Below are 72,089 nucleotides of genomic sequence, written 5' to 3'. Positions count from 1 at the left end.
TCTGCCCAGTAGACTTGAAAAACGCCTTGCACCTCTTGATGCAGGAGTGCACATACCTTGGGGACAAATCGGTGGCGGCATCGGTGAGAGCCGACAGCTGCTCATTTCAATGTAGCTTTGTCTCTTGAATTCACCTGGTGCCTCCTCGAAGACGTCCTGGGCGTAGTCTGAAATCAAAATCATTTTAAGCTGGTTCAGACGCGCATCAAAACCGGCATACGTTTTGTATGGCACATTGTTATTTCTGCTTTCAATATACAGTAAGCTAACGGAGCCGGGGCTAGTATGACCTCAATACACCGAAATTGTGCTCAAGTCGTGTGTATGCTTTCTCCTCTGATTTATGTTGTGCTTACAGGGTGTAATCGGTCGTAGGTTCGATTCCTGCTCACGGCTGGTTATTTTTTCACCCACTTTTCTTTCTTCTTATTTACATTACATTTAACGTAAGAAAACTGCGCGCCATCATAACAACCGTGATTGAGTAAAATACGACGTGGGCGGCTCGCAATTGACAATTTTACCATTGATTCCGATATTTGGAGTTCAACGGTCGCTCATGATGTCCATATGTCACTAGTAAATTGAATCTACGTTCAGAGGTTTAGACTGTCATATTGCGTGATTTTATCTTTTTTATATACAAAACATGCAATACAAAGGACATTTCATTTGTTGCGATCGAAATTCGGCACGAGCACGAGGAAAATTGAAAAAAAATATATATACATATATATTTAACAGAACTGTGTGGCCGCAGTGCCCAAGCAGCCAGCAGACCTGAAAGAAAAAAGCGCGAACGCATTCTGCTTGCATGAGAAATGGGAAAGGAGGGCTTCCGCAGCGACCCTTCTATCAACTTTCATCCTTTCCCTCTATTTTGGGACTTTACCAGTGACTTCATGAAAGAAGTTTTCTGTTGGCGATTTATTTCTACTAAGATGCCCGGTAACCACCAGTAGTAAAAGCGGCGTGGCCGCTGCTGATAGCGAATACATGGATGAATGGTTGGATTCAGCTGTACCCTTTAGATCGGGCGGCGGCTCGCGCCACCTAGCAGTAATACTTAGTGAACTAACCATTCGATTTATCTTTTCTTTTTTTTTCCCTAAAATTGTGAGGTTGAGGATTCGTACTTTGCAGTGAAGGGTTTCATTTTTACTCGTGCCACGACTTTAGCCACCAATCAGATAACCTCCTTCTAGTTAAGTCTACCCGCTTAAAGTCTATTTTGCCCTTTCTGTCCCTAAACCTAAGTGCTTTGAAAAACTCTGCGCCATCATTCTGAACTACAGGGGGAAGCCCTTTAAGGAACATTATCAAGTGTTCGGCACTTTCTTCCTCTCCACACGCACTGCGTACTGTGTCTACCCCTTCGTATTTGGCCCGACATGTCTTGGTTCGCAATACTCCCGTCCTGGCCTCAAACAGTAGAGAACTACCCCAAGTATTATCATAGATCCTTTCCTTGGCAATTTCCTGCTTAAAAGTTCGATAGACTTCTAGCGCGGACTTCTTAATCATGCCAATTCTCCACATATCGGTCTCAGCTTCCTTCACCTTCTTAACCGATAATTCTTTTTGGTTGGGCCCCCTGCTGTTGTCGAAGCATTTACCAGTCAATTTTCTGGTTCGCTTCCTCCATTTTGTTTCGACATTCTTCATGTACATGTAGCTGAATACTTTCCTAGCCCAACGCTCCTCCCTAATTTCTCTTAATCGCTTCTCAAATTTTATCTTGCTGCTAGCTTCGCTGCCCTCAAATGATGTCCATCCCATATCACCTTGTACTCCCTGATTTGGTGTATTCCCGTGAGCTCCTAAAGCAAGCCTACCTATTCCACGTTGCTTAATTCCTAATCTTGCTTGAACTTCTGATCTCATACACAAGACCGCATTGCCGAACGTCAGACCAGGAACCATGACCCATTTCCATATTCCTCTCACATCATGCCCATTGTAATTCCACAGTGCCCCATTTTTCATTACCGCTGCATTCCTGTTACCTTTAGTCGTCACGTATATTTCGTGTTACCTTAGGTACTCGGCCCCAATGCTTATCCATACGCCCAGATATTTGTATTTATCTGTTAACTCTAGCGTGACCTCCTGTATTCTAAGCTCACTACCTTCATTGCCATTAAAAATGACTGCCGATTTTTCCTTACTGAATCTGAAATCTAACCTATCTCCCCCATTACCGCAGATGTCCACCAATCTCTGTAAATCTTCCTTGTTGTCGGCCATTAGCACTATATCATCTGCGTACTATATCATGCTGGTAGTGCCTGTTCGACGAGTTTTCCTTGTTTGACGAAAGAAAGGTTGAAGCCCAGTACACTTCCCTCTAATTTGGCCTCTAATCCTTGTAGGCACATCATGAATAATAAGGGTGACGAGGGACACCCGTGCCTAAGCCCCCGTTTGACCTCTGCAGGCTTGGATACCTGTTTTTCCCACTTTTTAACTACCTTGTTACCTTTATAGGTATCCTTTAAAAGATAAGCGACTACATGTTTCACGCCTAGTGTGTCCAGTATTCCCCACAATTCCTCTTGAACCACGCTATCCTACGCTCTTTTGATATCCAAGAAGGCTAGCCACTGGGGCCTGTGTTCTTTTTCTGATATTTCGATGCACTGCGTCAGTGAGAACAGATTGTATTCCAACCTCCTGTGTTTCCGAAACCCATTCTGCCGTTCCCCCAGCACCCCCTCATCCTCTATCCATGCCTGCACTCTCCTTTATAATCTGCATCGCCAGCCTGTAGACCACTGATGTCACTGTTATAGGACGGTAGGTATAGGTTGCGCCCCCTGGTATCAGCTTCTAGATTGCTCACAGCATGAAACACGTTGGCCGATATTAGTGTAAATCATTTTTATACTCGACAGTGCATGCTTATGGGACAATTGACTTGAAACAATTATACGACTTAGGCTGCCAATCATGAGACTTCACGAGTTTACGCAGAGGGTTGACATCACCGTATATGCACAAATATTCGACTGTTGTATACGTGTCAAAATATATCCCAATTATTACGCTGAATTGTACATTTTATGTGCTGTGGACTAGCTACGTTTTGAGACTTGCACCGTCCGTGATCTCTGGTATCAGAATATTAGGACTAAGAACTAGTCAATGCCTCATTGGTCATCATTGAAACAAATGTATCATTGAAAACAAAAATTTGAACGAAAAAAAAAGAAAAGCACTGTTCCGGTTTTCTTTGTTCCAAGAACAGAAGAAAAAATTCACAGCACATCCACCGTGGGAATGATGATCAGTGGGGCGAAGTATCCGCACGTCCACCCGTCCAGACGGACGCGCGCTTCACCCCACCCATCACTGACCACGTGGATATGTGAAAATCACATCAATAACACCAACTAGTTATATCCCAAGTACAGATAGACAACGTTATCTATTGGGCAGCTCAAACCAGATACTGCTACAAACTACTACTACTACAGAAGAGGGGACGACAGAAGGCCTAAGGGCTTGCACCCCCTTAGAGAAAATTAAACTACCCTTTGAATATGTATGCGACACGCATCAACAAACGCGCAGCGTTTGCGAAAGCTCCATGGCTTAGTACCAGGAATGACGAAGATTGACCGGAATACTAAGATTCACCAGTGTTCTCTCAAAATACAATCGAATATGGGTAGATTCGTGACCAAGCACAAGCACTGCAGTACAGTCCTGTAGGTTTGTATTAGAACCATTCGTGGTTTTTGCTGTATTTGATGAATATCTTAGTACGATGTGTTCGGTGAAAACAGTTAGCCTCGTAGCTAGGCTGAACACGTGCTCACTGCAGTTGACGTAGCAGTGTGAACACCGACGAGAAACTGCTAACGTTGCAGCGGGGTGACCAGCTTGTGACCTCGGCCTTGTAAACCCGACCGTTCGGTGAATTCTACACGGCAAGGACGTGGCAAGATCGTTGTAAGTGTACACCGTACGATGGCGCAGTGTATTGGATACGGCGTGCCATAGAAATGCAAGATGCAAAAAAATGCAAATGCAAAAAAAGTGCAGTCATTAAGTGTGTAGATTAACTATACCTAAGGATAACTTTTCTTGGTTGAGAATCATGCAAGATAACTGATGCAATGATACACAGCAGAGCTCTCCTATAAAAGCAAATGGAAAAGCACGCTAAGGTTGTCTTGAGTTCTATAAGTGAATTTCATTGCCTAGCTGCTGAATCAGCACCAGAATTTCGCAATGGTACAGCTGGTAGACGAACTTATTAAAGCAACAAACAAAATCCCTCTTATGCCGATCTTAGCTTCAAGCCTATGCGCGCCTCATCGGGAAAACAAACTAAGCATTTTCACTCTATCGGCATTTAAATTCAATGAAACGCCATGGCACTCAAAACGAAGAAAAATGATCATGCTGACATGTAAAAAAGGGCATTTTCTGCGCTGAAACTGATGTGCTTGCTGCAGCTAACGATTGATTGAGCGCACGTCAGCTTTACTAGTAAATTTTTGTTTCCAGTCGGCCTGACCGGCGGGTTGACTGCCCTGAACCTCGCATCCCGTTTTTGCCACGTTTTGCTCGTGACTGCGTTGTGGCGCGCGCCCATGCCACTTGATGTCGCATACTTATCTCGACAATCAACAATCGCGTGGTGCGACAGCTTACGTACCCTCCAAGTTTGAACGCCCAGCCGGGGCTCAAAAGAAAGCGCATGTATAAAGAGCAGAGCAAACGCACGTTCATGGCGTTCGTACGAATTGACGAGATTTGCTTGATGTGTGCGATTTAACGTGCCAAAACCACCACATGATGAAAGAAGTTGTAGTGGAGGGCTCCGGAAATTTTGACCACCTGGGATTGTTTACCACGTGCCAAAATGTAAAAATTACCCAGTAATTTAATTCTGAAATGCTGAAGCATTTTTTTATGTTCCGATGCAATAGTTTTCACAGAGCGTGAATTGAACTGTTCACGCAATTTAGAGTGCCTGCCTGCGGATTGCACGCTGCACGGAAGATGTGGCCTTCGAGTGCAACGTTTGTGCCTGTTCTCAGCAAGAACGACTAGGATACAAGGCAAGCGCAATTTTTGTGCGTATTTATCGCATAAAAGTTTAAATCTCCACCTTATCTTGTAATCGAATCGTGGTTCTGGGACGTTAAACGCCACATAGTTACTCGCACAAACTGTGCTCCAAGACCACTTGTTCCGTGCAGTGGGAAACAAGCAGGAAGGCAGAATCTAAAGTGATTGATTGATTGATATGTAGGGTTTAACGTCCCAAAACCACTATATGATTATGAGAGACGCCGTAGTGGAGGGCTCCGGAAATTTAGACCACCTGGGGTTCTTTAACGTGCACCCAAATCTGAGCACACGGGCCTACAACATTTCCGCCTCCATCGGAAATGCAGCCGCCGCAGCCGGGATTAAAACCCGCGCCCTGCGGGTCAGCAGCCGAGTACCTTAGCCACAAGACCACCGCGGCGGGGCAGACTCTAAAGTGAGACAACAGTTGAATTCATGCCGTCATGAACGCCACTGCATTACAGATGTATTGTGGAACGTTTACAAACGCCGTGAACGTGCATTTGATTTCTTTTTATACATGCCCTTTCTTTTGAGCAGCAGCTGCGAATTCTAACGCGAAATGTGCTTAAACTGCGGCACGTTATGGTTCATTGTCGAGAGAAGTGTACGACAGCAAATGCCAAGGGCGCGTGTGATAACAGCCATGGGCAAAACGTGGCGAAAAGTGAATGCGTAGTGCATTCAACCTGCCGGTCAGGCACACTGGAAACAATTGACTAATAAAACAGACGCGTTCTATCTATTGTTAACTGCAGCAAGCATATCAGTTGCAGTGTTTTTTTTTCGGGGGATGGGGGCAACTTGATGTTAGAAGGGGGTCATTTTGGCTCTCGTAATGTCGTCGCAAAAAACTTTGGGGGGGGGGGGAGGGAACGGGTTTGGTGAGGCACCCTCCGGCTACGCCCCTGCCGAAAGCATAAGGCACCGACCTCTTGCGACACTTTCGTCCCTTTGCATATAATATTTGACCCTGAATAGATCAAATGCTTTCAGGATGTCACACAGCACAAATGCCTTCCCTTCGAATGCGGAGCTACGCACTTGCCAGCTGGTTGCGACACCCCGGACAGCGATGTTAGCTATGCAATAGGGCACCGTCACACGGTAAAATAAGTATGGTTCGCGGGAAGTAATGCCACTGAAAATGAATGCTGCAATACTTGAAGCGGTTAAAAGAAACTGGTCTATGGCATCACAAAATAAAAAGATTGACAAATGAGGCTGAATTGAACCAATTTCGACTGTCAGCAGAGTGAAATGTTCAATCAATGAGGTTCATTTGTTTTCTTCGTGGTCGCATCTCACCAATCGAATGCGAGCACATGCAGTTCAAATGAAGCTCTTCGGTACCTTCGTTTTAGCATACTTGTTTGTTGCTATACTCACAGTTTTGGAGCAAGATAAAGAGCAAGTGGCGTTTTACGAAAGTTATGAATAAGCAGGTGGGAAGAAAGAAATTGTGACACGGTAATTTCATTCCAGTAGTTAAGGGGGGCGTCACTATTTGCGCTTCAGTGCGACTTCACTGTATTCACTTTTGCCTGGCAGTAATAACGGCTGGGCGTTTACGAGTGATAACAGCGTTAAGATGATGCGCGGCAAATTAGAAAATCTCGTGCAAATTTGTACCCAACTACGCTTCCCCTCACCTTTCGAGCACGGCTCTTTGCATTTCGCCCCAGTCAAAACACGGCGACCGCGTAGCGCTACGCCAAACGCACTAACCGCGAGCGGTGGGCGGAACCTATTCTCCCCGTGAGAGTGGCATTCTTAGTATTGGGACATCATTACTTCCAAATGGTGCCGAGCACTTTCCTTCGGTTGGATACCTCTTCGAACGTTATTGACAAGTGAACTTACGAGGAAACTCACTTGTTAGCAGCGAACGTCACATGAGCGGCGTAGACGGAGTGCGCCGCTTTCCATCTCGAAGACGGCGTAAGGCACACCCTGTCGACATGACGACACATCTCGGCTTGCACACACGTTTCAGTCTGGCCACGGCAGCCGACATCTATCGAAGGGCCGACGAAAGTTCCGAGACGACAAATGTTTTCCCTGCCGTATAGCTATTGTGAGTGCTCTGCTAAATCGACGCCGCTTAAGCAGGCGAGGGAAGTTAACAGACGAAGTGTTCGGCAGCCAAAGTCAGCAGCGCCGAGTTGGACACGTGATCATCTGTCGTCCAATCAGGTTTTGCCTCGACGGGCTTACGATAACGCGATATATCATTTGTCTCGGTGCTTCGCCATGCCCGCGACAGACACGCGCTGCCGGCTCTAAATCCTGCCCACCAATGGTGAATGCTTTTTTGTCATGGCAGCTGTGACGTCACGGGTGCAACGAGTTGTGCCGTCATCTTCTACGATGGTTGGAGCGGCTGCAAATTGTTCAATATGAGTCCTAAGCAGACGGTTTCACGCGCAGCTCACGACGGAGCGATGTCGTTCACCGGAATGCATGCGCGCTCACAGACAGGTGCTTGTTACGTCACGACTCGTGTTCGCCAGCTTTGCCCGACTCTCTGGTTGCTCGCATGTTTGTAAAAAATATTTATTATTATAATAGCCGCTCAATAGATATGTGGGATTTAACGTCCCAAAACCACCATATGATTATGAGAGACGCCGTAGTGTAGGGCTCCGGAAATTTCGACCACCTGGGCTTCTTTAACGTGCACCCAAATCTGAGCGCACGGGCCTAGAACATTTCTGCCTCCATCGGAAGCTGCTCAATCGAATGCCCTAACATTTCACCAGCTCGTTTGTGAACGCTCAAGAATCAATCCACATAACCCGGATTATGATCGCAAATTTGGGGTCATGGACCCTTTCTTTCATGGAACAGTTAGAGTGCGCGCGTTCCTTAGCCTCTGATTTTCAGTCCGCGAGCGCGGTACATGTAAAAGCCTCTTTCAGTGTCTCAAACAGGATGATGGCAATGGTGTTTCTGACAAACGATCGTAACAGACCTGTAAGGTGTAAGGTGTAATTCTGTAACAGACCAATGCGCATATAAATCGGAAATAAAAAGCAGCCAAGTACAAACTCCGCATTTGGTTTTATTCTAGCTGGAGGAATACGGGTGACAAAAAAGAACACACAACGATGCTCTGTGTGTCGTTTAAAATATAGCCAAAACATGCCTAAAATACACTCTCAAAAAACGTTTGCAGGACAGAAAAAAATGTGTCGCATGGCGTTTGGAATTATGTTAGCATTGTGACAATGTATTTATTATTTCGATGAAGAATTTGAAAACATTCGTTAATGGTACAGTACACGACCTTGAAATGAAATTTAGGCATGCGAAAGAAGGCCGGATAGAAGAGAGAAAGAGATAAGATTTTCAAAATTCGGCAGGTCATGACTTTGTGTAGTAATCAGTTGCATGCGATGAGGTCGGCGAGTAACTGCCTATGCTCCGTTTTTTGAACGTTAGCGTAGCGTCGCAAAGTGGTTGGACCTGTTTCTTGTAAGGGCTGCAATAGTTGTGTACACATTGGGAGCCTACCAGGCAGGTCTGTGCACACAGACTTTGAAAGTGCATCGCGATACGGTAGAAGATACTCACACGAGAAGCATTGCAGACACAGATACAGGATACTACTGCCTGCCACAGTTGCATTCTGTACGATACTTGGCAATTGTATATTAAGATACTTTGGCACATTGGCAAATTCGCTGGTATACACCCCTACAAGTGAACGAACAAATATGAGCAAAACGGTCTGTTTTAAAACTTCTTTAATGTGAAATATTTCTTTCGTGTTAATGAAATATTCGTTATTATCTCAATAGTTTTGTCCTCCTTGGTCCAAGTACGTTAGTCTACTTACAAAAAAACTGATCGAAGTTTCTTTCGACTGCTTGACCGGAAAATTACTTAGAGACCTCACTGACCACCGTTCTCGTTTTGCATTTCTGTAATTGATGGCAAGCGCTCCTCCACTTCCCAACCAGCTAAAGGGTCACCATCTAACCACATGAGCTTTAATACGAAACCTTCGCACGATGGCTCAAATACCATTGTGGAGTTTTACCTTGTGCATAAAAGACCGATTATACAATACCGAACCACCGGCGCACAGCATCAACAACGCTGATAACGACATTTATTTGGCGCATTGTGTATACGTACAGCATTTAAAACTACAATTACATTGGATATTTTTCTTATCTGCTAGCGCAAAGCATCCTTTATCTATAAACTCTCTAACGTACAGTCACCTTTCAATAAGAAAACGTGAACATCAGAAACGCCTCACACATATTGTGACACAAGGTGACTAGGAAGAGTGTGGCAGTCATTGTTGCCGAAAGTTAACTTGTGCTTAGAAAACCAACTCAAAGTACAATCAAAGTGCGCCGTACTCTCACAGCGACAATAAATATCATCAGCCTTTGGGGATCAGATCATCACCGGAGCGTGTCTTCTCTATGCGTACGATACAGATACCATCCAGCGTTATCGCGGGTGCTCGCGTCAGCTCGGGATTGAACTCTCGTAGAGCGCGTAATTGAAAGAGTAATTGTGGCATTTTCACGTCTCGAAACCCCGATGTAACTACGAGGGATGCAGACGAGGGAGCTCCGGTAATGGTGGTTGTCTAGTTCGTTAAGGCGCAGTCATATCCAGAGGTATACCCTTCGGCAAAATAAGTTGGGCGTGCGAGCGGCGACCGCAATCAGAAAAAAACTGTACAGAATTGCATCGCTGCGCCGTCTTACGTTGCGTATCTGGCGACGAGCATCACCGTTCGCGCTCTTTATCACTCGTAGTCACGTCTTTATTACGCTCTTGCAGCAAGCTAACTGATCGCATGCGGCATATTATGGTAGGGTTAACTCTCTTTGATCAATCCGCCACAGGCAAACTTCGGTGGAGACACGGTGGTGGTGATAGATACGCCACTGGCTTTGCCCTTATCGACAGATAACGAGTAGCAACTGGACCTTCCCTTCTCATGCTAGTAAGCTGAAGCATATTTCCTGGCTAAACCCCTTTTTGTCTTCGGTACCCTCAATCGTATTTCAATTGCACCCGACAGGTTTACCCCCTCCCCCCCCCCCCCCACAAAAAAAAAACATCCACAGAAGAGGCCAGTGCCAAACTGTGCATATGTGGCACCAGTTTGTCACTCATACAAAATATGTTATATTATTAATCGGGTAAAGTGAGCTGCATACTCATCACGCCAATTGCACCCCAGTCGGACTGAGTGCATCACAAATTCAACAAGAAAAGCGGCCCAATCGGAAAACGGTACTTGTAATGAGTTAGTAGCTACAATCAAGAACAAAGGCATGTCTGTGAGGTTGATTAGCCGCGTGTTCTCCCTGATGTCGTCATTAGACGCTCAGTGTCTGACCGCGTGCCAGCGAAGTTATTCGATTGTGGTCACCGCTCACGCGTCTTGACTTATTTTGTCTACGGGTGTACACGCGCCTCTATAGAGTTTCGATTGTGCAGTTTGTGGAAAGAAATATAGCTCTCAACGTGCAATTTTGACGGTTACAGACTCTCCTGAGAAGCGTCAACATCTAAGCGCATCATAGTAGAGGTCAACTCATCAATATTGTCACATTCCTTCCTCAAGTTTAATTGTCGCCCCGTTGCACTGTAATTCTCAGCGAAAACCGCACCTGCAGTATTCGAAAAGCTTCAGGGCTGTCATAGATGATTTAGTTAACATTAAGCCCACAACGCGAACATTACAGATTATTCTGGAACCGAGCTGCTGACCCGCCGGTCGCGGGTTCGTATCCCGGCTGCGGTGGCTGCATTTTCGATGGAGGCGGAAATGTTGTAGGCCCGTGTGCTCTGGTTTGGGTGCACGTTAAAGAACCCCAGGTGGTCGAAATTTCCGAAGCCCTCCACTACGGCGTCTCTCATAATCATACTGGTGGTTTTGGTACGGTAAACCCCACATATCAATATCATTTTGAAACCGACGTGGTTGCTAGCGATAGTGGTAGAATATTCGACGGCGCCTGTGTAAATGCTGACGTGCTTCAGCGTTCGCCAGTTGATCGATTGCCGACGCTCTGTTCACCGCGATATCAGTGTCTCGCTCTAATCTGGCTTTTCTTTTAGGTGGCCACAAGTTCAGCCCAATAAACAGTTTAACCTGAACACCCAGTCTGCTCCTTTCGTCCGCGTCCCGACCCCGTGACAATCTCAAGTAACAGTGTTGAAGCCGTTTCTCCACAACAGAAACAGAAGCGCCTTTCTCGTTTTGTTCTAAGCTTGTAACAAATTATTTTCCGTTACAGGCTCATGTAATGTGAAAGTAACGCGTTACCATTAACTTTCTAAAAAAAGAACGCGTCATTACAACAACGTTACATTTCGCTTTTCATATACAAATATAGTTTAGCCCAATTCTGCAGCGAAGTAACGTAAGTTCTACACAGAAAACCAGTCTACACCCTTAAGGGTGTTTTGCCGTCTTTTAACTTACACTCTTGCACCCTATGATAAAGTGTTTTGATAAAGCAAAGTACTCATTTAATGGGTGTTTTGACGCATCGAAACACCCTTTTTTCAAAACGGTGTTTCAATAACCAAACACACTTAAATATGAATGTCATTACACCCTTACAACACTAAAAAAAACGTGTTATCACAGCTCTAAATCAAAAAGGTATTATTACACAGTTAAAATTTTAAATATAGGATGTTACACTATCAAACTCTAATGAAGGGCGCTATTACACCATTTCCTCAGCAGCCATGCGGGTCCATGCTGGACGTTGTTCGTGTGCATTAGTGATCCTTGAATGGCCATACTTCCTAAAAGGTCCTTGCGTTTCAAGCGCCACCTGCTCTAAAAAAATACGCCAGGCCTGCGTGGAAGGCGCAGCACAGACACAGCGAAAGCTAGAAGAGTGGCCTTTCAGAGCCTTATCCAAACGCTAATTGGGTAAATACTGCAATCCCACTTGCTTGGTACCCGTTAGGGCATTAATAAGAAACTTTTGTGTAGTCAGCCGGCATTCGCTATGTTATCTTTCTTCGTTCGTCTGAGAAGCGTGCTATCCGCTAAACACTTGCAAGGAATTTCGTGCCAATTGTTCATGCAGTGGCTGATGACAATAAGAAATAATGGTTGAAGCAAGGAGGATTAAAAAAATTGCTGCAGTGGAAGCTCCCGCAATGCCTTGCTAGCAGAAGTGAAGCCGTGTTTTGCCACTGCCAAGATGGCGGAAAGATGCTCTTTTCTGATAGTGCCCACTTAGAGATCAAGTGGTTTCGATATGTTGGTGAAAACTTTACGTTACTTCTATAATAAAAGACAATTGCTCCCGACGAGAAAACACACAAAAACGAGTATTGATGACTGAATTTCTCAAGTACTTTGCCTCCAATCGAAGGCTCACTAAGGAAAACTAGTAACACTAAGACGCACTTGGAGCACTATGTGACCCGAAAAAGTTTCAACATTACACTCGTTGGGGGTGCGAGGGACACCCACAGTAAATGATTTGTTGGTTCGTCTGTGGGTTTAGCGTCCCGCAATCAATCAGGACGCCATATGGACGTCAGACTCTACCCAGGCAGCGCTGCGAAAAACGCCACCATCAGCGCCCCCATCGCCGCGCCGGTCATAAATGGGTAGTTGACAGAGAGCCGTCCGCAAGCGAATGTGCATAGGCCCTCCTGTTTCGTTGATCTTGAGGTGCGGTTTTCTGAAAATCAAGAACCTGGCAAGCTTACTACTTCGATCCAACCTCGCTTCATAAAGTTAGGAAGCTCAAGAAAACGAAATGCGGGCACAATGCAAAAGATGTTCCATTTATTTCGGCATGCTGCAACTGGCAATTTAAATGCAGGCGAGCATCGCAAGACATCGAGTTCGAGGCAAGCATTCCGACGTGCGTTCTGTAATGCCTAAAAACGTTTAACTTGTAGCAACAGCTCCTCGCAGCATAAGCTTACCGCTTCTGGTGTTGCTATACTACTGGACAACCTTTTTTTGGCAATGAAGAGAAAACTACGGGGGCGGAGCTATACCGCACATGCACTTCTCCGCCAAGTATTTCGAATGACGGCCGTGTTTAGATAACAGCGCTACATTCAATTACCTATATCTGCTTAGAGAGCTATTCGTGAGTGGAATTCCTCACAAGCGTTTCGGGCGAGTCATCGAAATAGCTGGATGGTGAAGAGCGCCACTAGAAGATGAAGATGCCATTTGGACAGTGAGGGGTATGTTAAAGGAGCGACGTTTTCACAACTGCCAAAAGGCAAAAGGACACCACATGAAGCAAAATAATTACGGATATGTCGTTGGTGTACGCTGCGTCTCCTTATGAACAACATCCCGTAGAAAATAAAGTGGTGTCGTTTTTCATGATATTCACGTGTAAAATGGGGACGCAATCGTGGGACTCATGATATTCTCCAGCGGTAGCACACCCCGGCTTTGCTCCGTAGCCTTCTCTTGAATGGGAAGAAAAGTTGTCCGCCTGTATAACATCCATGCTGCTGTAGACATGGTTACGTAACTGTACGCAACTAGTTATAAAAAAACATATGCGGCTGTGTGATGCATGTCCGTGCGTGAATTTCTAGCTATCTTTAGCGCCACTTAGTAACGTTCTGTGTTTGGCGACACAGTTTTCCTGTTCGAAGGATGTCTCCATGCACACTTTGTGTGCTGATGTGGTCGAGTGGTTCTCTCGCTTGGTGGAGAAAGCTGCACTCGGCAGCTCCCATTTTGGTGCCTTCTCACGGCATACCTTCGCGTCGGGCTACACTGGGTGACCCTCCAGGACTTGCTCCACTCTACTGGCTACGAGGAAGGCAGTGGCGTTGCGCTTTCGTCCCTACTGGCCTTCCTTGAAGATTCAACGTAATAGCGCGGCTTTTCCAAGCTACTCGCACGGTTATCCAACACTTCTATTTGAGAGTAAAATTTTTTTCTCCATCTTTCTTTTTAATTGTCCTGTCGTTTTCTTTTCTCTCTCCCTGCCTCTTTCATCCCCATTCCCCGTAAGTGTTTCGGTTAAATGTTCTCACGGAGACACTTGTCATGCCCTTCTCCCCCATTTCTCGGCCAACATTCTTCTTTTATTTATTCTATTTTTTCAAATGAATAAACAGTCGCTAACTAAAGATGATTATCCATGGTATGGTAGTAACTGCTTGGCACAGGACATTTCGTCTAAATGCGACATAAGACGACGACCAACTGAGCCTCTAAAGTGCTCCATTTTTAAACTTACTTTACTGTAAAATTTTAAAACTAAGATTAACAGTTATATGCTCGGGCATCTTCAAAAAATCAATGTTCACAAAATTGAAGTTTAGGTTTGCGGCAAATTCCTAGGGCCACGTAAAAAAAAACTTTCTGGTAGTAAGAAGGTGCCGCGATGTTATTTTTGAACTTCAGAAAACTACCACATTCGAGAACCTTCCTGTTATGCCGGCCGATGTGGACATATTCGGAGAGTTTAATGAAAAAACCATTACGTAGGCAGGCCTAGAAAAAGGTGTAGGGATGATCAACTTCATCATAAGTGATTTGAACAACTAGATTCTTCAAAATTTTTTTCTTTTCGATGCAGGTCTTCGAATAACTGTTGTGAAATGACCGAGCATCCACTGCGGCTTTGGGTGGTGCACAATCCCCCTTGCCCGACGGCCAGTTGTTGGGAAGAACAAAGCCGCAACACGCCTTGGATGACACCTACTTTTTGAAAAATTGGCTGCGTGGGACCTCGCCCTACTTGGAAGAATAAGTCATGCACCTTGAACATCGCGAGAATGTGGTTTGTATGAAACCACGCAGGAAAATCATTAAAGGACAATGATTCGCAAGTATTCCGCGCAATAGTCATAAAACAAGAAGAGTTCATTCCAGCTGCAATAAGTAGCTCAAGTTATAGATAACGTAATTAAGCCCTATTGTTTGGTAGTCCCGTAAATATATTCTAGGACAAATAGCGCAAAAAAGTTTGTCGATGACCGGTCATAAAACAAGTCATAAAACAAGAAGAGTTCATTTCAGCTGCAATAAGTACCTTAAGGTATAGATAGCGCAATTAAGCTCTATTATTTGGTAGTCCCGTATATAAATTCTAGGGCAAATAGCGCAAAAAAGTTTGTCGATGGCCGGAGCGTAATAATGGTGATAGATTTCGCGCAGCCCAAGTCAATAATGAAAGGTACAACGCGTTGACGGGTTGAGGGCTGCGTCAGAGGGACAGCCGAAGGCTTCCGCAAAGTGCTTCTGATTGGAAACCGGCATGTTGCAACGCAGCGCGTACGCCGGGTACTTGTCCTCGGTTTCCCACGAGTACGCATTCTTCGCGCAAAACACGAAGCAGCCCGCTACGAAGAATAGTTGCTCCGGCGAGTAGCCGAGCGCTCCCTGCTGCGTCGGAAGAGTGGCGTACGCCAGCCGGGCTTTCTCGGCGCCGGCGGTGTCCGCGAATGCCTCCGAGAGCACGTTGAAAGCGTGTACCTCGCTGTCCGTGTAGTTGGCTAGCTGAGAATCCACGCAGCGCTGCTTCTCAAGGAAGATCTCGAAAGACTGCTTCGACCACCAGCTCGCGGTGTCACCGGTCCTGGTAAGAGAACTAAGCTGCGGATCGAACGCATGCGACAGCTCGTGACCTAGGATCTTGCCGATGGATCCGTAGGTCACCATTCGAGCTACCCCGTTGGGCACGAACGGTGGAACCATGATGGCCGGCAGTATGGCCATGATGTGGAATAGCGGCAGGTAGAAGGCGTTCACGTCCGTCGAGCTGAGCGGTATGTCTTCGCGGTACACTGTCACCTTTGGGTCTTCGCGAATGAGGCGCTTGTACTTGTCTGATCTCTGCTGCCTAGACCGGATGTACCACTGGAAGAAGGGCAGCGACTGGTCCTCTACCAGGTAGTCGTAGAAGGCGTCTAGGGCCTCAGTACTGTTGAGGTGCGCCGGCAAGGGTATGATGGGAACGAGATCACCTACGTGACCCATGGCACCCGCTGCGGTGGACTCGTCCATCCATGACAGAGTGGCGAAGTTGCGCTCCGTGGCATCGCGCAGGGCATTCCACGTGTCTGTCGTGTTGCGCACTGCCTCTGCCTGCTCCATGCTGTCGACGAAAAAGCGGGCTAAGGCGTAGCCGGCCACCTGCGGTTCAGTGTGTCACAAATGTCATATCACATCAGAATGACCTAAATAAGTGGAAAACCCAAGGGCTCATTTGGTCATACGTGATAATAGTTGCCCATTAGCTATGATTACAATCACGCGAGAAGCACTACTTATGCTTCACGTGTCTCCGTGGTCTAGTGGCTATGGTGCTTGGGTGCCTACCTGAAGGTTTGCAAGATTGAATGTCGGACGCGGCTGTCGCACATCGATGGGAGCGAAAGGCAGAGGTCCATGTGTGTGGATAGAGGCGCACTTAAAAAAAAACACTATGTAATACCCAGAGCCCTCCACTCCGACGTCCCTCATTATGATGAAAATGTTGCGCTACAGAGACCGGGACAAAAGAGCTTAGGGAGGACACACGTTAAGATGTTGACGTGACAAGCGCGAACTATAAACCAAATTTGTTGACTAATGAAATAATGCATCAATCAATCAATCAATCAATCAATCAATCAATCAATCAATCAATCAATCAATCAATCAATCAATCAATCAGTCAATCAATCAATCAATAAATAAATAAATAAATAAATAAATAAATAAATAAATAAATAAATCAACATAATTTTTGTTGAGTTCACACGCACTGGGTAACATTCTTTCACAGCCATCGTGTTGTGAATTCTTGTGTGAACATAACATGGCATGCAGTTTAGCGTAGTCGCAAACTGATAAGGTCATCTGAATATTGAACACGCACTCGGCATGCCCTTTCACATTTTAGGAGAAACACTTTTCTATGCTCATACCATGCAAACGTAAAGCTGTTTTCTCATGCCCAATCATTTCATGCTCTAAAGAGTTGCCTGCTGTGCCGGTTTAGATTATTCTGGATGAACATGCGTGGCTGTGTATTCTTCAGCTCACTTTTATTTCTCATCCAGAGATCCTTGATTAACTGTCCGGAAAACCGAATAGTGATTGCTGGAATGTTATCCTGTCGTCTAGGCAGCCTATGGGCACAGACTATATCCTTCTGAGAAAGAGGTGGGACATCAAGCTTGTCCACGACCTAGTTTAGAACTGACACAAGGTTGTTCGCCCTGCACAGCAGGCACTCCTGAACTTCTAAGTTTAGTTGGCGACTTTGGTACTCTAGATCGCGCATTTCCTTCTGAGCTTGCAGCGAGTGATTATACTGTTTTTACTTTCTAATTCAGAAACTGTATTTCTTAGTATCTTTATTTCACTTTCCTGGGCGCTGATCCTATTCTTCAGCTCATTAAACGTGTTAGACGTGAACATAAATGATTGTTTGATACCCTCAACCTCTTCCATGGGTGAAGAAAGTTTCTCGACTTTAGAGTTTACACAAGAACTGCAGCGACATTCACATCAGAGGAATCCTTTCCACTTTGATTATATTTCTTGGTACTCTCACGGCTTACACAACGCCAAGTTTTTTTGTACTTTCTGGTTTTCTCTTGTAGGACATCCCCGAAATTCCGCCAAACTTCCCAAAACGATAGCGTTTGACAAAGTACTTGATTTGGTTGGTTGGTGCTGCATGGTAGACGAAGAAAGTGCTTAACAGCGCAAACGACCGGAGGGGCTAGAAGAGACGAGAACCGAGCGGTCAGGTACACTCAGAAAACGTACAGGTACACTCAGAAAATTTGACAGCACCATATTCATCCGACAGGGTGAGCTGGCAAGAAAAACAGATGTCAGACATTGCTTCGAAGTGTAAAAACAAAACACAGCTGCCACGTACAATATAGCGGGAAGCAAGACAGCAGTGGCAGCAGCCTTAAAGGTAACGTTCTTTAAGAAAGGCGTAGTACAACAACCAACTAGAAGCAACATTAGCCATTTAGCCAGCCTACTTGGCAAATTTGTTTCAGACATGGCCATAGCCCATATCCACCCCACGTGTAAAACCAGAAGACAGTTCAACAAGACTGGCTCCCTCGGGCCCCTTCGCAAATCTCCATTGCGTTTTGAATTATTTTTCCTTCAATAAAATTGGTTGAGAGTTCACGGCCTTCGTGTCGACATCGTGACGTGTGTCATCCCAATATTCTCTTTCCTAATACTGTAGTGCCCTATGTTAATCATGCTATACCAACTAGCCTCACACCTCACTTAGCTAGCATCCATTGTTGATTTGATTGATATGTGGAGTTTAACGTCCCAAAACCACCATATGAATATGAGAGACGCCGTAGTGGAGGGCTCCGGAAATTTCGACCACCTGGGGTTCTTAACGTGCACCCAAATCTGAGTACACGGGCCTACAACATTTCCGCCTCCATCAGAAACGCAGCCGCCGCAGCCGGGATTCGAACCCGTGACCTGATAGTCAGCAGCCGAGTACCTTAGCCACTAGACCACCGCGGCGGGGCAGCATCCCTTGTTACCATATGTTGCTTTTGGAACATAACCATCAATTAAGAGTATTACTTTTTCATATGCTGCGTGAGCTGTTATTCAGCACGGTGTCTCCTTTTGACCGTGTTAGGCATTTTGTAATGCGTCAAGCTGCTTACGTAGCTTTTGCACCCGTGCGACTAACTAGCGTGCATTCTGGACAATAACTTATTCGATTTGAATAATATGCACTGAGCTCGCACATGCTGTTGAACGTGGATACAGAATTATAAATATTTGATAAAAAGAGTAACTCGGATAAAGCGCACGTGTCGATTGTCTCGCCTTTGATATTTTTGCAATTAGTGGTGAACTGAAATATGTGCATTATACAATTTCTTATTACAAAATTTACGACTATAGTATGTTTTTTTATTGGCTGTGAACTGGCAACTGTGCACGAAACTGTTTCATACTGCACAGACTTAAAGAAGCAGTGACATCAACTTGACGCATGTCGCGTTTTTTGCGTCAACGCGTACTTATCCATCCCCTTGGAATGATTTGGTTAAAAGAAATAAAACAGAGGGAGGAATATGTCTAATATAGATTAGTATGACCAGTGTAAAAAACCCAATTTAAAACGGGTGCAATGCTCGCCAATTTTCAGCACTGCCAAGCGGCCACCTCCCGCAGTCCCACCCCATTGCATCACGTTGCCAGAGGAAACAGTGACGTGACCTTCAGTTGACATTTCGTCTGCTTGGCGCGCATGTCTTCGCCACCCCATCGTCGTCACTGCCGTCATCAGCGTCCGCAAGCGACTATAAAGACACTGAGAAGTATGAAATGATGGTAATTTGTAGAATGGCGGATCATTTTCGGCACGATCCTCTGCTGAACAGTGTCTCTGAAATCGACGCCGAACCTAGCAGCGACGAAACAGCTGGAGACGCACGTCTGAGCCACACTGGCTGGTAAGACATACGAACGTTGCATACTTGTTCGCGATGACCATAGCTTCAGATAATCACGTTCGCGCTAATGTCGCCAGGACAAATAAACTGAAGTGGTACAACAAAAACACTGCATTCACTCAAACGCACTGCACCAAGAGAGCGGAAAAAAGCAAGTGAAGCCGTTGCTAGGCAGCCAGGCATCACCGCCAGACGGTACCACATGTAGTCACCACGACGACAACACTAAAATTGACGACGTCATCGCTTTTCGCACGTCGTCACTAGAACCCTGAGGCGTGGCCTTGGGGCTTGGTGAACACGTCAAAAATTGCCGTTGCCTCACGCCCGGGACTTATACTTTGCTAAAAAAAAATCTCGTGGTTACCAAGCAGTCGAATGAATGCCACATCTCGAGTTTGAAAGTTGGTGTGACTCTTCCATTTGTAGTGACAAAGTTTACTCATGCCCCGCCGACAAGTCTACATTTCTTCCCCTCCCCAAACTTTTTTCGCCATAAATAGAGCGTGAAAAATTACTATTTCAAAGGGGTGCCTCCCTTATCAAACAAGTGCCCCCCAAAAAACATTTCTGGCTACGCCACTGGGTACACGTCAAGATCACACGATGAACAACGGCAGAGGTTGCAAGTGGCGTATATTGCACCTATTAGTGGCACCTGTTTGAAAGGCCTGGTAGTGTTTAGAAAATGCTCGAGCGTTTATCTAAAGTTAATTTTCAACGCTAAAGTACAGAATCCGGGTCTTCACAGGCGTTGATAGAGTGCTGAGAAGTTTGAAATACCAAAAAGACCAAATACAACAGCACGGTACAGCGAATTTTTGATTAACTTCCTAGAAACTGAGTGCTGTATCAGGACGTCATGGCTTAAGGTGGGATCATAAAACATTAAAACACCGCAACGTTTAAATTTATGAGCGTTTCGGCTTACTCAATTGTCCTCTAATCTCCTAGATTGGTCCACGAAGTCAGTAATGGTATTAGAAACGGATGAGCAAGCCGGTGCGTGCTGTGCCAACGTGATCCCCAGCTGGGCCATGACGCGAAGATTCAGCGTGAACTGCGCATGCAAAACCGAAACTATCCGCATAAGAGCAGTTGTGCCAGATTGGTTTGGGGGTTATATGCAACTACGTCACGCCAACGTAAAGCGAAGCCATGGGTACCATAACGGGCGTTATTTTGTCAATTTGGCGTAGCGGGGTGTCAGACTTGCACACAAGAGATTCGCGGTTGGAGTCGCGATGCCGCGCGATTCGCGACCAGATAAAAAAAAAGAAAGGTGATGGTAGAACTTCATGAAAAGAAGCCTAGATGTAGTTCCGTATGCGGGTGACCACATACAGTAATGCACTCACTCACGATAAAAGCACTGTATACCCTTGTGCAATACTTGACCACTGCATAGATTAATAGGAAAGCCATGCCGCGGTGGTCTAGTGGTTATGGAGCGCACCTACTTGTCCTAAGGTCACGTAATCAAATCGAGACAGAGGCGGCTGAATTTTTGAGGGGGGTGAAAATGTTTGAAGCCCATCTGCTTAGACTGTGGCGCACGTCAAAGAGCCCGAGGTGTTCGAAGTTTCCGGAGCCCTCCACTACAGTGGCTCATAATTTTGATTGTTGTTTTAGAGCGTTAAAACCCAGATAATAAAACTATTATTATTAGATGAATACTGGAGGGAAACAGCGTGAAAGACGAAACACCAGGCAAAGAAGGACACACGCAACAGTGCTGTTGTATACGTCGTTTTCTGCCTGGTCGATCACCTATCGCGCTGATTCTCTTCAAAGTTTTGTACCAACATGCTGAAGCAACCACATTAGCAGCTGGGTACACCAATTATCTTTCTATAATGCGAGCGGATACTCCACAAGATCCACAAGCGGGTTACTACACGCAACGTAAACCAAATCACCTCATTCGCCGCTTGCAAGCAGCGTGCCACAGCCTGGAAGGAATTCCCGAAGGCCGACTTCCCAGATACGCAGCTCAACAAGGACGACGACATCCCGAAGTTCATGGATGTGACAATGTTCCAGCCGCTGAACAGCACCAGATCCACGTAGTGCGCCTGCTTGGAAGATCTGAGCAACTCCTTGAGCACGAGACCTGTGTTCTTCAAGGTAAGCACCTCCTCGTCCTTGTTAACGGACTTGTGCTCCAGCAGGTGCCTGTTGATGGCGTTGAGCAAGGAGTCCAACGGTGCTTGATCTTTGACGTCATCAGCCAGGGCCTCTATGGTGGTGTAGCTGGGGATTATTCCATCGAGACTGATGAACGCCTCGATGTGATAGATCAAGTCCAGGTACACAAAGAAGATGATTTCACCGAGGTTGAACGCCGTGTCGCCGCTTATCGAAGGCGCTACCAGCGGCATGCAAGCGGCTATCTTTTCCGGATCGAACGGATCGTGATTCCCAGTGGGCTTTATGTACATAGACAGGGCGTAGCGTCTGTCCGTCCTCAGGTACGGCTCTAGCGTCAGCAACACGGGCGTTGGTAGGTTGTAGTCTAATGACATGCCGAGCAAGTACTCGATCACGTCGAAGTTTTCCGGAAGCGTCAGGGCTGGCCACGTGACGCTGAACTTGCTGAATATGTCGAATAGAACCTGTGTTCGAAAAAAAAATATTTTGGTGAGGTTGCAGGACATGCTAAAAGATCAACAATAGATAAGCTGCCTTGAATACCAGGGGCGTAGCCCGAAATTTACTTCAAAAAACGAAGAAGGGGGGGGGGGGCGTTCAACCATTATTTCGTGCATATGTTCGTTATATATACGCAAAAAATTCGAGGGAGGCAATATGAAACCCCTTCCCTCCCTCCTTTGGCTATTGCACTATCGCACGCAGTGCTGACAGGCACCAGAATAATTCCTATGGCGTGTGGTTATATAGAGTGCACAGACCCTTAGATTGATGCTACAGAATTTTGACTGTCGAAATCAGGCAATTTTGGCTATTTATCACACTCATGATTGTGTATCCGTAAACCTACCGCGGTACAGCGATTCACAGGTGACGTAATTAATATTTTCTCGCTCAAGAATAAATATACTTGACAATTGGCAGTGATGCCAATGAGTGCCAAACTTTTCTCTCACCCTCATCCTTGTGCTCTCTCGGTCCATGTCCTGAGGTACTCCTAGCAATGAATCTGAACTTACTAGCCAGGCAACGTGTCCCTGCTTACATAAACATTGACTCACCTGGACATCTTCTCGCAGTTCATTGAAGGCTTTCCGACAAGCCTGGTACCCGGAGACGACCTGCTTCACTGCCTTTGATTGATGCTGAGGAGCAGGCCGCTCTAGCTCGTGGAGGAAGAAGCTCATTGTTCGGGCGTGGAGGAGATGGAGGTTGCTGGTGAAGGCGGCATACCTGCGAGACCAGTGCGCGCACACGTGCTCGTACAAGTTGTCGCACGGGTCTACGCTACGGTCGAGGCTGGCGTCCAGTTCCTGGACGTAGTCGTAGCACTTGGTCGGGTGATCGCACCACGGGTAAGCCCACAGGGCAAGCCAGTCCACCAGGATCCTGCCAGCGTAGCATGCAGCGCTGACGAGGAGGACGGCGGCGGGGTTTGGGCTGCCCGACATCGTGAAATAATATGACGCATACGTATAGTGCTGAAGAGCTGTCGTCACTGACTTGATTTTCACGGGGCAACTAAGACGATGACGACGTGTCCCTGCTTGCTTGTACCTTACTTCTTGGCTGTTACCCACTACGAGCTATTGAACAAGACACTGAAGGGTAATATAAAGGGACGATGATTCATACAAAAACATTCTGATGTGAAGCATCTATGCGGTATATTAGACTCGGCGACAACTTTTCTTGGCACTGAAGAGAAAGCTATGGAGCCAAATTACGTGAATCCTACCGCCAGTGAAGATACTTTCGAAGTACAGCACCCGTATTTTCAACATTAAATATGAATATTTCTTCATTTTTTGCGTGGAGCTATTTTAGACAGGATGCAGCTGACACCTGTGAAATATTCGTATTTCGTTTAATTTATTGTTAAAACTACGCGTTTTCGAACGCGTAAAAAAGTACCGCCTTTTTACGTGCACCTCAAATGATGAGCGGCGTCTGTGTCTATACATGAAATGCTAATGGTGCTTCCCCCCCCCCCCTCCCGTCACTATCCACAGCGTTACGAGACGCGCGCCAAAATGAACTACTTTTCGTATAGTGCTGAATGTGCAGAATCTCTGCCTCCGTAGCTTACCCTTCAGTGCCAAGAAAAGCTGTCGCCAAGTATACACCTTTTCACAGGAGGGAAAAAGCATCGCCATGATGGGCTGCACGTGGGAGTACGAAGGCTAAGGGTGCAGCCTTGCCATTGCATTTTTGAGGGGTCACGCCAATTCGCACAGCCCATAGAAGACTATGGCGGCACCAAGGATGGTGTTTTGAAAAGGTCAATAGTCTTTTTTAATGTCAGGCCGCGTCCATACAACTGCTGCGGACGCGCAACTTAATCTCTCCGTTTTGAAACGAAGTGAGTAATCTCTACATTGACAGCGGCAACATATAAGAAAGGAGGCCATAAGCTCGTACCACAGGCTTTAATAGATCGCAGTGCTGCATCTCAGCTTAGTGCAACCCTGGCCTACCGTCTTGGTGACCTACCGTCCGGGTTGAAATGCCTCAGATGCATCCGAGCTTATGTAGTAGCAATCGACTTATCGCCACAAGTATGTGATGAATTGTACCTGTTTTTTTGTGCGCGCCCCATGTTGAACACACCATTCGATGAGGTGTACATCGTCTTGCAGTGCATATTAGAGTTAACAGAACATGTGTTCACGGTACTGGTACGCCGCGATTCGCCAATGTTAAGACGAACAACATTCTGACTTAACAAATAAGATTAATTCAGGTCTCCTGCGTGTTATGCACAACCGTGGTAAGCACTGCACTCTTTGTACAGCAATGCAGTGACACAGGTGTCGCAATGACAAGCGTCTTTATTTGCTGTGCCTTTCCTCTGGAACCCAGGGATAGCATGGAGCATGTGCGAGAGAATGCGAGTCACATTCTTGAGCACGCTTGGTACGAAGAACTATAAGTTTAGCCATATGAGGGGAAGTTAAGAGGATGTGTTATATGTTACTTTGATGTTGTTGTGTGGCCAGTCATACGGGGAGCTACTCGCCGGTGTCCGATTCATGGGCATGTACAATTCAGCCTGCCCTCATTGGATGGAGCTGGCTAGCAGTGCGCTGTCTGCTTCCAGTCTTTCTTCGGCAACGTAATTTGGACAGCAGCTTACAAGCGTGAGTGTGTTCCCATACTCACCGTAGATTGCTAAATAGACAGCTAAACGGATGGCGGCCATCTTAAGTCTCATTCAGATTCTCACGTAGCCGGCAACATAGACAGCTCCGAGAAGACCACATGGTAGACAAGTACGATGAAAGCTACTTTGCTGTCTTAACAAGATTTCAGCTCAGCGAATCACTCAAATAGATCGGATCTCGCTGGAATGGTCATGTGCACACAAGCGAAGACTTCTCCAGGCGCTCAATGTGCGTAACGGTTATTTATTTTTTATATTTTAACACAAAATAAGTCAGAAAATACAGCATTTACGTTCGTTTTTTTTGCTTTACCTTTTGACGCGAGGTGGCGCATCGTCACGTAAAAGCCGTTCAGACGTGTTCCCATTCTCGCACAGCATGGGCTCGACGCTGTCTTCTAAGCAGTCTCCGCAGACTCTCTACGTGCTGTCTAAGAAAGGAACACAACCCCTCTCGACACAAATAAAAAAGACAAAATGTGTATCGCCACAACGAACACTGCCCCCAGAGATCCGATTTTAGGCGCACATTCCCGAGGCCCTACACAGGCTCTTATCACGTTAGCCCTTGAATTAGGTTTCACGTGGCCGCCCGCCTGACGCCCCTGAAAGGTATGTACGCATTCACTGCATCGCTCTTCAAACATCTCAACATGGTCATACGCACGTTAAGACTTGTTAAGTTCGTTACTCTATATTGAAGTCACGTTACTCTATATTTCGTCTAGCTATAGTTTCATTTTACGCTGAATATGCCATGGCGGGATCAATGCGCCGACGAGGCCAAGCGTGCCACGACGTAACGACTCACTGTTTTTCTTTTCTTTTTTGCATAGCTAAATGCTCTTAGGCCAATTAGACATGTGCACGAATTGGACACCACGAACATAACTGTCATGGTCTCGTTCGACTGCAGCTCCCGTCAGTTAGAAACAAAGTTAGTTATCAAGATTAGAACGTTGTTATCAGCATTGCTGAAGAGAAGAAAAATTAGAGCGTACAAACACAAAGCAGATGGTACAAGAGCTATGTTACTCAAGCCACTGCAACTCATGCATAGTTGGTTAGCAGCATAGGAACGCTGGCTGAATTGTTCGCTTTATTACATAGGGGTTCGAACAATGCAAGTTCGGCAGATGGCGCCGCATGATTGTATACAGCATGCCTTCTACACATGCTGCATCCAACGAAAACATACAGATGACTCGTGGCAGGCACCGCGACAACACATAAAGTTCCAATCTGTGGAGAAAGGTGCCAATCTGCATAGTGCTTAGCACATGAGAAAGGAAAACACTGTTAGTACAAAGCAATTTAATACATTTCATTTGGCGTATAGTGATAAGGACGCATAAGAATATATGGGAAGAAAATTCATACTATATCCACAAGGTGAATGATGAGTGGGGTGAAGCATATGTTCGTATACCTGTCTGTCTGCCTGTCTGTCCATCCACCGGCTCCTATCACAGTAGGGCGTAAATCAGACGGAGAGATGGACTAACGGACGTACGCTTCGCCGCACTCCTCATCATTCAATCCTTGTATATGGTAAAAATTTTCTTCCTATATTTATGGAAAAATTCGTACCATATAGACAAAATGATCGATGATTTTTAAATGAAAACATTGATTTGGATCTAACCAAGTTTATCGTAACACTTCTATATCAGGTTTTGTTTTCACCAATGAAACAAGACAAGCATGTAGAAACTGAAAAATGAAACAGTAATCCCACTGTAAGACTTTCAACAGCTCAAAAAACAACCTTCTTTAGTATGTTGGCCTGTGCGACCTTCGTAGGCGGAGCCTTTTTTGCTTTTGTATGTGACGACAAGGAAGAAGAGTTTAAGGGTCATAGGCTACGTTTCTGGGCAGCTGAATTGATTTCAACGTCACTGTTGACACTCAGATCTATAGTAGGGAGTTGACGTTCTCTCGCTGTAGGCTTATTAATCTGCCTATATGGGGGCAACCTAGCGTCAGTCATGCTGCATTGGGCGCCTGCTGAGTTATCAACGTAGTGCTTTTTTGAGGAGGAGACACTGAGTTATTTATCAGCCGAGTTACTGAGCGGTCATTATCTGATACAAGCATTCTGAGAGGCTTGTAAGTCGCATGTCCATTGCTTTTGACACTGACTTTTCTACTGCGGACTCAATCGTTTTGGCAAAACTAGCATTTCCCATTGCATTTTGTCGAGCGGTAATACCAGTGGGACTTTATGCCATTTCCTTGATAACGATCATTGCTTCTGTCCTTGAGCATCGTTTCCAACCCATTACTTCCAGCAGTTGCTTCTCTTGAATGTGAACAGGACAACTACAATTATCCGCTCTGTGAGCACGCTCACACAAGCAGCACTTGTCAGCTTGGACCATGCAGTCAGCGTGTGAGTGACTCTCAACACGAGTGCAACACTGTATTCCACATTTACACCGACCAGCAATTATGGTTAAAAAACCAACAATTTCTATGTTGCAGGGGACGTGATGCTAATGATGGAACCGTACATATTAGTGGCCAAGCTTTTATTTCACAGGGGCACGATGTTCCGGCAAGCGTTGCGATGACTGTCCCAGTGGCTACTCTTTGCGTTGTCTACTACTCGATTCCACCGGTAGATAGCAAATACTCTGGCTATTGAGAGTTTGTAGAGAGTCTCAGATGGGCTTAGTTGCGAGTCAACTCCACGTACAACGTCTTTTGTGCATGGAAGATGAGGTGGGATATATGCACTCACCGGAATAGAGGCAAACGATAAGCATTTAAGAAGATCCGCTACACAATATGTGTCTTGTGGTCTGCACACAATACTTCCGTGGCCAAACTGTCGTGCAGTGGTGACGCCCTCGTGTGCATGGGCTACCGCACGAAGCTTCTCCTGAATCGTCCTAGAGTTGTTCAGCCGGATTGTTCAACCAGATCCATTACCCAAGGGCACCAGTGAAACGGAAATTCTGCTAACGTCGTTGCGTAGAAAGAGATGAAGGGGTAGATCACTCGGTCGAAGAGAGGCTGTCCATGCTGAACGGCCCTGCCCTGGAGTGTTCTTGGACATTTTTTGCGATCCCTTGATGAAATATTTAACCAAATTAACACAGGAGAACAGAAACAGATACAAAAGATATCAAGCTACCCGATACTTCACTACGACAAGAACAGAGTGCGTTTCAACACAGCTGGAGACGAACGTTCACGTGAAACGGCCTTCTTGTTCGATTTGTACTTAACCAGAAGTGGTTGGCAGGAAACGAGCTAAATACACTAATAGTATGCGGGCTTTGACGTCCGGCAACCATGGTGTGATTATGAGGAAGAAGCAGTGGAGGGCTCGAGAAATTTCGCCCACATTGGTTTTTTTTAACGTGCAGCTAAATATAGGTGCACGGGCCCATGCGTTTCCGCCTGCATCGAAAATGCAGCTGCTGCGACCGGGTTTCGATCCCGCGACCACTTGCATTCTCGACTGCTGCACGAGGCCGCAAAGCAATTAGCGATCGGGGTAAGACGCCACGTGGTTGCACAATTGTGCTTTTCAGAAATCTGCTACATTCTACTGAAACATACAAATGACACCTGACAAAAGTGGTCACACAACGCGGTACTACTAGATGTTAGTCCACGGCTAGCACATTTTCTTTGTGTTCAGTCCAAATAACTCGGCCCAAAGCGAGCCACGCCTCGATGGTCCGGTAGACATCGTTTGTGCTCCTATGTTGATTTTGCCGCAGGCCGTGATATTGCAGGTTGCAGTAATACGACTTGACGTCTTTTGCACACGGCAATAGCTCAACCTAGCTCTGGAATTGCTGCTGGCTCGTGAAACGCGGTGACCGAAATCGGAGTAGCATTCTTTTGGAGCCTTGTATGTTATCTCGAAGTATCTGTGTGTAATGACCGATAGTTGCAAGTCTGTCACAGGGGGAGGATCTGAAATGGAAAAAGAAAGCAGGGTATGCATAAGATGCAACCAGCAATACAAACAAGGAAATACCTGTCGTGCCAGATGGTCCATGGCATCAATAAATCTTCGGATACAAAAAACTCTCACTCATTCTTAATATGCACCCATTCTGACAGACGTTTACAGTAATTTTCATGCGTGGCATAGAATCGCTTGCGACAACAAATATCGCACAACGTGTTTTAATATCCCGCAGATTAGCGTAACTTCATAGTAAATTTCGTAGAATTTTCAGTACGCGAGCGATATATGCAAGCTATGCAAATCTGCGACAGCCGCCCTTTAACACATGTTGTGGGGATCGTCAATACATCAAGAATGTATGGCAGTCTCTCCGGAAGGTTTGCGAGTGTGGTGGTCGGCCGCACTGCACACTTCAGAATTTGCGGAGGAACTTTGGGCCGTCCAGCGAGCCGTGGAGGCAGCGCAGGAGCAACATCTCCAAGCGGTCATCTAGGTGACTTCAAGCCCACGTTCTCCATTCTCTAATTTTCCGGACTTTCAATCAATCTATTGTGCCATCAGTGGTGGTGTTTTTGGCAGGAAAGTTTTCACTAAGCACACATGTTCACAAGTAGATCGGGACAAATTATATCCAAGCACGTACACAACGTGATTCAATTTTTCATTCAAATATATTTTCCAGTTGATACTTCAGAAGAAAGTTGTCAAATATAATCGGAAACGCTTGTCAGGTCTTAAGAGGCAATGTATTTTTAGTGTTACTATCCAAATTCGGCCAATTTCGCATTCTAAATTCGGCTAACTTTGAAGAAAGATAAACTTATATATTCTCGGACATCACCCCGACAATGAGGGCATATTTAGACACACCGTAACCCACTCGAAGAAAATAATATGTTTGCTATTGTCTTATCAACCGATTCTGAAATCAAAGCTGTTTCTTTGCATTATTATTAAACGCACCCATAGACTGGAGATGTGGCGCTTTTCAAAACTAACCAGGATTAGTTTATGAAGCTCAGCAACCACTAACACTGACGGGAGGACCCTATTAACGACTTTCTCAACACAATATAAAGCCTCCAGTGGAAAAACGTTGTTGATTACGGGGGCTAAGAAGCTGCGAGGAGGCACCTCATCCGTATTGCCCAAAATTAGGCTGAACAAATGACTCGAGATATATTTGTACCGAAAGGAAACACTTATGCCTAATTACTAGGAATGACGTACGTTTTCCAGGCAGGAGAACTCCCGATAGTGTCTCTCCACTCAACGTGTTGTTAGCCGCTCCCCTCACATTTGGTTTCACACTGATGGTGGCGTTAGCACACAGCACTGGCTGATCGCACGTGACACTTGTCTGGCTCGAAGTGATGACACCTCCCTTGTTGCAGGACACTAGTCCGTTGCTTGCATTACCTCTGCTTCTATCACTGTTGTCGGTCACCATGACTGTGTAGTTGTCCACACAGCCTTCCGGTTTCTGCCAAGTCAAGGTGAAGTTATCGTCTCCCACGTAGCTCACGGTCAGGTTCCTCACGGCAACTGCAACGTTCATCAGAAAACTGTTACCATAGCCAGCTGTCAGCGGAAGACCAGAATTTTTCGGGCAGTTCCACTTCATTCAGGTGCCCTTCATCTTTTTTAACCCTTAAATTTAACAACTTTAACCCTTAACAATAGGTGATTGCAGGTGAAAAAGAATGGAATTTGTTCAGCAGTTTGTTCTGACACAGAGGCCTGAGAGCTTGAACGCTTCAACGACACTTATCTATATTTTTCGGGCACTCGTTATGTGGAATCACTACAAATCTGCATTCTTCAAACTGACAGTGTGTTCGCTGAGGTGTGACGAGAAAGTGGCGCCATTACTACGGCCGTTATAATAATTGGTATCTGTAACGTCTATTCCGCAGGTTTAAGCAGCCACGAATATTTGGCTGATGAAAGTAAGATAAACTATCGCATATGCACTGACACACCGGAAGATCACAAGAAAAGAAATCGAACGACTTAATGCGGAACAGCGTTCTACACACCCAGTGACCACGTCGTTCGTATCTGAGAGTTTAGACAGGCAATTTCTGGAAGTGATTACCAAAAGACCTACAACGCAAATCAGACGAAGCGCACATTCCACTGTGTCATAATACAAGTTTGCCGTTAATTTCTATGGCAGCTTTATATACTGTCATTGCAACAAAACTTTAATAATTGTGGTCATTATTTGGCAGAACGTTGTAAATAAATGTCTATTTGTTAAGCCATCCTATGCACCTGCAAGTTGAAAGGGTTGGGAAAATATAACTTATCAAACCTTTTACGTCGATGACAGAGTCGAAAGGTACACAGCATCCCGACTCTCTTATGCAGACAAATAAGACAACGTCTTAAAAGCAAATGGTAACTGATTGGATGATTGACATTTGATTTGATTTATTGTTTTTCATTTACACACATGCGGAACATAGTGGTAAATGAAGGTGGGTGAGGGAAAAAAGCCGCACAAACGCGGCTTGAGGGATACCTCACCCCCTTAGTGCAGTATGTCTGCATATGGTAGGGCACATAATACGCTTGTATAATACACTCATGCAGTGACTATAAGGTATGCAAGTTATAAATGAATAGATGAAAATGCAAAACAAAAGTTAAACATTTGCGAAGTAGATTACATTGCATAACAAAAGTGGGAACAAAATACATATATATTTCATATGCAAAAAAAATCTCGTCCTGCAGTTAAACTTCTGCTCGTGAATAAAATAAATTCATTTCTTTATAGGGGCAGAACGCTTGCCTGCTCATTCGGGAATGAAATACGTAGAGAAGAAAGACAGAAAAGAAAAAATAAGGGAAAAGAGAAAAAAAACACAAGTAAATACAAATGAATTAACACGTGAAAAAACGTCTATAAACGCGAGACCAAGTCAGTTTCTTTTTTGAAAGTTAGCAGGGCTCGATGACATGCCTAAATGCACAACCTCCTGGGAACAGGCAAGCGTAAAGTGTCGTGCGCCTATGTCGAATAAGTGCATATTTCTTCGTGAGCAGTGCTCGCTGTGCAACGAATGTAAGGCAGTGTAAAAGTATGTGTTTTAGTGTTTTAGAGGAGCTGAAAAACAAACATAGTCAACTGTCCTCATGTCCTAGACGATATAATCCTTCGCGCACTGACACAGAGCCAACGCTTAGGTTATAAAAATATGTCCCAATATTGCATCAAATAACTCACCGAAAATCGGCGTTCGTAATTCAGCTACTGCCGGCTGGCTCCTGATTTTGTCGATTCCGCAGGTTTTATTGGCCGAGACTAACACGCAGTAAGGGGTATCGGCCGTGCTGTTGAATTTTAGCCGAGTCTGCGCTGTCACGTGCTCCTCGCAAAAACTTTGGTTCTCGGCTGGGCCACATCTCCTAAATGTTCTACATATTTTGACGTTGTATGACTCGATGGCGGAGGACACGTTATCCGGATAGTCCCAGTACAGTAGTGTCAGCGTTGAAGATACCGGTATTATCCTAACGTTCCTTGGCGGAAGTGGCTCTGAAAGAGGGATCACGCTTATTGTCACACACATATGGTAATATACAATTTGCCGTAAAAAGAATAAGGGCATAAGAACTACATTTTTTCGTATCACCTTGAAGAACACAGTAAATTAAAAAAAATACCTGAAGTTTTCTTCAACAACATCATTCAGATACCCCCCCCCCCCCCCCCTTACCTCCCCTCCACACTGCCCTTTGCCGACCTGAAGCCCTGACAGGATTTTTAGCAGCCCTTTAATGTAACCAGATAGATCTTCTGCCTGGATTTTTCAATATAATACTAATATTTGTCCACCCTTACTCTCAAACGAGTGATTAAAATCTCATAAAAAGACATAAAACTTGTCATAATAAGGCATGAGCTTTCTCTAAGCTTAGTCACGCATATGTCAGCTTTGTGATCAGAAACTTGCGCCATAAGGCCAAGTTCAGAAAAAAAAGCTAAGCTTTACACATAAGCACTAAAGCTTACTAAAGCATATCTTTTCAGTCACATCTGAGCATCATAAAGCAAGTCCTACTTTTTGTTAATTTTTAATTATTATAAATGTTATTGAAAGTGGGTCTTACGCAAAGACTTCGCAATTGAAAAAAATATAATTTTGCATAAAAATGAAACAAATATTGGTCAGCGCAATGCACCAAGATGAATAATACTAGATGAAATGTTTTAAAGGCCTGAAAATATGTACAGGCTATGAAGGCACTGTTGCACAACAGGCAGTCAGATGAAATATCCAGCCAGCTGTCGTAAGTCTGAACTACGGCGCAGTCACTCAAGTCCGCTTCTCGAGCACAAGTCTTGAACGTGGTGCACATTTTTACGGTATACTCGAGAAATCTTCCCGAGACTTGCGCCGACGGTTTCGAGCGTAGACGGGTAAGTGTCGGTGACCTACCAACGCTAGTTATATTCTTCGGCGGATTTGGCTCTGAACAAGAGAAAAGAAAAACACCACCAGCGCACTTTTGATTAAACTAAATACTGAACAGTCGACATAAAGAAGAGTGGGTACGGGTTGTGCAATATCATTTTACAGCACTATCGACGATCACACAACGTAGGGAAAAAAAGAACAAACATGCAGTGCTGATATTAACGTAGTCTCATTAGACAGCAAAGGCGTATTCTCTTGTCACATGAATGATGTCACTTTTAAGGAACTTATGCGAGAAAAAATGTCGATCAATGGTGTATTTGGACACAATATTGAAAGCAATTGAAAAGCAAAAATTTCCTGTCGTGAAGGAGCATTTCACAACGCTTTGATATTTTTCTATTAGAATGATATTTCTAATCGACATGTGCTACCTAATGTGGGTGCTTCCCCATGTAAGTTACATTGTACATGCGCTGTCCTCTGAGTTTCTTTCTACCCTGTTTCACCATGGTTTGCGCTACTTGATCAGGATGGTAAATTCAATAAAGGCAGATGTGTATAATAATCCTTTTGCATACAGTTGTTTGTCTATTGTGAATGGTGCGGCAGGTTGGTAGTCATGCAAATTAGTGCTTTTTTTCCTTTAAATAACTGCAACCTTCTCATAACCAAAAATAGGGCAGTACAAACATGTACTGCTTGAATGTAGCCATATCTCGCAATAACTCACACAAAAAGCGGGCGAGGTAGTTTGAGGACAATCTTGGTAACATTGTGCTTGTTTGTTTTCTGGTCTTTCGTTTTTTCCTTCACTGGGTGTGCGCCAAAATGTTACCAAGATGCTTAACAATAACAAATTTTTCAATATTTTAGTCCTGGAACACATTCTTTATTGTACGAAATCTCGAACACACCCTCAATATCAGTGCAGTAAGTAATAAACGTCGTTGAACAAATGTGAGAGATTTGAATTCCGGTATGATTTATTCTCCGAATGGAAATTTCTCGACAAGGTACATCAAATGGTTGATATTCGTAGCAGCCTTTACCAATTATGGCGTAATGCAACGTGCATCTAAAAAAAGCAAGGGCATGGGAAATTTGTTTATACAGGTGCCTGATACAGGTGTTTATACAGGTGTTTATACAGGTGTTTATACAGGTGCTTTACAGGTGTTTATACAGGTGTTTATACAGGTGTTTATACAGCAGACGTGTCAACAAGCGGACTTGTCTCGAAGGCTCGAACCTCGAAGCCTTGAAGAAGAGAAGTGCGTTTGTCAAAATGCACTCTCCAGTGACAGCCCGTCTTCTCGAATATCTTATTTCTTCAAGCTTAGGATCGTCACTCGAGCTTCCATTTTTTCGAGAGGGGGGGGGGGATGAAGTAAAGTGGTGTTTTTGAATAATAATTATTTCGAAATAAGGCAAAAGCAGCCCGGAATAGAACTGGTGACGTGTCACTCGTCAGCGAAACGCCTCAGTCATGATGACAATATAATGATTTGGATCATACATAGGTACACTGCGAAAACAAACAACACTTTCGCCACAACCCGAGATATTGTCCATTTGTTCAGATGAAAACCTCGATCATAAAACGGGGAAGCTTGGAAATGGCTGGGAGGTGAAAATTTGAAAGGCTAACCCATTCAAAATAACCGGGTTCTTACCCAACACAACAGAAAGAGAAGAAATTTTCAAGGTCAGCAGCGAACTAAAGAAATAAAAGTGCCGGCCAAGAAGCACAGACTCAAGGCATGAACAGTCGATGTACAGTATACGACACCACCATTGATCCGCAGTCGTTTGTAGAGCCTGTCATCTTTCTGTTCTGCTATGTGTTAACTGGCCTGCTGCAGAGAAGATGAAGTCTCTGTACCCTCGGTAACACCATTCATAAAGTGTGCTGGCAAAAAAAAAATGGTTGCCCAGAAACCAAAAAGAACAAGTGATGAAAGCACATTTGGCCAACTGAAAAAATTAAGAAAAAAAATATAATGAAAAATTTGAAAAATTTCAAAGAATATTTAACAGCTAGTGAGTAACACTTTGTGTATTACTCGCCTAAACAAAATGTTATATACACTTTGGCATATTTGCCTGTGTGTTCGTAATTATGAAAGCATTTATTAATTAAAGATAATGCAAAGGAATACTCACCTTTTCCTGGGATAAAAATATCCTGAAGGCAAACTCCCCGTGATGTGTGAACAGGTGGTCCGTTTCTGTGTGCACGTAACGTAATGTTCACTCTGTCACAAGGTTCGAGGTTCATGCATGTCACTCGAGTCTGATCAGGATGAATGATTGTGCCGTTCCCGCACGATCCAACGGTGCCCAATTCATTAACCCCATCTTTTTCTGCGGAAACAGAAAGCCAGTAGTAGTCGAAGCGAGCCTCCGGTTTCTTCCACGCAACGGTTACGGCGTTATGCCCAGCGAAGAGGAGTTTGAGGTCCGTTACATCTGGCAGGTCTGAAAAAAAAAAAAGGAGCGACTTCATATTCGTCCATATTAGAGCCCCATATCTTTGTCAAAGTCACATGAGAGTATCCAGTGCAACACAACACTGTTATGAATGATCAGCGCGTTTGATCGACAAAGGGGTGCCATGTGCTGATAATTTGCCTATGTATCTTATTCATACTACACCAACTCCCATTTATACAAGCCATGGGGCCTGGCTATGAAAAGTGTCCCAACATAGCTCAATAATAAAATTATTATTATTAATAATCTAGGCTTTTGTGAGCTAAAGGCAAGGTACAAATATGAGTGACGCCACATTGGAGGGCTGTGGAACTTTTAAGCAACTCGTGTTCTTAACGTGCCCCGATTTTTCACAGTTGACGGGCATCTAGTATTTCGCCGCACATAGAAAAGCCGACCACAGCGTCCGCAATCAAACCCTTGGCTTTCAGGTCAGCAGCAGTACACAACAGCTTAGCTAGAAGGCAGAAAACATGATACAGGCTCGGCGCTCGGAATGCTTACAATCAGCTAGACACCACCTATAGTGGATACCATCAGTAGATACATACATAAAATAGGCAACCCAACAGTGCAGATGTTTGTCGATATTGACCTTAAAGTCACTTGTGATAGTCACAGACACCTTGTATGGGTGAAGGTAGCCCGGGATAAGCACTTGGTGAAGCAAACTGAGATAACAGTTTCTACCGTCAATTTTATTACTCGTCAGTTTTCAGTTCCCATGGTCCGCCAAAGCAAACAAAATCAATTTGTGGTATCATCTCTTGGATGACAGATATGTTTTGCAAGGTTATCAAAGAGTGCGCAGCCTGCATTAAAATTTTGGGAACAATTGAGGGCTGACCAATGTTATTATAATTTCGAAATCTGTTACTTTTCTTTGAAATGTGCACTTACAACAACGAGTCGTTGTCATATACAATGTAAAGCTGTACGAAAACACCCTTTCCAAAAATACACATTGACAAAATTATAGCCGTCAGACCCAAACTGTTTGCGCAGGACCCTTTTATTACAGCGAAAGCTGTTATGAGATCACTTTTCCGGGTCACGCGTAGTTGTGTACTGCCACCGCCGGCGTCCGTAACAACATCGCATGAAATTAGAAAAAAAAACAACCTAGCACCAATGGCACAGTGGGGATTGAACCCGGGTGCGCTGCTTGCCAGCCCAATATTCTACCACTGAGTTACACCGGTGCTTATAACCTTGCCTTAGGTAGGCATGACCTAGCACCAATGACACAGTGGGGCTCCAACCCGGGTCTGCTGGGTGCCAGCCCAATAGTCTACCACTGAGCTACACCAGTGCTTGTGACTTGTCAAACTTGCCTTAGGCAGCCTTGATGTCGGGAAAGCTATCGCATCAATAGAACTTACAGAGCGTTTTCTAGTGGCTAGACCACTAGAAAAGAGCGTTTCCTTAGCCACTAGACCGCGGTGGTCTAGTGGCTAAGGTACTCGGCTGCTGACCCGCAGGGCGTGGGTTCGAATCCCGGCTGCGGTGGCTGCATTTCCGATGGAGGCGGAAATGTTGTAGGCCCATGTTCTCAGATTTGGGTGCACGCTAAAGAACCCCAGATGGTCTAAATTTCCGGAGCCCTCCACTATGGCGTCTCTCATAATCATATAGTGTTTTTGGGACGTTAAACCCCACATATCAATCAACAACAGCGAAAGAACAACTAGTCGTCGCACAATGCGAATAGCGAAACGAGTGGTCCGTCCTATGCTCCAAACCTTCACGAAAGCTTGTTCGTGTTCCCCTATTTACTGTGGCGAATACCCACTTCAGCCACAATTCCTCATCGTCCTCAGCCACTGCATGGACAATTGGCACAAAATTCCTTGCAAGTGTTTACCGGATACCATGCTTCTCAGAAGAATGACAAAAAATAGCATCGCGAATGCCGGCCTACTACCCAAAGGTTTATTATTATTGCCCTAGTGGGTACCAAGCAAGTGTTACCCAATGAGCGTTTTGAAAAAGCTCTGAAAGGCCACTCTTCTAGCTTTCGCTGTGACTGTGCTTGGCGTTTTTCTTGATGTAGAGGATTGAACTTAAGTGAAACGTAATTCATAGGTGACTACAAAAGACAAAGTGATAACTTTCGAAAGCAGAATATTACGTGATTACCAAACAATGGAGTCCGAATTTCCGCTGCCCCACGCCGGCTGCTGATTTCGTCCATGCCACAGCGTATTTTTGCCGCAATCAGTACACAGTAAGAAGCATCCTCCTTGGTGTCAAACGAGGTCCACATCTCTGTCGTCACCTGCTCTGAACAATCACTCAACTTTTCAGCTGGGTAACATGAATTAAACTGGGCACACATTTTCACACTGTACGACTCTATTATACCGGTCTCTCTCTCCGGCCGCCCCCACTGTAGTCGAGTTCGCATTGGTGATTCGGGGATCATCGTGACGTTCGTAGCAGGAATCGGGTCTGAAAGATCAGAACAACCTAATCAATCTATGTTTGTAATATAGCAATGAAAAATATGCATCCACGCAAAAGAGCCTACACGAGAACTCTCATAGTCTTTGCATTTTTATATTGATTAAGTATGATAGTATTTCATGCGACATTCCAATGGCAATATTTTGGTGTGCCTGTATGTCTTGCTGTGCGTTATTTGAAACGATTCAGCTACACGGCCTAAATCTAAACACTTCCCCCACGGTCAATCATAGTGATCTGGTGGCCGCGTTCATACTTGTAAACATTGTCGATTGAAAAGTAAATACTCCGCACATCTGAGGTACTACATCAGCACGATGTGAAACCTTTCGCAGAAAATGCATAGATGTGCAATTACAAAGAGCCTAGTGTTTCTTTAACTGCACTGACAATGCGACGCTATGCACGAAAAACCGGGCGTTTCCTACACTTCGCTGAGACGATACGGTGCTTTTACTCACCAGTAGATCTAGCTTCTACACAAGCTTCTGTTTCCCGATATTACTGTCAGATGGCGTCTATATCTCACGCAGCGCCTGCAGACAGCAGATTATCGGTTTTCGACGACGTTTGACGCTGATACACGGCTATTTTTCGTTTTTGTCTGTTGTGTATGTTCCCGCTATAGCAAAATGTCTATACTATTCAAATTCACAACTTTTTCAGAGTCTGTGACGTGCGTCGTCATCCAAAAGATCCTCACGTAACGCAGCTTTTGAATGGCATGTATTTGCACATCTTTTTGTAATCCAAACTCGTGTGTCCAACCCCATAGCGGACCCCTGAAAACATCGCAACACGTTAGCATACCCTGAACAGCTTTCATGTTGTGCACATACAAGTCACTGCTCCAAAGCACTGGCAACAAGCTTGAAGAAATAACAGTACTGCTACACCCATAGAGACAGTCTCCGGAAGCATGCGCGCGTGCACCCGATAAAAAGAACGAATATATCTGACTGCTCACTCTCTTGGCTAAATCGGTAAGCTACGTCACAACTGTGGGAAATAAATGTTGTAAATAATCTACAGTGCAAGTGACTTGTCATTAAAGTAACAATATACACTTCGTAGCCCCGCTTCATACTCAGTGTGAATGGTTTAAAAAAATGATGCCAAACTGTTCACTTCATTTGGCAATGCTTTTATTCTTGAGTGTACAGCTGAAAGCCTGTTCTACGTACGAGAATGTTTGAATTTCGCGTAATGTAGTTCGTTGCCACAGAAAAAAACACAAAATAATAAATGACTTCAATGCACAGACGTACCATTTCCATACCAGAACCTCGGAAATAACACGTTCACTTTTCAAAAAAAAGTAAATTGCAGCATTATTATGCCAGCTGTAGTAGCGCAATGATAACGGAGCATGTTAGCTGATAAGCAAGTGTCATCAACTATTTCTGCAATTATTTCTCATTGGTGTTCCCCAAAACAAAGCTAATACGTGTGCAGGATCCTTGAAAAGTTGCGGCTATGAAGCCATCGGTGTAGCCAGGGGTGGGGCGTTCAATTTTCGATCTGTATATATACATGTTCACATGAAAACACACACAAAAAACAGTGGTAGAAGCTCCCCACCAAACCCGACAAAGTTTTTGGGGACTTCTGGGACTGCAGCCTTGAGAAGTCCGTTCAAGCATATGTGAACGCTTTTCCTCTAGGCCTGCTCAAGTTGAGGTTACAAAGTGTAACAAGTACGTTCTTGAAAGTATCTGCTCTGCAATTCAGAGTATCATTTGATCATACGACGGGGTTGATACGACGGGGTTGATAAACCTTGTAAAGTGTAGCTTTTACTGCTGCAGGACCAGGTGCATTTGCAAAGAAGTTCTCGAAAGCCAGAGTCTGTAAATTATGTCATCATCCCTGCTATTCTTTAAGTTTGAACATTGGCACAATATTAAGGTTGAAATTTTCAACGATTCCCGCCTGGACCAGTCCTAACTTCGTGCTTTGCGATTGTCAAAGTAAACACGCCGTACCTTCGGGAGGGATAAAGATGCTCGTTAGTGTCGCTCCAGGAGACCTACGCTCTGGTGGTCCATTTAAATAAGTATGCACTGTGAATGACAAGTTGGTGCATGGCTCGAATGGTCCACACGTCGCTTCCGTCTGGTCAGGTCGAATAATGGTACCGTTGGCGCACAAACGGTGCCCCTGATGGCCGGCGCTTGCACCGCTATCCTCGTTTTCGTATACTTCGACAGCGTAGTAGTCGAAGCGACTTCTGGGTCGCTGCCAAGATATAGTTACGTAGCCCATCTTGACGCGCACCAGTGCCAGGTTGAACACATCAGGGAGTTCTGCAATGAGCATTGACAAAGTGGTACCATCGCTGGCCAACAACTTACTTCCTGCTCCATGTTGATTGATACTAGACAAGGAAGAGTGCAATCTAAGTGAGATTTTTGACTGCGTAGTGTAAATATGTCTGACTGTAATAGTGCCCGTAATGACCAGTCGTGATGTTTTTGTGGGCCTCCTAGGCTTTCGTACGACAAATTCGAGAATGCAATCTAATCAACAGCTAAATACCAGCCTTCAAGTCTGGCATATTCTTGAAAATGTTATCACAAAACTAGGGCGTTTGTAGCGCCTGATATTTTTATTGTATCTAGGGGAGACAAGCGCACGAATCCGATTGTAATGGGCAACAAACCAATGACTAATTCGCTACCGCAGTAACTAGGTTTATCCTGAAAATGTTTCACCATTGTTTGTACAAATGCTCTTTGAACAAGCGTAAAATAAATTGAGCTTTTTTTTCTCCAAATTTTTTTAGGTGCTTAAGCGAAGCCTATTTTAACGACAAGTACATCTCCGAATATACTAATAATGATTATATCTGAAGTTTCGCGTCCAAAAAACTACCATGCGATTATGAGAGACGCCGTAGTGGAGGGCTGCGGAAATTTTGACCATCTGGTGTGCTTTGACGTGCGCTGCCCTTGCTCAGCAAACGTGACTCAATAATTTAACCTGTACCAAAATGTGAGTGCCTCGGTCCTGAGCGGACCCGCGGCCTTTCATTCTGCCGCTGAACGCAGTAGCCCAGTGGCTAAGGTGTTCAGTGGCCACCATTATACGATACGCAGCTTGTAAGGATTGCAGTAATGTCCAAATGCTGCTGTTACTTCTGTTTTTCAACGTGTTGCCTGAACTGAATTGTTATTATAAATACTATTTTGTGTCTATCTTAATGATTCTAACGTTATTTTTTTACACTGACGATATGGCTATTTAAAGGTTGCATGAATCACTAACTACTCTGATCAATAATCTGAGCAACGAACTGACCAATGTCGGTAAAATGATGTCTTGTGAACAACTCACTTTTGAACCCACCTAAAACTCAGTTGATGATTTTTAAAACCCCTAAAAAATTATTCTTTTTATACTACAAGTGTGTATGAACCACCACTTCATTCCTGGATCTGACTGTGTGTGTTTTCGAGGCATAAATAATAGCCTTACTTGAAGTTCAACGTTCATATACATTATCCTAAATAAGAAAAAACAGCACCTAGATGGTATTAAATCACTGAATAATTGTCGTACACTTTTTTTACTTGAAGCCTTATTGTCTGTATAATTAGCTTTCATAGTGACATCACCTATTGTATTATACTTCATGGGGTAATACCTATAACTTTCCTCTTTCGTTCATACAGCACATTCACTGAATCAAGCCATTCAAATTGTTACAAGCAGTTCGTTTTATTCTAATGATGCTTCACTCATTCAGGCTAATTGCATTCTTACTGTGTCTGGCTTGATTCAATTTCCCATAATCATAATGGTATTCAAACAACCGAAAAACAGCTTGTGTTTGATTTATTAAATTCTAGATTACTCACTAACACAAACATCACTAGGTCCGCCCATAATCACATTTTTTTTACCTAAACGTAACACCAACTATGGCAAATTGACATCCTCCTTTGCAATGATTAAGTTTTGGAATTATTTATGCTACTCATTAATTTAAACGTCAGCATTACATGCATTGAAACATGAGGTTAAAGATTTCAACTTTTATAACCAGGCTGACAACAATAATAAATTATATTCTAAAAGTTAGAGTAGTTGCAACTTTTACACTAGGTTTTATTTGATGGCCTGCTTATTTCGCTTCTATGACTGATCATTATGTACATGTATCGCTTTGAGCAAGTTTTCCGTTTTTTTTACTAATTCGTTTTAGTTTTCTTGTACTTCCACTGCTCACTTCCACCTATGTTGTGTATTATCAAATGTGGTTATAATTATATCTTCTATTGCTAATGTTAACGGAGGGTCTGACAGCAGTGGCCTGACTATAGGACCCTCGTCTGCATACGTTTAGCGGCGAACTTAACAGCAGAAATGCAAAAAAAGAAGAAAAAGAATGGCCCATCCTTATTGTTGTGGTATGCATTCTCATATGCAATAAGCCACAAGTGAGAGAAAAAAAAAAGAAATGCTCACTGAAAAGTGGCGTCCTGAATTCCAGTGCAGCTGGGAGACTGGTGAGGACGTTTCGGCCACACCATGCATTTGACGTGATAAGGATGCAGTAAAGGGAGTCCTCTGTGGTGTTGATATTCAACGACTCATCGAACGTCTCGTACTCCACGCAGTAACTTGTGTTTTGGTTGTCGTCACACGTTATGAAGGCCTCGCAAACTTTTACACGATACACGTCAAGGATGCCATTGAATCGAGCTGGAGCCTGCCACTTGAGTCTAGACAAGGTTGGTGATTCTGCCACCACGTTGATGCTCCTTGGTTCACTCGGATCTGGTGCACAAGAGAATGGGCATAAATAATAAACAGCTTGAAACACAACTGCACCGAGTGATAATGAAATTTTCACATAACCTGGCAGTGATTGCTATAGAGAAGGGCTGCCTGATGCAAATAAAAAAAAACTTCTCATATTGTCGTTTCTGCGCACTGCTACAATATATGCGGTTACATAAAATCAATGCGTGGGAGTCCTAGCAGACAAACACAGAATTTTATGGAGGTCCTGAGGAACACCAACTCAAGGAGGTAGAGCAGCAGGCCACTCCCACGCCAGAACGGGTAGGCCGAGCCTCACCACCGCGTCGTGGGCTCTCTAGACAGCCCAGAGTTGATGTGAGAGTTTTGAGCTCCTGAGCACAGAGCTCCATTTATCTTCGATAATCTGCCCAGAATCGCGTGATGAGGGGCACTGCCAGAGCGTGTGTTCTAACGTAGATACGGCGCCACAATCTGGGCATGTTGGATCAATGCTTTCAATAAACTGACTATGGGAACGAAGACTGGGGTACGACCTGGTTTGAAGAACGCGGAGGGTAGATGCCTGGGCCCTACAAAGGTGCACATGAGGAAGGAGGAAGATCCTTCTGCTTGGCCACCTCCGTTGAACACGAAAAATATTTCAGCGGAACAAGGCAATCATCAAGGTCTTGAATGTTGGCTACGTGGGAGATACGTACTAATGCAGCGTATCACGAGAACACTGATATCTATATATGAAGCTTCCGATCACATAGAAGACAAAAAAAACTATCAGTATATTTTTTAATTGTCAGAGAAAACTGCAGCCACCACCGCTTCAATATGACCAAACTCAGTGTAATAGGAGAGGAAACGATGGTAGGGAGGTTTCATGGAACGAGCTGGAAGGGCCATGGGCGTTACTGCAGCACACACTTTAAAATATAGTCTTGTATTGTGGCACGTACTGGTTGTTCCAACCGGAACTTGCCCACCCCAAAGTCTTATTCTAAGTGTTCCCGCGAGCGAATTCAAGGCACACACAAAAAAAATTGTACTGTGGCTTTTTGCGCACTCGGCTAAGGTGAGCTAGGATGAGTTAGGCACTTAGCTAAGATGAGCTAAGCCATCACAAATTTCTTCGCAGTCGATTGCATTTATCTTTTCCCTACCTCTTCCTGCATCACACTTGTTATTAGAGAGCTTCCGGTATTGACCCACTTTTTACGACCTGACAAAGTCATAAAATGATGACATAGCGACTTCAACATGGATTCGATATGTCGTGTTTACATCCCAAAACCACCATATTGTTACGAGACTACATCACGCTCAAGAATCAAGACAGACAGCAGAAAGACGACGTGATTACAGAATGTGGGCACGCTCTGGCTTGCCATATCGGCTTAGGCTTGGCGTCGTGCAAATATATCTTAGCTGTAACCTCGTTTCTCTGTGTACCCTCCCGTAACATTTTGGTGGAGTTGCGGGGTAGCAAAGCACGACGGAGCTTCGCAGCGGACGCCAAGTTGCCACTTCTAACATGCCTACCGACAGGGATACTGCGCCAACAGCCACGCCTCACGCATCAACGGCGCCCACCTCACATGTGGTCATTGTGACCACTCCATCCCGCGATCCTTGCAACTTTTCGGGCACTGACGGCCAAGACGTCGATGACTGGCTTCAGCTCTACGAGCTCGTTAGTGAAAACCACAGATGCGACACAACCATGATGCTGGCAAGCCTTATCTTTTACTTGAAAGGTATGGCCAAGGCATGATTCAACAACAACGTGGAAGAGCTCACCAGCTGGGACGTCTGTAAGACCAAGATGCGCGAGTTGTTCGGCCAATCTGCCGGGTGCAGGCTGGCCGCTAAGAAAGAGCTTGGTAACCTGTTTCCAGACATCCACGGAGTCTTACCTGGCCTATATTCAATATGTCTCGACCCTCTGCCGTATAGCCGATACCACCATGACCGAAGCCGACAAGGTTGCACACGTACTCAAGGGCATTGCTGATGATGCCTTTAGCCTTCTTGTATTTAAAGGCTGTTCGACAGTTCAAGACGTCATTAAGGACTCCCGACGCTTCCAAGAGGCTAAAAGCCGTCGCATTGCCCACCACTTCACCCGTCTTCCTAACACCGCAGCAACATCAACTTATGAGGACCTCCGTTTTGAGACCCAGCCCAATCCACCCTCTGCTGATATTACGAGGGTCGTTCGACGCGAAATCGAAGTGATGTCACCAGCACCCTTGAGGGTCCTGACGCCGAACGATCCTCAGCCCACCATATCCCTCATACAGAGCGTTGTGCGCCAAGAATTGGAAAACGCGGGCCTTCAGACGATTTGTTCTTTGCACCGACCCGATGACCATCCGCCTACCTTGAACACACGTCAGCACTGCCGGCGTCCTGCTCCACGTAACCGAGATCCAATCGCATGGAGGACGCCTGACGACAGGCCAACTTGCTTCCGTAGCGAATGAGTGGGACACATTTCGCGTCATTGCCGAAGCACGTGGATCTCGCCCTCACGCACAAACCCAAACTTCACAAACGTCGACACACCAGCCCGCCCTTCTGGCCAAGAACCAACCCGCCGTGATGACTCAGCTCATCATGACATGACCGCCACGACCAATGCCCAGTACAGCCGCTCACCTTCACCACGACGTAGATTCTCGCGGTATTCTCCGCCACCCCGTTCCCCGTCCCCGTCCTCCGCCCAACGGTTTCCTTTGGGAAACTAACTGGTGCAGCTCCTGGAGGTGACGCTGCTGCTACGACTTGCCCTACAATTCCTCTGTTGACCCTCCCGACCAACCAGAACTTGATTGATGTAAAAGGGGATGCTTTACCTGTTAAAGCGTTAGCTGACACTGGCGCCCAAATTTCTGTTATGAGCTCGCATATTCGTGACCGCTTAAAGAAAGTCTTGATTGCAGACCCTTCACGATGTGTTCGTGTTGCTGATGGCAGTGCAACTGCCGTCGTTGGGGTCGGCACAGCACGCGTTACTATAGCCGGACATCGAACCTCCGTCCTCTTCACTGTTCTCACCAACTGCACCAATCTGCAACAATGATGTTATCTTCGGTCTAGACTTTTTGTCCGCCCATTCGGCCCTCACTTACTGTTCAGCTAGCACAGTGCAACTTGACCTGCCCTGTACGCCTGATACGCCAGGTCCGCCCCAAGCGCGTCTCTGCTCTTCTGAATATGTCCGTTTGTCACCGAAAACAGTTACCTGCATTGCTGTAACAGCGTCGCCACCTGTACTTGATGAAGACTATGTGCTCACGCCCATTACATCCGTCCTTCTGACTTGCAGTGTTACTTTTCCGCACACTATTATTGCGTTACGGGAAAACCGTGCTTGCATCCCTTTGCTGAACTTTGCTCTGTGTCCGCAAGAGCTTCTGTGTGGAATAGCATTCGTCACGCTGAAATCCTCTGAGGATTGTGTCATCTCAGCTTTGTACCCAAATGATGTGCGTCGCCCCAACTGCACGCAAGCCTGTTCTTCGACAGAGAGTCCATCTTCTAATGTGGAAAAAATGATCGCGGTGGACCCTTTGCTGCATCAAATTGACGCGCTACGTCCAGTCCTGAAATCGTACTTTGACGTATTTGACTTCTGTGACCATCCGCTAGGTCAAACCAGCATTGTGAAGCACCGAATAGACACTAGCGATGCATCTCTGGTACATCGATGGCCGTGCCGCGTTTCTCCTGCGGAGCGTCAGATCATTAAAAAGGAAGTCGAGAAGATGCTCGCCAATGACAAAGTTGAGCCATCTTCCAGTCGATGGGCTTCCCCTGTTGTTCTTGTAAAGAAAAAGGACAACAGTTGGTGATTCTGCATTGACTACCGGCATCTGAACCGGATCACTAAGAAAGACGTCTACCCGCTACCGCGCATTGATGACGCCCTGGATTGCCTTCATGCAGCTAATTATTTTTCCTCCATCGACCTTCGCTCAGGGTACTGGCAAATTGCTGTCGACGACATGGATCGCGAAAAGACTGCTTTTGTGACCCCTGATGGTCTTTACCAGTTTAAGGTCATGCCGTTCGGATTATGCAATGCTCCAGCCACCTTCAAACGAATGATGGACTCTCTCTTGCGCGAGTTCAAGTGGTCAAATTGCCTATGTTACCTTGACGACGTCATCGCGTTTTCGCCGACCTTTGAAACACACCTCGACCGCCTTTCCTCCATTCTTTCTGCTTTTCGTAACGGAGGACTGAAACTGAACTCATCGAAGTGCCACTTTGGACGCAGCAAATAACCATGTTAGGCCATCTTGTGGACTCCTCTGGCGTACGCCCTGATCCTGATAAAGTTCGAGCGGTGCAAAACTTCTCCGTCCCGACCAGCACTAAGGAAGTCCGAAGCTTTTTAGGTCTATATTCTTACTTCCAACGTTTTGTAAACAATTTTGCAAACGTGGCTCGACCTCTTACGGACTTGCTGAAGAAGGATGTTTCATTCTCTTGGGGCGCTGCGCAGGCTTCGGCGTTCTCCAATCTCATCGCGTTTCTCACAACATCATCTATTCTGGCCCCAACAAAAGTTCGCACTGATGCCAGCGGCCATGGAATCGGTGCTGTTTTGGCCCAGCATCAAAGCGGCTGCGCCCGCGTTATCGCATATGCCAGCCGTCTGCTTTTTGCGGCCGAGCGGAACTATATCACTGAACGGGAATGCCTTGCTGCAGTTTGGGCGGTTGGCAAATTTTGGCCCTACTTACATGGTCGTCGTTTTACTGTCACAACTGATCACCACGCCCTCTGCTGGCTCTCGTCGTTAAAGGATCCCACTGGGCGTCTTGGTCGCTGGGCACTATGGCTCCAAGAATATGACTACTCAGTGTCTTACAAATCTGGCCGCTTACACCATGATGCTGACTGCTTGTCCCGCCATCCAGTGGACCCTGCTGAGACTTTAGACGACGCGCCACCATGTGTGCTATCTCTCTCTGCTTTGAGCAACATCCGTGATGAACAGCGCCGAGATTCCGGCTTGCGTGACATTATTGAGAAGCTGAACTCTCCAACGTCCCATCCGTCTACTCGACTGTTCGTACTTAAAGAGGGCACCTTGTACCGCTACAATGTCAACACTAATGGGAGCGAACTGTTCCCTGTGGTGCCTTCCCGCCTACGTTCGAGTGTTATCACCCAACTCCATGACGCCCCCCCCCCCCCCGCTGGTCACCTTGGTCTCTCTCGGACTTACGACCGCGTGCAGCGTCCATTTTACTGGCCCAGGCTTTATCGCTTCGTGCACCGCTACGTCGTCGCATGCGACCAGTGCTAACGTCAAAACCCCCCCCCCCCCCTATAAGTCCTGCCAGACTCCTCCAGCCACTTGATATTCCTATCGACCCCTTCTTTCGAGTTAATATTGATCTTCTAGGCCCTTTCCATCTATCTACCTCCGGAAACAAATGGATAGCTGTCGCTACGGATCATACAACCCGGTACGACATCACGCGGGTTTTGTCAACCAGCTGTGCCACAGATGTTGCCAATTTTCTTCTGTACGATATCATGCTAACTCCTCACAGATCGTGGACGCTATTTCCTCTCCCGAGTTATTGACGACCTGCTTTGCTCTTGCGAAATCAAACATAAATTTACGACGACCTACCATCCACAATCTAATGGACTTACTGAACGATTCAACTGGACTTTAACTGACATGCTCTCCATGTACGTCTCCTCTGACCACCTAGACTGGGACGTTGATTTGTCATTTGTCACATTTGCATACGATTCCTCACGCCATGATACCACTGTGTTTTCACCATTCTACCTCTTATTTGGCCATGTCTCGACTCTACCTTTCGACACCATCTTCCCGACAGCTGTCGATTCGCCGACTGAATACGCCCGTGACACTATCACCGGAGCTCACAAAGCACGAGAAGTCGCTCGGAAGCGCCTTTTAGCATCACAAGAGCAACAGAAGCAACGTTACGACACACATCATCGTGACGTCTCCTTTGCCCCGGGTTCCCTTGTGTTGTTGTGGACACCGACTCTGCATGTTGGTCTCTCTGAGAAGCTGCTTTCCCGGTACCCAGGACCCTACCGCGTCTTACGGCAGGTGACCAACGTTACCTACGAGATAGCCCCGCTGAAGGCGTCATATACAATGTCTACAGACATTGTTCACGTCTCCCTACTTAAGCTCTACCACTCCGCAACATCATAGAAAGCACCGAGACGGTGCTTCTGCACCCGGGGGTCATGTTACGAAACTACATCACGCTCAAGAATCAAGACAGACAGCGAGAAAGACGACGTGATTATGGAATGTGGGGCACGCTCTGGCTTGCCATCTCGACTTAGGCTTGGCGTCGTGCAAATATATCTTAGCTGTAACCTCGTTTCTCTGTGTACCCTCCCGTAACATTTTGGTGGAGGTGCGGGGTAACCGTATGATTATGAAAGATGCCGTAGTGGAGGTCTCCGGAAATTTCGACCACCTGGTGTTCTTTAACGTGAACTCAAATCTGAGCACACGGGCATATATAGCATTTCAGCCTCCATCGGAAATGCAGCCACCGCAGCCGGGATTCGAACCCGCGAACTGCGGGTCAGCAGTTGAATACCTTAGCCCCTAGAACACCGCGGCGGGGCGACTTCAACATCGTGACGTCATTTTGGACCCCTTCACATTATGCATTGTTCAGGTTGTCGCCGATGGCTCCTTTTGCGCTTGATAGAGCGTCTGAGGCTTCTGCCTTCTTTTCATAAAACCTGTCAGACTTCGTTAAGCCGCAAGCTAAAGATGATATGCCATATCTTGAGAGAATTTCGCCACAATACACGCACCAGTCTGGAGTGTAAAAAACATGCCCCTTGCAGAGCATTGCTAGAGATTGAAATCATAGTACTTAGCCTAGGTCGATCAACTCCCTCATGAGTTGACTCACCTGGACTCAGATCGAGTCGTGAGCATGAGTCTTAGTGAGTTCGGGTGAGTAATATTAAAAACAATAGTCTTTCTTGGGCACCTTTGACACAAAAATTTGGTCTGTCTGTCTGTCTGTCTGTCTGTCTGTCTGTCTGTCTGTCTGTCTGTCTGTCTGTCTGTCTGTCTGTCTGTCTGTCTGTCTGTCTGTCTGTCTCTACATTGGTCAGTTTGTCCACTCTTAACGGCATCGGGTATGTGAAACGGCCGACCCCCTCCGCAGCGCCCACGAATGTTGCTCAAGGTTGAGCGTTCATAACTGTGCAATTGTCAATTAAAAAGCAATTATTGCGCATGTCTGGAGCACCGTTACAACACGTATATATTCTGTGTGCGCCTTTTACTAGAAAATGCATACATAAGTAACTTTAAGGACCGTAGCACTTATCCGGCTGCGCTGACCGTGCAACGCTTGCACGGAACGGAAATGTTTCAACGCTTTGCTAAGACGAGACGGTGGTGGCACCTACCCTTCGCATTGAGTTCTACACCTTATCACATCTGAGATGGGCGCGCATACCCGTCTCAGAGCCACGCGCTTTGTTTTCTAAAAAAACCTGCCAGATGGCGCTCATATCTCTCGTGTGACGTGCTTGATGCACTTCGCCTCCGCTGCCCGCTCGAGGCCCTGCATTGCAGCGCGTTTAGAATATCACTCACCGATTTTCTTGCGCAGAACATCAATAAATGTCTTGTTAATAAATGTCTTGTTCACTCTCTCCACACGCAAGGCTATCGTCTTTCGACGACATTCGCAGAAACATGCAGATACGGGGCCATTTTTTTTGCGAAGCTTCAGTCTAAGTTGAGCTTTAGACGGCAGAAAAGTATCGTGAGTGTGAGGCCGAATGAGCCCGGCTCATGTAAATTTTGGCGAGCCTGAGTTCAAGATACCCCTAAGCACAAGATATATTTGACGAACGAGCCTGAGTGAGCTCCATAATTTTTGTCAATCTACTGCTTAGAGATTGAATTTATCCGGAAACTGCAGTTACGCTATCGATTGCTCAGCACAAATACATATCAGCCAAACAACCGTGCAAAAAACACTCACCTTCACCGCCGATGAAAATGTCACTTAGGGTGGTTCCCTTTGACATGAGTTCGTGTGGTCCCTTATTGTACGTGCGAATGGTGACATCAACGCTGGAGCAGGAGTCGAAAGGGCCACAGGTGATCTGAGTCTGCTGAGGGTGAATGATGGTTCCATTGCCACAGGCACGCGCAGTGCGCGTCGGTAGACTGCCACTTCCATTTTCAAAGCCGCCGGTGACATTGAGCCAGTAGAAGTCAAAGCTAAGCCGAGGTCGATCCCAGGCCACAGTGAGATAGTGGTTATCGGCAGCCACTAAGTCAAGATTGGTTACGTCGGGTAGATCTGTAATGAGAACAAAGAGAAGCTTATGATTGCATTTACTTGCGTGCGTAGAGACGGGTCTATTGTTAAAGGGAACACTAAGGTGCGTGGTACGTTTGGATTTCTCTCTTTCGCCAAAGCATAGAGGCTTAGATTTGCTTAATACTACCTCTGATTGACAGTTCTGACTCTCTGTGGCAGACTATTGCCATGCATGAAATTTGTTTATTTTTTCACTTGCTGTTAAAGGGCCGCTAATATCAAGAGGGATAATGGTAGTGTTCTCTTAAACAGTGGTCGGTACTATAAAGCATGATTTGCTGTAAGATATGCCCCCGTCCCCTTCTCCCAAAAAGTTTCTATTTACCTCCATGAATAGAGTGCTTGCACCGTACTATAGAACGCGGCATTTGATTCTTCCAGGGAATTAGGACATTTGTTTTCTTCAGTGACACATCACGCCCTGTTTTCAGATCATGTTAGCGCCAGTACTGCGAATGTGTTGATAAGTGGGTACGTTTTTAGCGCTAAGCGTTCCACTGACATCAAACTGGCATCAACTAGCACGATATGAAATAAAAACCTATAATATTAAATTGTTATGAGGCGACCAAATTGTGGGTCACCTTGCGAATCATGGACACCGAATGCTTTTATACCTACAAATAATTGGCATCTCCCCTTTATTTAATACTTAAGAACATTTTTTATAAGTTATTGATTTATCTATATCAAGTACTGCCAATACGTAGTCTACGCAGGGAAGACAATAAAAATTATACAACAGTGAACACGTCAGAAAAGAGAAAAAGGTAGAAAGAACAAGAAAAACAAAAGCAATATCACAGGCACTGAGTCAGTATGTCTGACACAACGCTACAAAACAAAACAAGAATAATGATGATTGAGAGACCGATTCGAATACACAAATCAATGCAGTTATAGCATGTGGGTAGCGCATGAATTCTTAAATGTGTCTGTTCTTACGAAGTAAGTTTTTTTACTTTATAAATACGGTGACCTGTGGTTTTAGTTAATAGGGGTGGCAGATATAGAGATGAGTCTAGTGGTACTGGTCGCGTAAAAAAGTTTAAAAAATTACACTCTCTGTTTCTGTCTTCTCAACTCGAATGGTTTCATATGGTGAGCTTTCATGAGTTCTGTGGGTGAATCTACGGTTGAGAATCAGTTAAATATAAATCAAACTACCTTTCGCTACCCTCTATCAATATTATTGATATAAGTTTTCGATCGATTGTTGTTGATATGGGTTTTAGTGTACGGATGCCAAACAATACGTGCTATTTCAGTTTAGTTCTGAGTGAACTGTTATGGCAAAGCAATTTTACACCTGAATCGGTTGATATTTTTGAAGCTTATACTTTTCTGAAGGCTGCAGTGGAAGTGTTACGAAGGAAGTGCGCGTGTGCCCACTGTCGTTGAAAAAAAAACAGTGTGAATAAATGACTATTGAATGTATATTTTATATTAGTTCGGAGCATTCGCAGCATTTGTAAAGCCCCTACCATGATAACAGTTTACTTCAGAAGATTTCTCAATATCAGCGATCAATTCGCTCGTTCCCGTGGTATCTCTAGGGTCGCACTGGCTCGGTTTTTTTTTATTTCTGATGTACCAAAATTTACCGCTAAGCGCTGAATAAGTTAAGTAAACTCGTGCTGATAAAATCTTGGTGACGTCTGAACCCTGTTACATGTTTTCGGCTATGTAAGTGCGTAAGTGGAAGCAATAAATGAAGAATGCTTACCAGCCTTCTTCGAGTGTTCCACCTTCGGTAAAATCTGAAAAAAAAAAGACAGCAATGAACATATCAGGGAAAATACGAAGACTGAAGGCTATCATATTCAAATGTTAGTTTTTCTTGATAATGAGTACACAGGTCTTTTTCGGATATAAAGCAAGTCGGCCGGATGGAAAATTTGCGAACGTGATTAATGTTAGCAGCAACTTGGCACTTTTATTCTAGGAGCGCGGTCTCGGCGACCATCAGGGGGCGGCTCGTGTGCCCTTCTATGTGCTGCGTTCTCAACGCGAAGACACTGTGCGGAAAGAACAACTTTTCCTGGAGTGGCCATATTCTCTTACAAAAGCTTTTTGTAGAGTTACGCGAGATAGGATGCAAAATAGTTTGCTGCCAGCAAAGATGCAGCCAGACTTTTTTGGGGGGAGGGAGGGGTGGGGGGCGGAAGAACTTTTGATTTAAGGGGAGTACGCCTTAAAATTACCATTTTTCGCTCTGTATGCTATAGCGAAAATAGTTCGGGAGGAGAGGGGGTGACATGGGCCTGGTGTGCCATTTCCTAATTACGCCCCTGGCTGCCAGCCTTAGCATAACTTACAATTTGTTGCAGTCGTGAGTCGCGTTCACTGCTACACCCTTGAGGCGAAATCGTGGCTGTTTTTCTTCTGGTGAGGTTCTCTAACTTTAGAAACTGACCATTCTCGCCGTAAGTTGCACAACGCCACCTTCCGTGCAGCGCATCCCGGGTTAAACGTGGGAACTCTAGTTTTGCGGACGCCTAACAATGCTCTACTCCGACAACACTGTGTGCGAAGAGTTGACAAAGCCGGATACAGAGGCAACTGAAACACACTTTTCTGTTCAAGGTGTATGAGATTTTCGTGCGGTAAATGTACCACAGCAATTCACTGGTATGCTGTGTCATCATAACCAGCTTGCTACGACCAATGGGCCTGTGTGTGACAACAAAACTTCAGGTAGCGAGGTGGATACCATATTTAGATTGATCACCGCCAGTTGGTGACAAATTGGATATAAATTGTTTTTCGTTCAAAACAGTGTATATAGTGCTTCAGGGTAGTGATACCATCAGCCGGAAACATTGGCATCAAAGGGAAAACCGAATGCTGCAATAATGAAACACAGATCGCTGTGGGGATACAAGAAGTACAGAAGTACGAAGTTCTTTGAGGTCTGTGGAAAGACATGACGAATTCTGGACTTCTACTTGGGGAATCAGTGACGTGCGTAAAATCAGTGGTGCTACCAGGAATGGATGTAAATCAAAGTACTATAGGACGCCTTGCGTAGGACTCTCACGGGAACACGAGATATGAGGCTGTAAAGGGGGGGATATTGAATGGGCTGGGTTGGAAGTAAGGGAAGCTCAGAGCAAAATAAGATTTAAACAGAGTTTCAGGAAAATGAACGAGATTTGGTGGGAAGAGAAGGCGTTCAGGTATTTGTATTAGAAAAGCGTGGACAAAAAGTGGAGAAAAAAGAACTAGGAGGTTCACCAGTAAATGTGCGGCTGGCAGTGTGGACGACAGTGAAAAGTCAAAGAGGCGGAGGAGATTTATTGGAGTACAGCGAAGAAGCTTGCTTTCAATAACTACCGAAAGTGTAAAAAAAATGCGAGAGAGGTCCTATCGTCTGTACTAGCCAGCGAAGCAATAGTGAAGCACCAGCCCCTGCGGTTAGACACAGATGTACGGAAGAAAAGTCTCACAATGTAAGCTCACGCTCAGTCTCATTAGTATCGGACGCAAGCCAAGGCCAAGAAGGGCTGGCGAACACGTAGCTTCCGCTGAGGCAACACTCGATCATCTATTGCTAGGAGGGGCCTGTTTCGCACTTCAGAAGGGCCGCCACCTGCACCCGCCACCTACACTGCGTTCACTTTACACAGGACGACAACACGATTTATTCGTACTGGACGCACGGTCCTCTGCATCCACCACTCCTGGCGTTTATGCAGGAAACTGAACTCTTTCTTTTTTATTTAACTTCTGCCCCAGGGATTTCTGGCGCCAACAAAGAGACTAAGAAAAACAAACGCTAACAGAAACAGGTGAATCCTCTGGTCTTGTCCGCAGGTTGTGCAGTTTTCACTGTGAATGACCGACTGGACTTTTTTCTTACTTTTATGGCGACTAGAACATGCGTTTCTATATTTACCGCATTATTTATTCAGTGAACGCAATCTAGGGCAACGGGAAGAAACAAGTGCATCGACCAACGAAGAGATTACCTGGTCGTATGTAAGCATTGTGATACTTCGTTTTACTTTGTTAACGCTATAATGCGTATTTAAGTGAAATAAACATGTGCACACGCTGGAAAAAGTATCTGCCCCACAGGAATGCGAGCTGAAATTGCCTGCGTAAGGGATCAATTGTTCTGGCTGATTTCGCCCAAGGAAGTCTTTCGACAGCAGATGGCTCACCACTAGAAGCCGCAGACTGCAAATGTATGCAGAGGGCAATGGTGCGGACACTTTTGCTCGCCGGTGTACATTAGAGGTCCTGATACAGCCTTGCATCAGGTCAAATTTTTTTACACGCTGAGGATTCCTGTGATATGACGGTCTAGTTGAAGAGAACACCAAGCAGCCACGTCAGCTTAGCACAAAGTATTACTGTTTAAATGGCGGCATCGCCTGTGCAGAGAACTTCCACATGTGCAGATCGTGCGGTTAGATTAGCACACTGCTGTGGTGTTTGTGTCACAATATATTGGCATACTCTCAAACTAACCGCGGCCTGGAATATTCCCCCACTATGAATAGTCCCAAGAATCCTTGAAGGGTACAATGAATCTGAATTCCACGTACCATATATGCTGGACCTTGACATTTTCTTTTTTCAAGTTGTATATTTTAATTATGTGAAATCCACAGTGCTGCATTAAAATATTCCAGCTAGAGCAACACAACTAGACGACCGCTCATCTCTTTCCTTTTTCCCCCCATCTTTCCGGGAACACAATTTTTCTGGGTTCTTAGCTACAACAATTCTTACATCGGATAGGTTATTAACACAAATGCACCTGAACCAGGATTGTGGATAGATCAAGTGTCTGAGCGTATTGTCCTGTCTTCTTCAAGGCTCTCTCCTCGTCCAAGTTAATAGTTGGGGGAGAGTTTACGAAGCATGACCATACATGCGTGAGGTAGGCTAAAAACTGGCTTGAAGAATACAAGACCCCTTAGCTAAACAGCCACCTCAGCGACACTTGCCACCCGGTCATGAATATTTTTACAACCTTCCACCTTCAATCAAATTTACGAAGAGAGCTCACGAGCATAGCGCAGATTCAAATGTCTAGTGACTACGTTGGCTTACTTACGTCGGCGCGCTGTAGAAAGAACAACGTTAAGGCAGCCACCGTTGTGATGAGGCATAGCGTAACAGCGACTCCTAGCGACTTCACCGCTGTGCACCGGCATCCGCGTGCTTTGTTCGGTGGTTCCTGTGACGGTTGTTGATCGGCTGTTACGAAAGCCATAGATGCATCGCCGGAATGGTACTGGACATATGGCGGCGGCTTTTCGTCCCCCACTGTCAGATCCATACTTGAGCACAGCAGTCTTCCTTATGCCAACGCTTGCTTTCTGTGGTAAATGACACGAGTTAGTCAAGACATCAAGACCATCGAGACAACTAGTCCTGCAATTTGAAGGGGCCCCCAACAAAAAAATAAGTTTTTTACATTAATAAATTACAATTTCACAATACCGAAATCATCATGCCAGCCACGCCCACCACACACGTGTCGCTTCGTAAGCGCAAAAACGCATGAAAAAAAAATGAAGTTGAGATCGCGCTGCGCATTGTCCACCCCATACACCACGACGTCATATGCATTCATGGCATTCACTTGGTTTACATACGTGCTAATTAGTAAATATATGGCGGATTCTATTTTGAGGGGCTGATAGAGTCGACATACCATGTTTTAGAAAATTTCGTTTTGCCAATGTCACCAAAGGAGGAGAAGTAGACCTTGAATACGTGGCGTCACTTAATTTCGGAACGAAGTTAAGGAATTAAACAACGACCTTCAGTTTCTCCTCCATTAATGAGACCATTAAAAGTAAATTACCGAAGACAGATTTCTCGGGGTACAAATCAATAATATAAACCCCCTGGATGTGGGCCGCAACTAGTATTTTGTAGCTCCTCAGGACCTCAATAAAGTTTGTTCACTGACTGACTGATTTATCCCTTGAGGTTAGCGAATGTTCAAGAACAACTCCGGCGATTTTTTGGCCATGTGAAAGTAATTGTGGCTCTATGTTCATCCGACGCTCCTGCCATGGACGCGTTTGTGGAAACACTAATGATATTATGTCGAGTTTCACGTCCGAAATTAATGATATTATTACGAGAGACGCCTTAGTGGAGGGCTCCGGAAAGTTTCACCATTCGGTGTTTTCTAACGTGCACTGACATGGGCCACTACCAATTTATCGTGCACGGACACGGGCCACTATCGTTTCGCCTCAATAGAAATGGGACCACCACCATGACAGTGATCGAACCATCACTTACGGGGCAGCAGCATGGCATCAAAGCCACTGTTACACCGAGAGGAACATAACAAAAACACTAAACAAACCCGAAAATAACTTTAAATAAATGTGAAGGCGGAACACCGAAACCGAAACAAAGCAGAGCATTGATGTTTTTTGCATGACGTAAAATTATCAAAACCGGAAACTATGCAAAGAATGCCAGTCATGCATGCGCGGAGTACGAAAACTGCGAAAGCCGCGAATAGCGGGCACTCAGCGAGTAGGTGATCCCGCTGATCATGCCGCACTATGTCTGTGACTGACGATGCCACGTGCACAAGCTCCTCGGAGCTGTCGAACAATGACAGATGCATGTGTAGGTATATGAGCATGACTGTTGCACATCGATGAAACAGAACAGATTCACGTATGTCCTTACCTGTTTGCGCATAACGCCGTAAGATGGCAGTGGTTCTTCATGCCATTGAGTTTGTGGTTGCGGGGTTCGGCTAAAACGGTTGGGCTAAAAAGTTCGCCGTTGAACTAGGACTTGTTTATACTGTCTTAGAAAGAGGGCACGAGTGAAGCACTCTTTTAAATGACAATAAGATTAACTAATATTATGAGACATGTGCATACCTTTCTAACGATGGGCACTTATCGTATACTAAAGGACGCGACCAAGATGGACCCAGTATTCCTCACTGAAAGTGTTTCCCTGCGTTGAAGTTCACGCATCAAACTTTCGTGCGATCGGCTGGCAGTGCTAACCATTTTTTTAAACCTCCATAGTGCTAGCACACTAGCACGGAGACCAATGCAATCGTCAGTTGCGAGTGTTTTGTGGTTGTTATGTTACATGTTAGGTGAATCGGGCTCGGCCGACAACGCTATATTACATGACAACCATGGCACGCCCAAGCAAATGGCAACCGAAATTGCACGCAGAGCCGGGGAACCACTGGCCAAATATAAATATTCTACAGCAAAGAAGCAGACGATACAATGATGCCTACTTCCATCGCCTTGCAAAAATTGATGTCGCATACACACAATGTTGCCAATATTTCTGGTAAGCCCAGTTGGCTTTAGGATAATGTTCATTTGAAGACTATCTGCGAAACTATTAGTCAATACTTTGATATAAGTGGTGGAAACGCGCAATAGAACATACCCAGTTAAGATTACTAGATCTACAGGCTTCGAAAAATTGCCGGAATCGGAATTTAAGGTGGCTCATCCCCACTGATACCACAATGAACTCCGGAAAACTAAGAATTCATTTCCATTATTTAGTGTTTCGTAACATACGCTTGCTACCATTGCCGGCAAACGCAACCCGCAACCTGTGTCCAGCAGTTCAGTGTCTTCTCGGCCGCTTTTCAACCAGCTAAATAATTCACAATGCGGAATTGCGCCAAACAAAACAGATGGACACATAATAGAGAGACAATACAAGCGCAAACTTTGACCTTCATTTTCATGTTGCACCATACATTGGCAATGACTGAATGCATGTTTAAATGTCGTGTTTCCGAACTGAAGCATCAGTTTGAAGCTAGCAGCTGCATCTTCTCTTACACCTGTGTCCCCGTGGTTTCATATTTTCTCACACAAACACAATACCTTTCTATCAACTCGGTTTTGTTTACTACTGTAGTAACGTAAATAATTCATGAGTGCATTACTAACTACCCGAAAAAACAAAACCTCGCTTAGGCTATACCCACAGAACAAGCAATGTCTCGCCGTGAAAGAGCTGGAAAGAAGCTCAGTGCAAAGACATAAAAAAATTAATCTCACGATAAGAAGCATCCTAACTCCAGATTATTGCAAGAGACAAAGGCGGGGACTACGGGCGCTTTCAAAGCAATGCGTTTACAAACGGCTTTCTAATGTACACTAAGACCAACGCCATGCAACAACATCTGCCCACGCTGCAATGTGGCAGACACCCTAGCACACCTTCTACTGCTATATAAACGCAGCAACTGAGTCACACAAGCAGCAGCAATGAATGCGGACCCAAATCTCCTCAGTGAAGCTTGGAAGGCTGCAATCTCCAAGCATTCTGGTCGACCAGCGCTGACTCATCGCGCGGACCCGCCAGGCGGTCCAGGCCAGAGGGTTCTTAGAATAAGGCACCCTTTCACATTCACTCACTGGCTGCCATATAAACGTTGTCTCTCTCTATGTTGTTCAGAATGATCCGATTATTGAATAAAGCACTGAATCGACATCATCGCTGCGACTTCTACGTACCTCTCAAACGGCTGAATAGGTGGCCATGTCAACAACACATTTTGCAGCCGACTACGAGACTGCCACAGCAATATGGCGAAACAGTGACGAAATCGTAGGCGTGCGGAAGAGCACAGGGAAGTTTTCGGGCACACAAGCGAGACATCGATCCCTGTCTTAGGCTAGATATGGCGTCGGAAGTGACTGGTCTAACAGGAAACTAGCGCGTATGCAAGAAGGACCGAAATTACGCTGAAGCAACGGGTCGCAATCTCTACAGGCACCACCACTTCCTCACAGCTGCGACAAAGACTGCAATATTTCTTACTGTGTATGAAGACACAACAGCCACTTGGACTGGCGCATACCACTAACATATGATAAGCAAGGCTGCAAGGCCTGCGGAAGTTTTGAATTTTACGAGGCTTTTAAAAGTATCGCAATAGAATAAAAAAACTATAGCGGTCATTTGAGATATAAAAAAGCATGTGCCCTTGGAAATCTTTGTTTTTTGCGATGTTCTGAACGCTAATCATTTTCCAATAAGATATGTTTCGAGGAAATTTTAAACCTCGCAGGAAGCACAACAGATTTTGTAAATCTGGAACATTCGCATTTTCAAAACTTTCGTGGCATTTAGATCGAGTAAATCTTGTGTTTTTCTGTGACTTGAAAAGTGAAGCATCCACAACGTTTGTGAAAACGTTAAACGGTCGTTTATTATTTGCTTTTGCATCAAGTCATTATCTTTATTCAGAATATGCATTCAACAAGGAACACTTCTGGGTAATTTTTGACCAAAATGTAGAGCCTTTAGAAGTTAGCTATTTATCAATATGTGAAAGGTTCATCCAATTTCGACCACGGCATGAGTTGCGGTAATTTCGAACAAAAGAAGGTAGGGTTCCTTGTATTTTATAAGGACACATGTGTCTTTGAAGGACTGAGCATAGAAGCACCTACTGCAATAGTCCACAAAAATCCGCCCCCCCCCCCATCCCATGAAATACACTTGACTTCAAATGGACAACACACAAGAAGGACGACTCTACGAGCACTCACTACAAATTGGTTTTATTCGAAAACACATGGTAGGTGTAACCTTAAGAGACAAGAAGAGAGCTAAGCGGATCAGGGAACAAACCGGGGTTAAGGATATCATGTTGAAATCAAGAAGAGGAAATGGACATGGGCCGGACATGTAGCGCGTAGACAGGATAACCGCTGGTCTTTAAGGGTAACAAACTGAATTCCCAGAGAAGGCAAGTGAATCAGGGGGAGAGAAGAAGTTAGATGGGCAGATGAGATTAAGAAGTTTGTGGGTATAAAATGACAGCAGCAAGCACAGGACCGATTGGCGGAACATGGGAGAAGCTTTTTTGTTGCAGTGGACGTAGTCAGGCTATTGATGATGACGACGATGATGATGACACCAGTAGTCATCCTCTGCTGTTGTGTGCTGTATACTTGCACTCAAATCTATTCCAGGACTAACGACGCGCCCAACAATGCATTGCATTAATTTTCGATGCCCTGCACATCAACTGTTATACGGTGCTCTTGCAACGTGGGATTAGGACGGCCCCCGGTTTGTCTGCAGTAGCGTCTACACCATGAAAGTGGTATTTCGGTGAACTGGCCCGTAATAGCCCGTAACTATTCATTTTGAGTGCTGATAAGAGCCTCCTTGTCAGTGTTCGTTCCATTGCACTGTCACGGCAAGAGCTTCAAATATTACGGCATCCTCGCGTCATCTTTTGTTATCGCACCGCTTTACTGCCAGTAATTTTCAGCGCGATCCACGCTTACACTGTTTGAGAAGCTTCAGGACGGCGGTAGATTATTTTGTTAAGATTACGCCCACTTCGTGAACGTTACAGATTATTCGGGAGCCTACGTCGCCGCTAGCGATAACGCTCAAATATTCGATGGCAAGTGTATCAATACCGACACGCTTTGCCGCTATCACTGCCAGTGCCTTGCTGTAATCCGACATTTTCTTTTGCGTGGCCACAAGTTCAGCACGAATAAACGGTTTCATCTTCGACCTGAAGGCTGCTCCTTTTGTTCACGTAACGACCCCGTGACCATATCTTACGCATGCAAAGTGGTGACATGCGAAGTACGCAAAAAGAGTGCCTCGTTTGTGTCATGTTGCGTGAGCGTGCTTGTGAAGTAGGTGTTTGTGTTTGCGTACAGTAAAGTAAGTTATTCTCTAGCAATCATCTGTGTCTATGTGTCCTCAGTTGTTTCGGTGTCTTTATGCTTTCATCTACCGAAGTTAATTCCAGTTATCAAACTCGGCTAACTTGCTTATACGGCCTTATCGTAAATACAAAATCGTATTTATCGTAGAAGTCTTCTACTAAATTTTATTCATAATACAAAGGTGGTAGGCAATTTTTTAGAAAAATGATGGTTTTCAAAGACTAGCTGATGTAGTAAAATATTTGCGAAAAAATTTAATGAATCAAAATAAGACAAAATTGACAATTTTTTTTACAAATCCACAAACAAATGATTCGCGGAAGTTATATGCCCCCCGCGGTAGTCTAGTGGCTAAGGTACTCGGCTGCTGACCCGTAGGTCACGGGATCGTATCCTGGCTGCGGCGGCTGCACTTCCGACGGAGGTGGAAACGTTGTAGGCCCGTGTGCTCAGATTTGGGTGCACGTTAAAGAACCCCAGGTGGTCAAAATTTCCGGAGCCCTCCACTACGGCGTCTCTCATAATCATATGGTGGTTTTGGGACGTTAAACCCCACATATTAATCATCAATCACTCAATCCGGAAGTTTTATGCTTAGCATTCTGGTAACGAAGACACCAGTATTTGTTTGTAAAGCTGTGCGTTTGTACGCCTTGCAACAGTATGCCTTGCAACTTTGTATTCCTTGCAACAGTGTGCACATGAACTGCTCAATAGTGTTTCCTGTGCCGTTGTGGTATTGTACCCGAAGGGGCGCTGGTGGGAATCTGTCCAATGGCCTTGCCGAGAAAAGTAAGAACGATAAGGTGATGAGGCTGACAAGGCTTCATTGCAGGTTTTAAACGAAAGGGTTGTGGTTCCAATCTTACTGTCGGTAAAGCTAAACTTAGAAAGATACCATCATCACTACACTGATGCTCGCAGTTATTCGCTTAAAGTGTTATTGGTACCCGCCCCGATGATGTTATCTATACTGGTTATGGTGCTCGACAGCTGAACCAAAGGTAGCGAGTTCGAATACCAGTTGACGAAGACGAAGTTTTTCCTGAGTGGAACGCTGGTTTCAGTCTCTGTAATTGTTTCTCGTTTTCTTTGGTGCTAGTGGAAGACGCCGTTCTTCTGCCTGCGGAAATGGACGCAGAATCACCAGGGCCTCCACCCATACGTCCCGCGTCGTCTGTGGCCACTCTAAGAAAGCGCTCCGGCCACCCAAGTGACGTTGACAGTGAGGACACGCTCATGTACTCTACGGCCAGTGATGAGAGCTCCGATGAAAGTGACTTTGTGCCCGTGGCAAGACACAAGGCGAAGAGGAGGCTGCTTACGACATCTCCTTCCCAAAGTAAGGCCACCACGAATGTTCAAGAGCCACCGGTTCACACTATTTTGTTTGTCCCGCTGAATGCCGCTGACAGCATGAACCGACTTAATCGCCAGGTCACGTCTATGTCACTTGAGGCGCTCGTTCCGGGACAAATAACAGACGTGAGAATCAATGGCCGCAAGAACGTTCTGGCGATAGACGTTACGCAACGTACTGCTCTCTACGTATTGACCAAGGTGAATGTGCTCGGGAACATCAACGTTCGTTCTTTCATACCAGATGGCAAGGACTTTAGGGCAGGCGTTATCTACGACGTCGACACCTCTATCAGCGATATTGATTTTCCAACTCTAATCAAACCAGTGACGGAAGCTACTATAATTTGCAAGCCCGCCGTCTCGGGAACTCACGATGCGTGAAACTAGTTTTTAAGGGTGACAGCCTCCCAACTCAAGTAAGAGTTGGTCATTTTCGACACACAGTACGGCCGTTCGTGCCGAAACCTCTTCAGTGTCGGAAGTGCTGTAAAATAGGACATGTGAGTGCTGTTTGCACAAGTTCTTCTGTGTGCTCCCGATGTTCGGAGTCGCACAACACGGAAGCCTGCCAGGCAGAACATCGCAAATGCGGCAATTGCCAAGGTCCTCACGAGGCGTCATCAAAGCAGTGCCCAAATGTGAAGAAGGAAATGCAAGTGCTGAGGCAGATGGCCAGAGACGGTTCTACCCACAGGGAGGCTGCTGCCAAAGTGCGACGTCGGCGTTCGCGCCATAGGAAAACTACTGGGACATCCTCTGCCAAGGCCAGGGATACACCGCTACCCCATATCGCGCACTTACCACCACAAGCATCAACAAGTGCCAACAACAAGCATCCTCAGAAAGATGCAAGAAACATTGACCCTGACGCGTGGCCAGCGCTGCCGTCAGTAACACCGCCAGTAGAACGGCAGCATCGCCCACTGAAAGCTACTTCAGAGCGAGCAAGTCATGACAGTCAAGATAACGAAATAATAGACGTGATTAAGACCCTCATGAAGACAATTCGAGTACTCATGAATAATATTCAGACTCGGGCTGCCCACAGTGCTCTTCAAATATTGGACGCTTTGAATCCGGTGCTATCAAATCTACAGAAGCACCATGGCTCTTTCCCTGCAGCCCTTCCGTAAACAAGTGAAAGAGGCATCAATTTTCCTATGGAATGCCCGAGGTCTTAAACCCTGCATTTCAGATTTTCGACCTTATGTTTTCAAGAATCAGTTTCCAATTATCGTAATTTGTGAACCACGTCTTCACAATGCTATACTACTTTTTAAATACGAGGCTTTCAGATCTGCAACCCGTAACGAAACCAGTAAGGTCATTGTTTACATCAGGTGTGAACTCACATATATTGAGCATCCAGTAACACCGGACGACAGCAACCAATACGTGTGCCTGACAGTTAAGCATAAGAACGTGAACTTCACGCTAGTGGCAGTATATCTTTCGCCTTCAGGCCGCTTCGACCCAGCAAGATTAAGCGCCATTATATCAGTGACACCTGGGCCATGGATTATTACCGGTGATTTTAACGCTCATCACCCCCTGTGGGGAAGCCAGAAGATGGACCGTCGGGGAAGAGATGTGTCCTCCTTTGCATCTGACCCCCAACTATATTCTTAAAATGACGGCGCTCCCACGTTTTTACGGGGTCTGACATATAGTAGCTGTCTCGACCTAACTTTTGTGTCAAGTAGCCTGAACACCAAGGTGCAGTGGTTTGCGGACAATGAAACGCATGGCAGTGACCACATCCCCACCTATATAAAAATCAAGGGGCTAAGCAAGTCGCAAATTGCGCCCACTTCACGGATAGACTGGTCAAAGTACAGATCATCCACAGAGAAGCAATGCGAGAGAAACCAAGAAGGTTCTCTTGAAAGCCTAGAAGGTATAATGAAGGCCGCTATTCAGGAGGCAGCATTTAATTGTAAACCTTTGCCAGATTTTTGCAAATATGAGGTGGAGTTGGAGCGACTTCGCGCAATCCGTCGTCGCGCCGAACGACGTTATAGGCGCACGAAATCCATCTACGACTTGAGGGAAGTGAGACGTCTACAAAAGAAGATTAAACGTCGAATCAATGCACTACAGTCGCAACGATGGAAGTCACTATGCGAGTCGCTCGATCCCCACAAACCTCTTTCGCAAATATGGAGAATAATCCGCGGCCTACGAACATTGCCACAACAGAATCGTCCGTTCAAATGCCTTGCTCTCCACCAAGTCCGGCGTGAAATCGATGTAGCGGAAGACTTCTGTGCCAGGGTTGCAAACAAGGGGTCCGGGATCAACATGAGTAACCTACGAAACGCACCGGTGTCCAGAGACACTCGGATGGACAATATGTTTTCTCTAGAGGAGCTTCAGGCAGCATTGGCAGCATGCAAGCACTCGTCATCGCCTGGACCCGATGGAGTCACTTACATGGCCCTTGCTAACCTAGGACGAGCAGCTCGGCGTGCCCTTCTAGCTGTATACAATGACTCGTGGAGCAACGGTTCGGTTCCTCCTTCATGGAAGTGCAGCCGCCTTGTGCCCCTGCTCAAACCAGGCAAATCGCCTCTGGACATGGCCTCCTATCGCCCCATCGCGCTTGCCAGCTGTTTTGGAAAGGTGATGGAGAGAATGGTGCTGACTCGCCTGGAGTGGTACTTGGAACATAACAACATATACCCCGATGCTTTGACCGGCTTTCGACGTGGACGGTCTCCTATAGACAATGATGTTGATCTTGTCACGTCTGTTGGGGAAGACGAAGAAGTGTGTTTTGAATAGGAGCTGCTTCTGCTAACTCCGGCGTATTTCAGTTGTAATTTAAGTCTGTTGATCAGTTTCCGCTGCTCCCTTGGAGGGGATGGAAGTAGACCACCCCGGGCGCCTGCCGGCACCAGCGGCGTCAGCGGCGACCGCCTCCAGGAAGCGGATGGGACAAGCGAGCGACAGCGACAGTGAAGATACTCATGCTTACTATCTCAGCAGTGAGGACTTCTCAGATGACGGTTTCCAACCTGTGCTGAGCCGCAAGGCGAAGAGAAGGAACATGAGGACATCCTCATCCTCAACTATTCAAACTATAAGTGAAGCGCCAAAATCAAACGCTTATACCATCCTGTTTCTGCCTGCACTTCCTACCGTCAGCATGAAACGCCTTAACAGACAGTCTGTGTCGAGGTCTCTGGAAACGCTCGTGCCAAATGAGATCACGGACATAAGAGTGAACGCCAGAAAGAATATACTGGCTGTGGACGTTTTGCACGCAAGCGCGTTGGGCGTTCTGCGCAGTGTAACTGACTTGGACGGCAACCAGGTGCGCTCTCATGTTCCCTTGGGATGTGATGTAGTAACCGGCGTGATCTACGACATTGATGTCGCTATTTCCAATAAGGACTTACAACTTCTTGTCAAGTCAACAACTGATACTCCAATTGTTGATGTCACCCGGCTAGGCAAGTCTCGCTGTGTGAAGATTGCGTTTAAGAGCACATCACTCCCCTCTCATGTGAAGGTGGGGTACTTCAGACATGCTGTGCGGCCTTTCATTCCAAAGCCTCTCCAGTGCCGTAAATGCATGAAACTTGGACACGTGAGCAGCGTCTGCGAGAATTCGGTGGTATGCCACCGCTGCGCCGAGCACCATGAAGCGGATAAGTGCGTCGCAACTGTCAAGAAATGCTCTAATTGCAATGGATCCCATGAAGCCACATCGAAGGACTGCCCGCGGATTCAGAAGGAAATTGCCATCTTGAAGGAGATGGTGCGCGATCACTCATCTCATCGAGAAGCCGCAGCTAAAGTCAGAAGGCGTCGTTCACGTCGACGTCGGTCTTCAAGGACGCCCGCTACCTCCTCGACAGGATTGCGTGATCCCTCATCAGTACCACCTCCTTTGCCTCCCAGACCACATGCCGCGGGAAAGGCTGTAAAGGACAAGGCCAGTGAGCATACCCTGACTGCGACAGAGTGGCCTGCACTTCAAAGGGAAGCAGCATCAAGCGAACCGAAGGAGCTTCATGACGGCCAGTCCACGCTCCCGGTTCGAGATCTTTCCAACCAAGACAGGCAAGTGACTGCAATCGTCCCGGTTCGAGATCTTTCCAACCAAGACAGGCAAGTGACTGCTATCGTGCAATCATTAATTGCCACGATTCGCACGCTACTGAGCAGCATACAATCTCCGTCTGCTAAGAGTGCACTGCAAATACTGGATGCACTGAATCCAGTTCTTGCTAACTTCGTATAAGCACAATGGCTCAACAAAATCTCCACTTCCGCACTGAAGTTAAAAGTGCGTCGATTTTTCAGTGGAATGCCAGAGGCATGAAGTCCCGTATCTCGGACTTGCGCCAATTTGTTCGGGCCAATCAATTCCCTATACTTGTCATATGTGAACCAAACGTGTCAACGCCTTATAGATTGTCCGGTTATGAAGCTTTTTGTTCAGCCGCTTGCGAAGAACGAAGCAAAGTAATTGTTTACATTCGCACAGACTTGACTTATCTTTCGCACCCAATAAGTTCAAATGACGACAATCAGTACGTGTGTCTTCGTGTGAAGAAGAATGCAGTTTCGTTCACGCTTATTGGTGGATATATATCTCCGTCATCGCGATTTGACTGCGACAGATTAAAAGACATGCTAATGAGAACCGATGGGCCTTGGATCATAACCGGCGACTTCAACGCCCATCACATGCTTTGGGGGAGCACTAGGATGAATGCCAGGGGCCGGAACATTGTTACATTCGCTTCCGATTACGACCTTTCCATCATGAACGATGGTACCCCCACATATCTGCGGGGTCTCACGTATGGCAGTTGCCTTGACCTGACATTGGTGTCACGGTGCTTCTCTCACAAAGTTAAGTGGTTTTGCGATATTGAGACTCATGGGAGTGATCACATACCCACCTACGTGACGATCGATGGTATCGTAAAAAATTTCTCTTCCGGTGTTGCAATTGGCACTGACTGGTCGATGTTTGCATCGCGTGTTGAGAACGCTTGCCAAGACGGCCTCGCCTGTAGCCTGGAAAATACCATAGTGGAAGCTATGCAAGCGTCCAAATGTAAATTACCATTTTCGTCTAAAGTTACACAGTTTGACATCGAACTGGAAAAATTACGAGCTATACGAAGGCGTGCAGAACGACGATACAGACGCACAAGATCAATTTACGATCTGAGGGAAGCAAGGCGGCTCCAGAAAAAGATTCAGCGACGCATTTACAAACTGGAGAGCGAACGCTGGAAAGCATTCTGCGAATCTCTAGACCATCATAAACCGCTGTCATATATCTGGAGAACAGTTCGTGGTCTTCGCTCCTATCCACAACAACGGCACCCTTTTAAAGCTTTGGCACTCCATCAGGGAAAAACAGAACTCGAGGTGGCTGAAGAATTTTGCACGAGAGTTGCCGGGAATATTGTGAACGAGAGCATCGACGCCGTGATCGTTCCTGAGACGCGATTACCAGAAATGGACATTCCGTTCACCATGGAAGAACTGGAAGGTGCGTTGGTCGCTTCTAAGCGCATGTCATCGCCAGGTCCTGATGGTATTACTTATAGTGCGTTGGGACACCTTGGACAAAAAGCTAGAAAAGAACTTTTAACATGCTTCAACAACTCCTGGCTCAGCGGCAGTGTTCCCCGAGAATGGAAAATTAGTCGATTAATACCACTTTTGAAATCGGGAAAATCACCATTGGACTTGACAGCGTATCGCCCTATTGCCCTCGCAAGCTGCCTCGGAAAAGTGATGGAAAGGATGGTTCTATTTCGTCTCGAGTGGTACTTGGAACGATACACCAAATACCCTTCTTGCATGGCAGGCTTTCGTCGGGGCCGCTCCTCCATTGACTGTGTCCTTGATTTGTCGACATTTGTTCAACAAGAAAAAAGTCGCAAGCGCATATCAGTGGCACTCTTTCTTGACGTGAAGGGTGCATATGATAATGTAGCTCTCGATGCCATCCTCACTTCTCTCGCAGCAATGGGCATTGGTGGACGAATGTTTCAATGGATAAAAGATTATATAACTGGCAGAGGTTTCTTTGTACAAACATATGAGGGTAGAACTACCCAACATTACACCTACTGCGGAGTACCTCAGGGAGGTGTTTTAAGCCCCACATTGTTCAATGTGGCCCTCATTGGTCTGGTGAAGGTTCTGCCAAAGTCGGTGTGCCTATCCATATACGCCGATGATATTTGCCTCTGGAGTGCTGCAGTTACTCGCCCTCAGGTGCGTGCACGAATACAGCGGGCAGCAACCCTCACAACAGCCTACCTTCAGAAACAAGGCCTAAATATATCAACTGTGAAGTGCGCGTTGATGGCGTTTACACGCAAACCAATGACGCCATACCCTGTTTACATCAATGGGCAGAGTGTCAAATATGCACGGACGCATCGTTTCCTGGGCATAATAATCGACAGAAGTCTTTCGTGGAGCCCACATTGTGCGTACTTGAAGAAGAGACTGCTATCTATTGTGCATATCATGAAATTCTTGTGCGGTAAAGCATGGGGAACTTCTGTGGCCTCCATGCTACAGCTGTACAGGGCCCTATTTCTGGGTCTATTGCGCTACAGCTTGCCGGTAATGACTAACACTTGCAAATCGAATACTCATTCATTGGAGAGTTTGCAGGGTCAGGCACTGCGTATCTGCCTAGGACTGCCCCGATGCGCTTCTACTTATGCCACAATCATGCTTGCCAAAGACCATCCGGTCAGGACATATAGAGTTGTGGATTGCCTCAGAGCGCACATTCGACATGCTAGCCGTGTCCCCGACCACCACTTGGCCCTTCTACCTTCCGGAAGACCACGTGCTACGTTTTCAGACGTCATAGCCAAGCACATAAACAGCATTCCATCAGGATATACACCAGCTGCGAGAACGGCATGCCCTTTGTGGTGCCTCGACCAGCCGCAAGTACGTCTAGAAATTCCGGGAATCGAAAAGAAAAGCAGTCACTCCGGAGTAGCATTGAAGCAAGCAACACTGCTATTATTACATGAGTTGTACTTAGACCGAACGCAGATATACACTGATGGGTCCGTCTCATCCAGCAGCTCATCAAGTGCCGCTGTAATTCCGGCTGCAGAAATGACAATCAAATTTAAGTTGTCACATATGACTACATCTACGGCATCAGAGCTTGCTGCTATAAGGGCTGCTTTACAATATCTCGTTCAAGAACGTCCAGGAAAATGGGTCATATTCTGTGATTCGAAGGCAGCGCTTCAGAGTTTGCAGTCTGCCATGCGTAGGAGGAGCCATGACCAACTGGTACAAGAAATAAGACATTGCCATCATGAAGCTCTAGCACGAGGGCATGATATTATATATCAATGGCTGCCTGGACATATCGGTATTACCGGAAATGAACTAGCCGATGATGCAGCCCGCTCAGCCCATGAAGAAACCCGTGTAGTCCCGATTCCTCTATCAAGGAATGATGCAGCAAGACAACTTTACCTGCTGGTTCGAGATCTCACACGCACGTTCTGGTCGTCTACCAGCTTCCAGAGGTGTCAATTTTATGAACTGGATCCTTCGCTCAAGCTAAAGCTACCATCACAACTTTCCCGCTCCGATGCGACACTGTTATGCCGCCTTTGGTTGGGTGTTGCATTGACAAAGGTGTACTCCTTTCGCATTGGTATGGCAGACACTCCTACATGCGACTACTGCGGAGATGAAGAAACCATCGAACACGTCCTCTGCAGCTGCGCTTGCTATGACACACAGCGATGCCAGCTACGGATGGTTTTGAATCGACTTGACCCCGGACCATTTTGTGTGCAGAAGATACTAGGACCTTGGGCATCTGCCTCAGTTGCGCAGAAAGCAACTAAAGCACTGCTTCTTTACCTTAGGTCAACAAACCTGAGCGACCGCCTGTGAACTGTGTGTGCTCACCGAGTGTGCTCGTGATTGTGTGTACCTTCTCATCTTTGTGCAACCTCTTTTCTCCCCTTTATCCCTTCCCCAGTGCAGGGTAGCAAACCGGATGTGCATCTGGTTAACCTCCCTGCCTTTCCTTGTATCTTTATCTCTCTCTCTCTTGTCACGTCTGTACAACAGCAGAAGAGCCTAAAGAGATTATCAGCGGCACTTTTCTTGGATATTAAGGCTGCATACGACAATGTATTACATGAAACCATCCTGGACGCCTTGGGCAGCATTGGATTGGGCGGCCGCGTTTACCAATGGATCTACAGCTATTTGAAGGACAGAACCTTCTTCGTTCAGACAGAAGATGGCGCAACAAGGCAACATCATACTTATCGCGGCGTACCTCAAGGTGGGGTCCTAAGCCCCATACTTTTCAACCTTGCACTCATCGGCCTCATTGACGTCCTGCCACACTCCGTACATCTGTCGATATACGCGGACGACATCTGCATCTGGGCATCAGGGGTCACGCGTCTACACGTACGAGCCAGGCTTCAGACAGCGGCAACACTGACGTCAAACTACCTTCAAGGACGAGGACTAGAGCTGTCATATGAGAAATGCTCACTAGTTGCGTTTACGCGCAAGACAATGACGCCATACCGCATCAGAATTAATGGACACACAATCAGCTATCAAAAGACTCACCATTTCCTGGGAGTAATAATAGATCGTGATTTGTCTTGGAGCCCTCATATCGCTTACATGAAGAAAAAACTGACCATGATCACCCACGTCCTAAGGTTTCTTGCGGGA

General features: G+C 45.7%; 2 protein-coding genes across 5 annotated transcripts; both read right to left on the bottom strand.

The window, feature by feature from the left end:
* Window positions 1-12,242: 12,242 nt before the first annotated feature.
* LOC142768922 (endothelin-converting enzyme 2-like) lies at window positions 12,243-23,650 on the bottom strand. Its single transcript, XM_075871496.1, has 3 exons — window positions 22,746-23,650; window positions 21,453-22,148; window positions 12,243-16,219 (listed from the first exon to the last, which is right to left on the bottom strand). Exons 1-3 carry the CDS (start codon window positions 23,133-23,135, stop codon window positions 15,248-15,250), a joined length of 2,058 nt encoding a protein of 685 aa, XP_075727611.1. The 5' UTR covers window positions 23,136-23,650; the 3' UTR covers window positions 12,243-15,247.
* A 2,274-nt stretch (window positions 23,651-25,924) lies between these two features.
* On the bottom strand, window positions 25,925-63,727 carry LOC142768921 (fibronectin-like). 4 transcript variants are annotated; one of them, XM_075871491.1, is made up of 11 exons: window positions 59,811-63,727; window positions 56,381-56,645; window positions 53,039-53,072; window positions 50,968-51,291; window positions 42,641-42,952; window positions 40,156-40,476; window positions 37,844-38,155; window positions 35,375-35,689; window positions 32,014-32,325; window positions 30,009-30,323; window positions 25,925-28,780 (listed from the first exon to the last, which is right to left on the bottom strand). In XM_075871491.1, exons 2-11 carry the CDS (start codon window positions 56,603-56,605, stop codon window positions 28,476-28,478), a joined length of 2,775 nt encoding a protein of 924 aa, XP_075727606.1. In that variant the 5' UTR covers window positions 56,606-56,645; window positions 59,811-63,727; the 3' UTR covers window positions 25,925-28,475. The 4 variants fall into 4 exon arrangements, with proteins under 4 accessions (XP_075727606.1, XP_075727609.1, XP_075727608.1 ...); XM_075871494.1 differs by having other exon boundaries at window positions 38,069-38,155; XM_075871493.1 differs by having other exon boundaries at window positions 60,118-63,727.
* Between the last annotated feature and the right edge of the window lie 8,362 nt (window positions 63,728-72,089).

The sequence above is a fragment of the Rhipicephalus microplus genome, chromosome 8 (assembly GCF_043290135.1).
Source record: "Rhipicephalus microplus isolate Deutch F79 chromosome 8, USDA_Rmic, whole genome shotgun sequence".
NCBI lineage: Eukaryota > Metazoa > Arthropoda > Arachnida > Ixodida > Ixodidae > Rhipicephalus > Rhipicephalus microplus.
This window is presented reverse-complemented; position numbering and strand designations above follow the sequence as displayed.

What these genes read in the sequence shown, in the direction of transcription:
- LOC142768922 (XM_075871496.1), bottom strand. Translation starts at nt 23,135, where the DNA reads ATGTCGGGCAGCCCAAACCCCGCCGCCGTCCTCCTCGTCAGCGCTGCA. An exon ending in AACTGCGAGAAGATGTCCAG is followed by an intron (nt 22,149 to 22,745) that starts GTGAGTCAATGT and finishes TTTCGAACACAG; the next exon opens with GTTCTATTCGACATATTCAG. An exon ending in GCTTGCAAGCGGCGAATGAG is followed by an intron (nt 16,220 to 21,452) that starts GTGATTTGGTTT and finishes ACTGAACCGCAG; the next exon opens with GTGGCCGGCTACGCCTTAGC.
- LOC142768921 (XM_075871491.1), bottom strand. Translation starts at nt 56,605, where the DNA reads ATGGATCTGACAGTGGGGGACGAAAAGCCGCCGCCATATGTCCAGTAC. An exon ending in AATTCGGACTCCATTGTTTG is followed by an intron (nt 35,690 to 37,843) that starts GTAATCACGTAA and finishes TTTTTTTTTCAG; the next exon opens with ACCTGCCAGATGTAACGGAC. An exon ending in TATTTTTATCCCAGGAAAAG is followed by an intron (nt 32,326 to 35,374) that starts GTGAGTATTCCT and finishes TCCCTCTTTCAG; the next exon opens with AGCCACTTCCGCCAAGGAAC.